At 40.0% G+C, this 70491-nt stretch overlaps 7 protein-coding genes across 7 annotated transcripts in view; 2 read left to right on the forward strand and 5 right to left on the reverse strand.

The window, feature by feature from the left end:
• The first annotated feature begins 4061 nt into the window (after window positions 1–4061).
• ache (acetylcholinesterase (Yt blood group)) lies at window positions 4062–17243 on the forward strand. Its single transcript, XM_076289123.1, has 5 exons — window positions 4062–4248; window positions 7550–9021; window positions 11678–11870; window positions 11991–12166; window positions 14470–17243. Exons 2-5 carry the CDS (start codon window positions 7605–7607, stop codon window positions 14589–14591), a joined length of 1908 nt encoding a protein of 635 aa, XP_076145238.1. The 5' UTR covers window positions 4062–4248; window positions 7550–7604; the 3' UTR covers window positions 14592–17243.
• A 7400-nt stretch (window positions 17244–24643) lies between these two features.
• Window positions 24644–27789, forward strand: LOC143128057 (BPTF-associated chromatin complex component 1). Its single transcript, XM_076289737.1, has 5 exons — window positions 24644–24889; window positions 25303–25397; window positions 25939–26150; window positions 26606–26707; window positions 26907–27789. Exons 1-5 carry the CDS (start codon window positions 24869–24871, stop codon window positions 26969–26971), a joined length of 495 nt encoding a protein of 164 aa, XP_076145852.1. The 5' UTR covers window positions 24644–24868; the 3' UTR covers window positions 26972–27789.
• A 1655-nt stretch (window positions 27790–29444) lies between these two features.
• LOC143128058 (P2Y purinoceptor 3) lies at window positions 29445–33340 on the reverse strand. Its single transcript, XM_076289738.1, has 2 exons — window positions 32942–33340; window positions 29445–32191 (listed from the first exon to the last, which is right to left on the reverse strand). The coding sequence occupies exon 2, from the start codon at window positions 32048–32050 to the stop codon at window positions 30794–30796; it is 1257 nt and encodes a 418-aa protein (XP_076145853.1). The 5' UTR covers window positions 32051–32191; window positions 32942–33340; the 3' UTR covers window positions 29445–30793.
• A 69-nt stretch (window positions 33341–33409) lies between these two features.
• LOC143127556 (schwannomin-interacting protein 1) lies at window positions 33410–48427 on the reverse strand. Its single transcript, XM_076289126.1, has 7 exons — window positions 47350–48427; window positions 40702–40941; window positions 38571–38680; window positions 38305–38371; window positions 37427–37573; window positions 35969–36077; window positions 33410–35612 (listed from the first exon to the last, which is right to left on the reverse strand). Exons 2-7 carry the CDS (start codon window positions 40903–40905, stop codon window positions 35512–35514), a joined length of 738 nt encoding a protein of 245 aa, XP_076145241.1. The 5' UTR covers window positions 40906–40941; window positions 47350–48427; the 3' UTR covers window positions 33410–35511.
• Window positions 48428–48518: 91 nt separating this feature from the next.
• Window positions 48519–54238, reverse strand: LOC143127555 (zinc-binding protein A33-like). Its single transcript, XM_076289124.1, has 7 exons — window positions 54052–54238; window positions 51991–52544; window positions 51808–51903; window positions 50882–51115; window positions 50634–50781; window positions 50461–50487; window positions 48519–49518 (listed from the first exon to the last, which is right to left on the reverse strand). Exons 2-7 carry the CDS (start codon window positions 52540–52542, stop codon window positions 48959–48961), a joined length of 1617 nt encoding a protein of 538 aa, XP_076145239.1. The 5' UTR covers window positions 52543–52544; window positions 54052–54238; the 3' UTR covers window positions 48519–48958.
• Window positions 54239–54675: 437 nt separating this feature from the next.
• On the reverse strand, window positions 54676–58199 carry ankrd46b (ankyrin repeat domain 46b). The gene is made up of 4 exons (XM_076289127.1): window positions 58099–58199; window positions 56386–56728; window positions 56105–56263; window positions 54676–55697 (listed from the first exon to the last, which is right to left on the reverse strand). The coding sequence occupies exons 2-4, from the start codon at window positions 56694–56696 to the stop codon at window positions 55481–55483; spliced, it is 687 nt and encodes a 228-aa protein (XP_076145242.1). The 5' UTR covers window positions 56697–56728; window positions 58099–58199; the 3' UTR covers window positions 54676–55480.
• A 1040-nt stretch (window positions 58200–59239) lies between these two features.
• col4a6 (collagen, type IV, alpha 6) overlaps window positions 59240–70491 on the reverse strand; it is a 93198-nt gene continuing 81946 nt past the window's right edge. Inside the window, exons 29-46 of the mRNA XM_076289128.1 lie at window positions 70247–70417; window positions 69971–70114; window positions 69599–69718; window positions 68630–68811; window positions 68435–68498; window positions 67883–67957; window positions 67549–67656; window positions 66845–66952; window positions 66632–66703; window positions 66423–66542; window positions 66076–66192; window positions 63549–63710; window positions 63296–63394; window positions 62388–62537; window positions 62045–62161; window positions 61761–61952; window positions 61352–61638; window positions 59240–61219 (exon numbers count right to left, since the gene is read on the reverse strand). Of these exons, the coding sequence (XP_076145243.1) occupies window positions 60959–61219; window positions 61352–61638; window positions 61761–61952; window positions 62045–62161; window positions 62388–62537; window positions 63296–63394; window positions 63549–63710; window positions 66076–66192; window positions 66423–66542; window positions 66632–66703; window positions 66845–66952; window positions 67549–67656; window positions 67883–67957; window positions 68435–68498; window positions 68630–68811; window positions 69599–69718; window positions 69971–70114; window positions 70247–70417 (2549 nt within the window). The 3' untranslated portion in view covers window positions 59240–60958. The remainder of the gene's footprint in view (window positions 61220–61351; window positions 61639–61760; window positions 61953–62044; window positions 62162–62387; window positions 62538–63295; window positions 63395–63548; window positions 63711–66075; window positions 66193–66422; window positions 66543–66631; window positions 66704–66844; window positions 66953–67548; window positions 67657–67882; window positions 67958–68434; window positions 68499–68629; window positions 68812–69598; window positions 69719–69970; window positions 70115–70246; window positions 70418–70491) is intronic.

Genomic DNA, 70491 nt, shown 5'->3' on the forward strand with positions numbered 1-70491 from the left:
TCAACCCATCCCATAACTCCATATAGCGCCAGCTAGTTACAAATGAAAAGGCAAAAATGAGGTGTTGTAATCGCAGGTATCTCTGGCTGACATGGTCAAAACCGCACGAAATCGGAGGTGTAGGATCATTATGACACCCTTTGAATGCATGCCATGGGGCGCCATAACAGCTACATGCACACACACAGTACACACAAGCTTATGTACACATGCATAAAAACACACATGCAGGCAAGCACACACACACATACACAGAAGCCCACATATACACAAAAACAAACGCACACTATACACACTCATTTACATACACAAAAGTAGGGGATGGAGTAGGAGATGGAGACAAATTGACAAGCATGATTTATTTTTGCAAAGAGGATGTGTAGGACTGGGCGGCGGTTATATTTTGTACCGCTCTGCAGTACATCTAGTTTATCTTATGGTGACTGACCAGTATATACTAAAGCAGATTTACTAAAAAAACAGAATGGCTTATCAGCTTGACTAGGTTGTTCATGCCTGTCTGGTTCATGTCATGTAAGTTGGTTTTAGGTAGACTCATCAGCAAGCATCGACCTGATGCTACTGACATGTTTTACCTATGGCAGTGGGGCACCTTATGGGGATTTTCTGCTAGTTTATTCATTGATAATAAATCACGCTTGTCAATTTATCTCCATCTCCTACTCCAAGAACACGGTAGGCCATCTATGACCTGTAAACACTTAGATTTTTATTAACCTATCACTTACAAAGGGGATTATGTAAACTATACAAGCATATGAAATAACCTGTTAGTGACTCATTGTTGCTCACACATTTCTCCATGTGTTTTGAATTCTTTCCTTTAATGTTTGGAAAGAGCCAAATTATTGTTTTTGTCCGCTATGGCCGTATGAAATGGATCTCCATTACAGATTACACATCATCTCTTCTGTTTTAAAGTTGGTTGCTCCCATATATTTCATTAAATTTGGCTTTAATAGGATTGATTTTTTTATTTTTGTTTTGTGTCCCTTTCAACCTTATTCGGAGATCTTGGACTGCTCAAAGGCAGGTTTTATTACCATAAGGCCACCTTCAACTTTGCCACCTTTGGAACCACTTTATGGCAATGTGGATGTTTTAGAGTAGGCTCAGTTCAGTGGCAGTTATCCAAAACACATCAGGTCAGACATATGAGGTTCAGGGCCAAGGATTATGGAGAAAATGGATACAGGAAAAAACTATTTAAACATGTATTGGTTTAATGTCATTATAGGTAATATTTCTGCCATGTTATCTTCTTATACAGTAGTTCTAAATATTAGCAAATAATTCAAACATGAATTAAACTATTAATTCGGCCTAAAGAATCAACAGTTTCTTTACATGATCCCACAGCTAGAGAATACGAACACAAGGGTTTTCTTTCTCTCGTTCTCTCTCTATCTCTCTCTTTCCCTCTCTCTCTCTTTCCCTCTCTCTCTGCAGCTGGTTAAGTAAAAACAACATTAAAGGGGGAGGGAGAGAGCAGAGAGAGAGATTGATGTGGTATCACGTCCAGATCCAGCCAAGCAATTAGATAATGGCTCTGGTTCGGCAGAGTGATGCTTTTAACGACCCCATTATAGATTGCCCTGAGAAAGCTATTTCTCTCTGCCTGGCTCCCTTTCCCTTCATCTCTGACTGGTTCCTTTTCCTCCTCCTCCTTCTCCTCTGGCAGTGAATGTATAGATCCTGCCGTCAGTGCTTTTCAGTTAGATTGGCGGAAATTCAGCACTCAACGTAAAAAAAACAAAAAAACATCTCTTTTGCAAGATGGTGTGCTAGCTGTACATTACCCAATGTATCAAGCTATGCAGTTTCAAAGGAGCTGTATTGAAGACATTTTCAGGATATCCATCTTACACACAGTAATGCTACACAGGCAAAATGTCTGTTTTATTTCACGACAACTGTGTTACCAATGGCCTGATTTCCATGGGTCATCTCTGTCCTGTCCTCCCCCTTTTATTCTCGTCTATGGCTTGCTCCCCGTCTCTTTGGATAATTGGTAATTGTTGTGATTGGATTAAGGAGAATTATTTTTTAGGGCAATGGCTGTGTATTTCAGATTCAGCAGAGACACATAATCAATGACAACTGCATTACTGCTCAGGGGGCATTTGAGTGCATCCTCACTGCATAGTTTTTGCAGACATTTTATCTAGCACCACCTTTACATGCTGGAGATTCAAATATGTACAATAGGTACAAATGTTCCATCCAAAATACATGCATTGAATATATATTGAATCCTTGAGCTTTGAACCTGATAAGCCATTAAACTAAAACTACTACTACTACTGCTGGTTATATGGTACAGAATTAGTAATTAGCAAATCAGTAATAATAATGATGAATTGGATTGGATTGCATTACTACCACTACAACAACAACTACTACTACTACGACCACTACTTGAGCTTAAAACACAATTAGTCTGCTTCCTTTCAGTGGTCACCATTGGAGGCCTTCCATTTAAGGTTTGTCTGCCAGCATTACTGTACAAAATGAGTTTCCCCAGTAACAACTGTCTTCAGAATTATTTACTAAGTAGTAATTTTGAGGATATTGAAAATACACCCTCTCTTCCAACTAGTCTTTTTTTGTTTTCCATAGGAAAAGAAACATAACGACAAGACATCTGTTTATGACAGCTAAATAGAGGGATAATAAGGAGAGAATGGTCATTTTGGGGTGTATCCCTTTAAATGAAAGAAGACTTTGTAAATGAACTAGCACTTCATTTTTGAACTGAGGTAAAGGGCATCCATCATTGGCTGTGGCGCCATTCTTGACATTAACAGGGAAGCTAAACTCTCACGTCAGCTTTCTTTTGCTCGCTCTCTCTCTCTCTCTCTCCCTCTCTCTCTCTCTCTCCCTCTCTCTCTCTCTCTCCCTCTCTCTCTCTCTCTCTGCTAATTATACTCTGCTTTACAATCTGTTGTAAAATAGAATAGTCATGATGTAATTTGAGCTTCAGTAAGCCTAACATTTCAAAATGTTATTCTTATGGTTTAGTGAATTGCTATGTCCGGACCATGTGTGCCAATGTCCCTTGTAAACAGATTGCAGGTAGATGCAAGTGAAGGTCAGCACTCTTTTTAATTAACTTTTTCTGACTCGCCATTTAACCACCCTCCACAAAGCGCCAGCTCAGAGATATTGACCATCGACAGGCCACAGCTTTCAGTGCAGGCCTTCAGTGCAGGCCTCATCCACATTCACTAGCCTTTATACTGTATTAGTATGTATCACTCGATTCCATCTCCATGATATTCCTTAAGCCTGGCTATACTGAATCAAAATATGTCCATTTCAATCATCAGAAGAATTTGAATAGTTTTTGAAAACTTAAAAGTAAGATGAATTGCTTTGGGGATAATGTTAGTTCAATTATACTGACGAGGCCTGCTGGGAGGTTGATAGCATATTTTCTCATACACTGACTTTTTTTTCAGGCACTTGAGTTGCTCAAACGTGTAACACTTTTGACATGGAGCCACCTGTGATCCCCAGAATCGTTACCATGGAATTATCAAGCTTTGGCTGTGTGTGTGTGTGTGTTTTTGAGATATAGAGTGGGGGAGGGTGCATGTAAGGGTGTGATCATCCAAGGTGAAAGTCTCGTACATGTAGGCCTATCTTGAAGCTGAACTAGTCCAGCATTTTGAATATCGCAGAAGGCAACTAGCATCCTGTAATTGGAAAAAAAAAAGTATAGGCTAGGCCTATATAAAAAAAATCAAGGTAGCAGCACAGATATAGGTTAAGCCTACTTCAAACAGTTTTTTGCAACATAACATTGCAACAAACATTAAAATGTTTTGGATGTCTATTTTCACATCAGTTAGGCTACTGATGCGAAAATAGAGATATTTTGTGCGCTTTTTTCCTGATTAATAGGCTACGCGCAGAAATCGAAGGAAAGGAGTGGTTTTCTCGCGAGAGGTGGCGTTTTTTCCCCCCTTCACCGCTAAGGTTTATTATGGTCCGTCTCCGCCTGTTGTCGTCTGTGTAGTGTACGGCACTCACCGGTCAGGGGCACGATAAACCACATAGACCAGATAGCTGAAATCAATCCACTCCCTGTAGTTTTTTATTCGTTTGTCTCCCTTGGAACACTGGGAGCGTCTGGCGCTTCATTTTCCCTCGTCGAAGGACTGGGTGAGGGAGGAAGGAACCGGGAGAGATCCAGCGCTGAACCGATCTATCGGGGGGCGCTAGGTAGGCTTGCGCTACATTGATCCTCATATCCGAACCGCCTGTGTAACTTAACGTAAGCCAGTAAAGCAATGATGATACCGACAATGATCAGGTTTTTATATATGATTGAGTTGGGCTGGCGGTGTAACAGTAGGCTATTTAATGTTTGCTGTTGGTTTGCGGTATCTGAGGTTTGAGGTCCCGTGTGTTAATTTGTGGTAAGAGTCTGGCACATCTGTACAGAACAGTACGGTGACATGCAGTTCTCGAGAGCTATTCCACCTTGTTGGCAAGACCTTGTGTTTATTTCACTGTTAATGTTTATGCACTAAATGGCTATTTCATATTTGGATGATATTTTCAAACGGTACTTTTGGGCCACTTTACCAGGAATTTAGTCTAAATAAGTAACATTAGTCGTGTTGGTTACGCCGTGCGTTTATGCTAATTATGGCCATATTTCCAGTGGGCTTTTCTTACTGCTTGTCCTCGACCAACATCGTGAGGCTGGAAAAGCATGGAGGGGCGATTGGCTAGTTTGTTGCTCTTCCTACCTTGTATAGCCAGGCCTACGTGAAGTAAAATAATTGTCGATATGTTATGAGGACATTGAATAGTATTTTAAATCGTTCTTGACAAGCGTAAACTCACTTGATTAAACGGTTACTGTTGAGCAGGTATTACCGGCTGTCAACAGACATCTGGTTTGTTGTGTTGCATAATTAGCTGTCAAAATTGCCGTACGAGTTATTCACTGCATTAAATGTCATTGGCCTATCAGGCCTTTATGTCTATCCTATTAAAAATGTAGGATATGGTTGTAGGGTTAGTAAAACTGACATGAAATAAATTAACATATGAAGCTATGGATGGATGGATATGCGCGCTTCATGATTTTATGAAGGAGGAACCAGGGATGTAAAAGGGAGGGGGCGTTGCTGTCTCCCTGAAATATAAAACAGAGGCGTTCACGCACGCAACCGCGCGCTCAGCAGCTGTCATCCAAAAACGAAGACATGTTTATCTCTAGCAGTAGTCTTATATCCTTTCTCCTGTCTGCTGTTGTGAAATATAATACATGACGCGTCAAATGTCTACGACTTGCTGAATTCCCTTTATTATTAATAGAGTCAGACAGATTTAACTCCAGATATATGCTGGAATAAACCTCCAAAAGCAATGCTGTTGTAGACTTGATGTAAGATGGAGAATGTGGCTGTTGGTCTTTGGGGAGAAAAAACACATGGTCACATATATTTACGAAATGCAGACATTTGCAAAGTTGCAACATGAAGGTTAGAAGCTAAACCAAAGCATGAATCCTCCATGTCATTTATACGCAAATAATAGCCTTACATGTTAATAGCCTATTAGGCCTACATTAATTTATGAAGAAAACCAGTTGTTATGATTATTGTTATTATAGCTTGTGCGATGACATTTCGATAACATTAAGACGACAACTGCGTCCTCTAGGACTAGCCTGCTCTTCGCCAGTGTGTGCGCACACGCGCATCCTCTATGTTGTGAGTGAAATATGAGACGGGTGAAGCGCGAAACGGAAAATTCCAGCGATTCCCGTGCCGCTCGTCAAACTGTCAGTGTCTGAAAATCTACTGCCCTGTATATCACGTCACATGGAGTAACTGTAAGAATGGGTTATACGGAAATGAGCGAGCATCCTATATGTTTGGACGTCGGTCCATAAACAGAATTTTAGCCAACTATTGAGCTTGCTATGTTGATGCAGAAGGCCAGAAGAGCAAACAGATTTTCAGGCTACATTTAAGGTGATTGTCATCTCAAGTTGGTGGTATTCCATAAAATTATTTCATATCTACTTGCAGAGGGTGGTCATGGAAATGGAATAAAGGGGAGGGGGGAGGTCTGTACAGTAGCCTACTATGCTATTACAAGAAGAGTGTTTGAAGCAGTGAGAGTAGACATGACCTGGATGGGGATAAACATGGATACCAAGTCAAAGGCGCATGACATCAGAGATATTCATGGAGAGGTTGTGGAGGTTGGACACTCTGGGTGACGTGTTGTTAGGATTTCTATTTCCATAAGAAATCAGTGATTCAAGGAGCATAATTGAAAATGCCGTTTAGAGTTTGGTGTGAGATGATATAAAAACCCAAACAGACGTCATTTGCCTTGTGTGAAGATTAACAGATATGACAGGCGGATGAGAGACAGGAAGGAGGTTTTGGACGTGTTAGTTTATGGGTAACACGTGAGGACCTCTGTGCATAGTAATGATGTGTGTGATCCTGAAGTGTAAGTAATACCCCTGCGAACTTCATAAATAGATTCCAGAGTCTAATTAACTGAAGACACCCAAAGGCCCACGGAATCACATTCATACACATACACCTTCCTCTTCTGCTCTCCCCTCCCCAACTAGTCCCTCAACCCTGCAGCTGTCTGCATAGATATTATTAACTACAGACGTACAGACTGACACCCCACACTTCCGCCTCAAGGACTTAATGTCTTCAACACAAACCACTCACAGTGGAGGTGTTCCAATGTCTAATCAGTTTCATTGTGGTGTAATATCTGCCTGGTTAACTGAGGATGACAATAACATTACAAATTGTTTGTACGAAGCATAGCCTTTATACGAGTCCAGACCTACTTAATCAAACTGGTCTATGTCCATAGTGAAACATGTCTCTAATAAGCTACATGTCATTATTAACTAAAATAGAAAACATGCACAATTAAGTTCATTAAGATTTATCGTTGATTGTTGTTGCCATTGTCATGGCGATAGATATACATAGCCTACCATGCTTTTAAGGGAGGATTCCACCTAAAGCATTTGAAATCCGTGATTGGGACAGAGAGAAAGAGACATGGAAAGAGGGGCACTGAAGAAGTAACACCCACCAAAATAGAACCCCATACTGGCATAAGGTGGGGGGGTGGGGGACAGAAATAGCACACACACACACACACAGTCACACAGCTGCAGTCAAATTTATGTACCCCTGTCTCCCCACCATGCCTCCAGAACTAATCCTGATGTCATAGCAACCACTCAATACTCAAAACATAAACAGTACCCTGCAGGTGTGCATATAGGGTTCTTTGTGTATTTGTAGTCCACATATGCTACTGTAGATGTATTGTCAAAGCCAAACACTATATTGGTGGTATTGCTTAATTAACCCACTGGACTCACACTACTAGATTTTCCTGAACGGCTTTTCTTTCATTACAGCAATTCCAGTATGTATTAATGTCCTTCACATGTCACGTCTTGTACTTTACTTTGCCTCTTCAGAACTTTACTGTTTTCTTCTTTTCCCAACAGACTCTGCTCAAATTTCTGCCTCTTCATTGCCACAACCTACAAGAAGCACTCGGCCATGAAGACTTCCAGCGTCATCCTTCTGCACCTCGTCCTCCTTGCACTCTTCGCCTGCCGCTCTTATGCTCAGAATGAGGCAGAAGTCGTGGTTACAACGCGCCAGGGACGCGTCCAGGGAGTCCGTCTCCCTGTGCCAGACCACGGTCACGTCGTAGCCTTCCTGGGCATCCCCTTTGCCGAGCCCCCGCTGGGTAAGAGACGCTTCCGGCGAGCCGAGCCAAAGAAGCCCTGGAATGATGTATTTGAAGCCAAAGAGTACCCCAATGCCTGCTACCAGTATGTGGATAAGTCTTGGCCTGGCTTTCCTGGCAGTGAGATGTGGAACCCAAACCGAATGATGAGCGAGGACTGCCTCTACCTCAACGTATGGGTACCAGCCTCTCCCAGGCCACACAACCTGACTGTAATGGTGTGGATCTATGGAGGAGGTTTCTACAGTGGCTCCTCCTCCCTGGACGTCTACGATGGCCGTTACCTGGCAAACACAGAGAAGGTTGTTGTGGTCTCCATGAACTACCGAATAGGTGCATTCGGGTTCCTTGCCCTTCATGGTTCTTCTGAAGCACCTGGTAATGTGGGTCTCTTGGATCAGCGCCTAGCCCTCCAGTGGGTCCAAGACAACATCCAGTTCTTTGGAGGCAACCCAAAGCAAGTGACCATCTTCGGCGAGAGTGCCGGTGGGGCATCGGTAGGGATGCACCTCTTGTCCCCAGACAGTCGTCCAACGTTCACCCGTGCTATCTTGCAGAGTGGGGTCCCCAACTGCCCATGGGCTACAGTCAGCCCAGCTGAAGCCCGGAGGAGGGCCACCCTGTTGGCTAAGTTGGTTGGCTGCCAGTTCAGTAATGACACAGAGATGGTGGACTGCCTGAGGAACAGGCCCCCCCAGGAACTGATTGACCACGAATTCCAGGTTCTCCCTTACAGCAGCCTCTTCCGGTTCTCCTTCGTTCCCCTGATTGACGGAGTTGTTCTGCCCGACACACCAGACGCCATGCTCAGTTCGGGCAACTTCAAAGACACTCAGATCTTGCTTGGTGTCAATCAGGATGAAGGGTCATACTTCTTACTCTATGGTGCCCCAGGATTCAGCAAAGATAACGAGAGTCTCATCTCACGGGAGGACTTCCTGGAGGGAGTAAAGATGAGTGTCCCACATGCCAATGACATTGGCCTGGAAGCAGTGGTGTTGCAGTATACTGACTGGATGGATGAGAATAACCCCTTAAAAAACCGAGATGCTATGGACGACATTGTGGGTGACCACAACGTGATCTGTCCACTCCAGCACTTTGCCCGAGCATATGCTCAGTACAATGCTATGCATTCCCAAGCTGGACAACCAGGCCAGGGGGCAGGAGCTTTTACTTGGGGAAATTCAGGGGCCGAATCCAATAATGGAGGAAACTCACAAGGTAAGTAAAATAAAACATAGATCAGATCATAATTTTAGAGGTCATTATGTACAGCTTAACATAGGTTTTGACAAACACAATGAAAGCTAAAGATGATAGTCCCACTTTGATGCTGTTAAAGTATGAGAGTCAATGGAATGGAGGCATCACCTAAAATACATAAATTATAAAAGCCTTTACAGTGAGATGTCATCAATATTTCATCTGTTTCTTTTTTAGAAAGCAACACTAGCACACCAAAAGGATGGTTGTTGAGTTTGAGTGACATAAAAGTCACATGAGGTCAGATGACACAGTCAGATATTTAACTGTGGTGTACAGAGCTATGGCTGACTATTCTCCTTCCAAACTGTAGAGGCAACAACTCTATACCAACATACTAACCTGATTAATTAAGCTAAACATGAGGTGCTAGCAAAACATATATTCTGTAGTGCAAATACGTTTCGATAGGAAGGTGCTGCCAGAGGCGGACATCCCAGGATCAGAAAGTAAAAGTCCTGCCAAGTATTTGATCCAACCATTTAGTAAACCAACTAATCCTAATTAGCAGCCAGGTAGATCAGATAATTAGTGATATCACCTGTGTTAAATGCACAGGTAGATAGAATATATTGCAGGATGTCTACTTTCTGGAACCGGGATGTCCGCCTCTGTTCTGACCCTGTAGCTGTCCTATACTGTAAGCACATGAGTGCAGCAGCTGCGAAAACCAATGCAGAGTGTCTTATGTATTTTGTACGCCCCTATCTTTGTGGAAATGTGTGACACTGTTCTTTCGAAGAGTAACTTTTGGATGGGGAAATAAAAGGCCGGTCCAGACATGTGAAATAGCCTACTGTGATCGGACAAGTTGGTCTACCCAATGGACTTAGCTTTTGCATGTCACAAGTGTCAGCTGTATTCTAGCCTACATATCCTTCTTGTCATACATGTCAAATAATTTGCCTGAAAAAGACCCAGATGGGTCGAAACGTCGTTGGTTTTAATTAAAAGGTTTGGAGCTAAACTCCGGTGTGCGGATATCAAATCAAAAAGTGTCAAATTGTTGCATAGTGTTGTTTCACTAGATTTTTTAATTAAATTTAAACTAGATTTTAAACAGATCTGGTCTGATCACATATCACACAGACACAATGCCTCTCCTCACTTTGTGGATTATCCTACTTATATGTGGTGGTGTGTAATGGCCCATCCAGATACAAAGTGATTCTCCTCTGGCTGCTGGGCTCAGCTTAAAATCTGCCACTGCTGCCCAAAAGCTTGCTGGCCGCTGTGCCTGCATGCCGCTGCATTTTGTTAGACACAGCGGAAAACCACATGGCACGACCCACTGAAACTAATGGCTTTCAAGAAGGCAGCAGTGGCGTTGTCATGTTGTATGTGAAAGCCACAGAATGCACTTTTTATTTTTTTCTTTCATCTTGCAAATCTGACAGATTGCTGCCCCTGTAAACTCAATATAGAAGGAATCACATTGTACAGTTTTCTTGAAACTTACCAGGCCCCTATACAACCTTTCTGTTCTTTCTTTTTTTCCATTTGCAGTTAAGTGACAACAACCGAATTGAAAGAAATGCAAGGAATAGTTCAATTGGCTCCCTGGTAAAGGACAGTGCATTTGAATATTTTCAATGGCCGAACCCCAGTAGTGTGACTTAACTGACGTTAGTCTATGCAACTGCAAATGAAATTAAACAAAAAACTGAGAAGCAAGCCAAGTCTTATGCCCAATCTAAAATGATCAAAGGGCTGCACAAAACTCTGGACACTATACACAAATACTGGGGTTGGCATCCACTGATCTAGGAAACTTGGAGGAAGGAAGGTTGACCTCTCCTGGTCCCAAGACTGGAAAATTATTTTAGTTTGTCTTATATTGTGCATCAAAAGTTTGGGTACACCTGTTTGAAAACAATTTCAACATCATGTTCTATACATCCACTGTAATCACATAGAAGTCTGGCTAGATGACATACCTAAATAGGTACTAAATAATAACAACACATTACATTTATATTGTGCTTTTCTAGACACTCAAAGTGCTTCACAGTGAAGGGATAACCTCACTAACCACCACTAATGTGTAGCAGCCACCTGGGTGATGCATGGCAGCCATTATGCGCCAGAACGCTCACCACACACCAGCTTGAGGTGGAGAGAGAGGGAGTTACTTTCATTCAAAATGAAACCTGAAACCTTTTAAAGGTCTGAGCCAAAATGGAAGATGTACGTAATGGATACTTTACACCGACATTTTTGACAGGAAATTTCTATTAAAATGTGACATGTCATGTATTCACAGATAGATAGATAGAGACTTTAATAATCCCAGAGGGAAATCCACACTTCCAGTTGCTCAGCAACAATAGGAAAGCACATCAAAGGATACATTTGTTAAAATAAATATATATGCTCTAAAATCCATAAAAGATAGATAGTTATTGAATAAATATAGATAAATATAAAGTGCAAATAAATATAGTCATGTGTTTATATTTTCCATGTACTTACCGTATGTATTCAAGACTTTTGGTCTGATGGCAGATATCTCAAGATGCAATGGGATCAGGAGTGATGGCTCTCCATTGATAACCCATCAATTTTCCACCAATCAATATCCTTACAGATGATGTTTAATTGTCTTCTCCTCCAGGTGCCGTATATCTTTATCTGTTTGACCATCGGGCATCCAACCTGGCTTGGCCAGAGTGGATGGGCGTTATTCATGGGTATGAAATTGAATTTGTGTTCGGACTTCCCTTGGAGAAGAGACTGAATTACACATTAGAGGAAGACAAACTGAGTCGACGAATGATGAGATATTGGGCTAACTTCGCTCGCACTGGGTAAGACCAGGGGCTTGGATGGAAACATAATCTTTATATATGTCTGTTGACACATATTGGCAATAGGTTTGCTATTCAACTCTGTTTCATCAATTCCTTCATGTATCCTCCTTTCTTTAGAAATCCTAATCTCAATCCAGATGGCAGTTTTGACAGGAGGAGGTGGCCGCAGTTCACAAACACTGATCAGAAGCACGTGGGACTGAACACTCAACCAATGAAAATTTACAAAGGCCTGAGGACACAAATGTGTGCCTTGTGGAACCGGTTCCTCCCTCGCCTTCTCAACATCACTGGTAATAATGATGATAATAACAATATTTAAAAAAAATAAAATAGGATGTGGGTCTTGGGATCAGATTTTGCGAGTTTGCGAGATCTTGGTTTGTGAAACACTAAACCCTCATTGTTTGAAATCTCACAGGAGGCATAGTTTATCTAGTGCAATCAATCAATCATGTATCAGCCACAATGTAAGCACCATGATTTGCTTGCCCTGTGTTTTGCTTGCATGCACAGAACACATACACACACAATCAGAGGCCTTTTCTACAAAAGTTCTTTACTGCAGTGAATGTACTTCATCTGGATGAAATCAGTCAATGAATGTCAGCTATACAAACGAATGAGGAGGAAAAATGTTACATGTCTTGTGTTACTGGTAATACAGCATTGCAGTCAGCCGAAGACAGCAGCAACAAGCTCGGCGTGTTGTACCCCGGGATCTGTGAAGACCCTTTTTTTTACAGTACAAGCTCTGCCAGTAGCCGACAGCAGATAGCCAGCTAGATACAACAACATAACTGCAGAACTATAGAACCTGAGCAGCAAAAAACCACATCAACAACAAAGCAGCCTTTGTGAGCATTTCACTGTGGTTTTCAAGCAGGCACTTTCCATCATCAGTCAAAGTAGACCGCTCTCCGTGCCATGCACTGAAGAGGCTCCATATATCTTTAGAAGTGCTGTGCAAATGGGACAGGAGATGGTCTGTGCAAACCGTACGTGTGGCATGTTTTAAAAGCTTTGACTCAGGGTCAAGAGGAAACAAAATCTATCTGCTGTATTTGTTCATTTAGGAGGCACTTTATCCAAAGTGACAGTACAAAGGCACGTTTCATTAGTATGATGGCTCCTTGTTAACAAAACTGCCGGAAACTAGAACTGGACGATTCCTGAGTCATTCGGATCGTACTATTAACCCAGGCTGTGTGAGTCTGTGGGCTCCATTATTCTGCATTCTGTGCTGTCCCACACCTGTTGTTGTTACCTGCTGCTCCTGCTGTAGCCTATGCAATAGAACAATAGCCCTCTTTGTGACCGGTATAACACACTCAGTCCATCCGTCAGTCCAGTAGTCTGTTATCTCCCTGTTAACAAAACGACTGAAAAAACCACGGATAAAATTACACATTTATGTTTCATGCTTCAGCAAATCACAGCTTTAAAGATTGTCATGGAAAGATTGTCACTGTCATGGAAAACCTGGAAAAGTCATGGAATTGTAAAATCCCATTTTCCTGGCCTGGAGAGTCATGGATTTCAGTAAATTCATTGAAAGTTTTGGAAAAGTCATGAAATTCAATTTTGTCATACTAGGGGCATAGCTAGGAGGTAGCGTAGGCTATATCATGTCACAGACTGCTACCTTTCTGCTACAGTAGATGTAGAATGGTGGGGATGGGTGTCGCCAGGCCGTATTGCCACGGCTTCAGTCCCAGTAGCCTGTTTGTTTAAGTGTCTATTTGTAAGTTAGGTCGGACTATTGAATCGCTGGAATAATGGGGTGTCGGAAGATTGAGCAGCCCCCATTGAGGTGACTGCCTGCTCACAGGTTGTTGAAGGAGAGCATATCATCTAGGTAGCTAGTCACATTTATCCAATCTTGTTGAAGTCACATTTCAGCTATTGCACATTTCAGCTATTGCTATTTAAAGTAGACAGCTATGACGGGGCAGCTATAGACCTATACAGATGTATGTATGAATACAGATGTTATGAAGTATACTTAAATCCTCAGTCCTAGGCACACCTGGATTAAAACGGTTTTGCTTCAGAATAACAAAGTAGTTCTGGAACAATATTATACTATAGTTTTGGAATTTGTTTGTTACAGTTCCCTGATCAGGGATGTTGACAATCCTTCGTTCAACTACTTGATATTTCCCTCCACTTCCATTTGCAGTTTGTTGAAGTTGGCTATGTACAGTGAGTGTTCATGCCCCTCCCTCAAAATCACACTATTAATATATAGAGGTAATCCCTTTGTCTCCTCCTATGTTTCACACACATACTGTATATTAATAGGTGTAAAGCACATGTCCAGTGCAATCTCTGTCCAGGATTAAGCTAAACTGACAGCCTGTTTATGTTACTAAGACCGACGACCTGCTCTCCTCCATCTTCCGCCCTCTACTATTATTTGTCGTAAAAAGAAAGGTGACTTTGTAGCATGTGTTGCCTGTTCAACTGCCTGATAATCTAATTGCCTGTTAATCTATTCCATTCCTTTTCTAGTGCCTGATTCAGCCTCTTCCAACTTGGTTTACCCGTTTATTATTAATTGCGATTTTGACCGCTTTTATCGCTTTCCTCCTAGATAACATTGATGAAGCCGAGCGACAGTGGAAAATGGAGTTCCATCGTTGGAGCTCTTACATGATGCACTGGAAGAGCCAGTTTGATCACTACAGCAAGCAGGAGCGCTGCACTGATCTCTAAATGGAAAGACGCAAAGCTATATGCGCTAGAGATGTCAACATCTTTTCGGTGTCAGCAACTTTGTTGCTGTTTAAATGAAATGGGTCAAAAGTTGTTCACAAGTAATGTGACTGATACACTCATTGGAGGGTGGGAGTGATTGTAGATTTCTGAATACTACACTAGCTGCTGTGTGTAGTGCACCTAGCATTAGCGTTTGTCCTTTAATGTCAGTCACTACTTTCTACCTGTATTATTCACTTACTCCTAAGAAATGTAGAACTCTTTGTGATGCTCGGCAGGCTGCTATAGAGACCATGTAAAGGTGTGGTCATTTATGGGAAAGATGTGCAATTACCTCTGAAGACTGAGATTGTGTGGGTATGACTGTGTGTTGGTATGCCTGTGTGTGTGTGTGTGTGTGTGTGTGTGTGTGTGTGTGTGTGTGTGTGTGTGTGTGTGTGTCTGGGGCAAGGAAACTCATTGACTTCGGTCCTCAGGATCCCCTTGTTTTCATTAATATATTTTAATTTTGCCTTTTTTTGATTTGCTTTCTTTTAGCGTCTCTGCTGTGTATGTTGGTCTTAGTGAAATGTCCAATGCGTATTCTGTGTACACTAGTATCCATTCATATCTCTCTATATGTCTGTCTGTACATCTGTCTGTGGGTCCAGCTTACACCGTTTAACAGGTATATTAATCAGGAGGCAACTAAAACACTGCTCTAGATTGCACTGAACACATATAATCCGTACTGTTTTGTGTGTGTGAGTGTGTGTGTGTGTATGTGTGTGTGTGTCCTAGTGTTTCACTGTAAGTATTCATATTTCACATGTCTTTTCATCATTACTCTTCAGCATGACTATTGGTCCTCTTTGCATGGGTTTGTACAATAAATTATGCCTATCAAAGGCATTGCACCAGAAAGTTAGCCCGTGTTCACTTAACTCAGTGTAAGTTTGTGAATGCATGTATTTTTGTGAGTGTATGCGTATGTCTGCCGGAACAAATGAATACCATTGCAGAACGTTATTGTCACTGTGCTAGAAGGTTGGCCTGTGTTTCTTTTTTTTTCTCCTTCAGACTGTGTGTGTGTAAGCACTCTCCCAATCCATTATCCTAATGGAGGAGAGGCCATTTACTTGGTTTTATTTAACATGACAGGCTGCTGAGTCAGCCATTGTATTGCCTGACAGCTATTAATTGCTGTGGGTAAATGGGAGAGGTAGAAATGAGAAACAAAATGCAGGTTCATGAAACATCTCCCTTTACCCCTCAGCCACTTGCACCCATTCAACACAACAACCAGGATCTTTGTTTGCTTTTTAACTAAACAAAATACATTGTGCATGCTTTATCAGTTCTCAACAGTGGAAGACTTATTACATGTTCTTTAACTTAATTAGATTTGGGGAAACTGTTTGTCATGTGTCTACTTTCAGTTTTGATCACTGTCTCTTTACATGTCTGCACCAATCTGTACAGTATTTATTTTGATTCCTGTCAACAGTATGGATAGTATCTGAATCAGCTCTGTGTCTGAATGAGGGGTCTTTTGGCAAGTATACTTTGATCGATTTTGTCACCAGGCATGTAATTCCTTGTGACTGGAATGGTGTTCTGTAGTTTCAGTAGAATGTTTGTCAAAATGACATAGAATTTAGATGATGAAAGGGTGTTGTGTATGTATACCGGTATGTATCTATGGGAGTGTGTGTGCGTGTGTGTGTGCGTGCTTGCGTGCGTGCATGTGTGTGTATGCACGTGGGTGCATGTGTGTGTGTGTGTGTGTATGCGTGTGTGTGTGTGTTTATGCGTGTGTTACACAAGTTGATGCGCTTAAGGCAAATGAAAAGCCCTCTATAGTTTCCCTTATGCCAGATAGTACTTTCTGCATGTTCCTGGCCTCCTCCATTCTGCATTGTGCACCACATTGACTGTTACCCTCTATAAGATAGCCTATACACAGTACAAGTGTGTGTTATACCTATTATCAAGTGAAAGTACTACTATAGCTCTGAAAAGGTCTACATTAGCAATAAATTGAAACACATTGTTCATTGTATTTGGTATTTGAATCCAATGACACATTTTCACTTATTATTTTGATGATGGTCATTGTAATAAGGCTTTGATATGTCTGAACAAAGCAATATAAAGAGTGCCATATTTTATTTCAGTTTATTTTATGTATAACTTCTCCTTTTTCCAAAAAAGACACCCGTTCTGTACATCATTTGTTACAGTCGCTAGTACTTTAAATAGAATGGCTTTTGTAGATTATGTATTGTAGTCATGGATGCAAGCCTGTTGTGTGTTCAAAGCATCTAATAGAAACCCCATGCTGCTGTCTTGTAACCACATTAGATTAAGATAGTAAGTACTAACATAACATTCATACCGTTGAGCACTGGATTGAGAAAGATTCTTTCTTGGACTGAAATTCAGAACATATCCAATTAGGTGAAATAACATTTTGTTTATTATTATTATTATTATTATTATTATTATTATTATTGCTGTCGTTATGATGTTTTTTTTAGTTGTCATTTTTTGTTGATGCACCAGATGAAGCCCCCTGTGCCAAACCTGTGTGGTGGCAGTATGGTGCCATCTCTGCATGTTACTGTGTATTCTCTTCTTTCTCTGGGTACTGTAATTTAAGCCCCACAACACAACCTCATTAAATAAATTAGATTAAAAATGACCCCGTTGTCTTCTTTTTACCAGTTCACAATTAGATCCATTCTATTACTGAAAGAGTGACATAAGTGGCCTTATTCGGATATCAGGGGTGGAGAACATAGCGACTTCCCGCAAAGGCTGGGAGTCAGGACGTTCAGTAGTCCATCCCTGGGTCCAGTGTTCATTCATCAATATAATGATAATTATCAACCTTATGCATTCATGTAGCTAATGCATTGGCAGAGGTGGACGTACCTCTGGTGGAAGTACACAATTCCTTTACTAAAGTGAAAGTTAGATACACCTTGTCAAATGTTACTCCAATACAAGTGGACGTTGCTAAGTCAGATTTTTACTTGAAGTACAGAAGTACTTGATTTTAAAAAAACTTAGGTATTCAGAAGTACAAGTATTTGTCCTTTTTAATGTATTGTAATGTAATGTTTATTTGGTCAGTACAGTAATAGGGTATACATAATTTGGTCACTCATAGGACTTACATCCAACAAAAACATTTTACCTATTTTCATAACCTTGCAACTGTTCAAATGGATGCAATAATATAATTAATCATTATTCATTCTCTGTTCACAAATCTAAAAACATTTTAACTGGCAAATACAAAACCAGATAACTCAATTTTGAGTAAATTATTTATTGTTTAATGATGTTCGCTAAAGATCTATGTGGTGAATGTCAGGTGATAGGTAATGTCTAATTTCATTCCAATTTCACAATGATCATGGAGGATAGGTTAACACCAGACCACTTCTCAAGTCTCAATTGCAAACAGAGAAATGTAGTTCTCCCAGGCTACATGGAGGATGTTCTGATGAAGAATATTGTTCTGATGAAGAATCTATTGCAAACAGGTTTGTGTAGTTCTCCCAGGCTACATGGATGATGTTCTGATGAAGAATCTATTGTCACCATCATTAACACAGCCAATTCAGCCAAGTTCAAATTGGACTATTGAAAAAAATTAACTTCAAGATGGTCAATCGCATTATTATATTCAAAGACTCAAATGTGGTTCAAATGTAGTGGAGTCAAAAGTACAGTATTTGTCTTTCAAATGTAGTGGAGTAAAAGTCACAAGTTTCAAAACATATTAATACTAAAGTAAAGTACAGATACTCAAAAATCATACTTAAAGTAATCAAGTAAATGTACAGTAGGCTACTAGAGGGAGAGCAGCTTCACAGAGGAGAACTTCTGACGGCAAATTTGAGGAAAAGTTGGTAAACCACCCTTCTTACCTAATTTGAGGGTGCTGATTCTGAATATTTTGTTTACCAAGCTCAATTCTGGGTTCTAAGCCGCATAATCAGCATTTTAACATAAAATAGCGATTATTTTTGCTTATTTTTCCCTAAATTGGGTTGATTTCAAAAATAATCACTAAAACCAAATAAAAGTGTTCTCTAAATACATGTTTGAGCATTAAAGAAGCCATATAGTTTATTAACATATTTAATGGGAACATTATTACAGTTAACATGTAATAAACTCGGAAATTCTAATGAAAACACAACCATATTGTTATTGCTAACATAGTGAGTCACTCGTGGTCTTTAATGCATTTCATCACAATAACAAATTGCACAGATAACCTTCAACTCAGAATATATCCTACATATGAACTTAGATAGTGGGAATAAGCCTAATGCAGAACTGCATCTACCGTCAGCAACAACCGACAAGTAAAAAACATTTTACTTCTAGTACATTTGGTATGTGTGCTTGCCTCCATACTAGAGCTTGATAATGTGCTCTTCTAATATGCCATTGAGCAGCACCACTTGTTGGTGGTAGAGCCTCCGATCCTCGACATCTAGAAAACAGAGTGGCTCTGGCATAGTGTTGTCACGATACCAAAAGTATGACTTTGATACAATACCTGCCAGAAATATCTTGATACCTGATACTGAAGCGATATCCAAATCCTAAAATATCTGGAAAAGAAGGACGCAGGCCTCCTCCAAGTGTATTGAGTCATTTGTGTTGAATTTGGTGCACTTTTGGTCAATTATGGGTTTCAAACTTCTAAACTTCCTACATAATTATTATTTTTGTAGTCAGTAAAATAGTAGTTTGTGTGTGATTAAGTCCTTTATTGTTTGTTATAGCTCATTTATATTGTGTGATGTTTTGGCAATAAATTACCTTTAAATAGCCAAAGTAGGCTAGATCAAGGTCAGTGTTCAAATTACTGCATGCAAATCACTTAATGCTATGCAGAAGAGCCTAATCTTTAGGCCATCTGATGTAGGCTACCCTAGGCATTCCTGTGTTTATGGGATTTCTTTGACAGTTGCAAAGGGACAAAAGTGAAGATAGTCTTCTTTGCTCTGAGTGTAATTTAATAAGTACGTTTCAACCACTCTTTGGGTCTTAATCAGATAGGCAAACACCATTATTACATTACATTACATTTGGCTGACGCATTTTTAATCAAAGCGACTAACAACATGGTAACAGTTAAGTTTTAAAGCAATTCTCTCAACAATTTTAGGACAATTTAAAAACGGTAGAGTACAGTAAGAATAAGTGCATCAGTGAGTGCTGTTTTTAAACAGTTGAGTGTCAGTTCAAGACGGGTGGTAAGTGCTAGGATCAGCAAGACTTGTTGTAAGTGGTGCTATGAGAGGATATGTTCTCTAAAGAGCTGGGTCTTCAGGAGTTTTTTGAAAATGGAGAGGGATGACCCTGCCCTTGTAGGAACTGGCAGCTTGTTCCACCAACGAGGAACAACAGATGAGAAAAGTTTGGATTGGCCTGAGCGTAGGGGAGACCGGGGTTGGTTGTCACAATTTTTACTCATGCATGAATTGCTCATCTTCAAAAACTCTTTCAGCAGTAATTCCTACATGAAATGAAAGCTTGGGGTCTTGGCTTTAAATGTGTATAATTTTTACTTTTAGAATGTATTGTAACAGGGAGCAATTAACCATCAAAGACACTCTGACACAATGTGACAATCAACCCCATCACGGGGTTGGTTGTCACAGTGTATGGGGTTGGTTGTCCCTATAGAGTTTCAATGGGATTTCAGTGATAAAATGGGATCTTAAAAAATTATGTGTAACTTTTTCGTTTTTTAAGCTAGAAACTGCAAATAAGTTTTAATATGAATACCACCCCTATGATAGTTGTCATCAATGCCCCTTATGTTTAAACAATGGGATTAAAGGAGGTGATCAGTTACTTGAATTGTCTACTGTGTTGAGAAATAAAATGAAATCATTTTCAGTGCTAAAACCTCTTTATTATCATGTAAGTTGCAAACAAATTTGCAAACACAGTGACAACTGTGTCACAGTGACAACAAACACATGTGACAACCAACCCCACAAGCTATGTGACAACCATCCCCAACTGACCTCTTGACAAAGATGTTAACCTAGCTGCCACATGGCTTTAACTTGATAGCTAAAATATGACTCAAAATAAAGCTACTACCTTTGGCTTTTTAATGAGTGTTTTGTTTTTGAACTACTAATATCCTACAAGCTCTCAATACAAAAACAACACCAACATGAAAATTTACTCTGACCCATGAAATTTAAAAATTGTCTCCTCACCTCAATGCTGTGTGTCTGCTCAGCAAAATTCCTAGTGCAAATGAGTAAGCTATAAACGGGTAACAGTTTGATATCAAAATTTTACCACAGCATCACCTAGTGTGCCTGGAATAAGCAATGTGACAACCAACCCGTGAGACAACCTGCCCCGGTCTCCCCTATCTGTTGCAATATCTGTGCATTCCTACATTAGGTCTATTTCTTTGATAGTCAACATAATTTGCTACCACATAACAAATACCAAATAACAATACAAAAGTTTCTTACAAACTTCCCTGCATACTTCTTAAATGTGCTGCAGTCAGATGGGTGCCCTAAAGACATAACTAGATCTTGAGCATCTATTACCAGTGTTGAATAAGCAGTTTTTGCAGTGATCACTACTGGACAATCCACATTGCTAGACAGCACTTGAGTGAGGATGACTTATTTCCACTTCACAAATAACCATCGCTATCTGCAATAGCTACAGTACAGGGACATTAATCAGTTCATAGCTGAGGATTTGTCCTAGGTCCACTTCCCTTTCAGCATCATATGCAGTAATGATGCACTGGAGAATGTTTCTTTTTGTTGCATTATAAAGGATATCTTGTCTAAATTTGCAATCTCCATAGCACTCTTCAGCTACCCTCAAACATGCACACTCTTCCATTTTTTTGCATGGCTGGGATTTGAATGATAGGAAAGAGCACCAGTGAGATGTTTTAACTAGGAAAGTACAGTCGCCTTTACAGTAAAAAAAAAAATACAGTGTAAATCCTCTGTAAAGACTGACAACTGTTCATAATAGTTAGTGACAAAATACTTTCTACAAAAAATGAGCAGTCACCTATTATTCTATCATTTATTATCAAGGAATCTATTTTGCTTCTAAACGTCATACTGAATTATAGCTATTTTTTCAATTTATATTTTAATTTTAGCTTATTTTCATTTGCTGAGGGTCATTGGGGTAATTCATGTCCTGTCCCACAACATATCTGATACATAAAGAGTATATTAATGCCTTATTTTTTGCAATTCCTATGATATCTGATGGCAAAACCAAAAAGTATGTGAATTATGCTAATTAGCAAGCTTAAAGCTCAAAATTGAGCTTGGTAAACAAAATATTTGAATTCAGCACCCTCAAATTGTGTGAAATAGCCCCTTTACAGACTTTTCCTTAAATTTGCCAACAGGACTTTTTCTGAACGTTTGTTAGCTATCTGCTCTCCCTCTATACTGTCCACCCCTGTGCATTGGGCAACACACCTGGTCCTTTCCAACCCTGAAGTCTCTGGGATATCTTAGAGACAAAATACTAGCACATGGGTGATTCTGCCAGAGCAAGCACTTTGGGCATGTGAACTTTTGAAAATGACACATGAACATAGAACATTAATTTGTCGTGATGACAATTGATATGATGAAAACCTAATGACTTTTGTCTTGTCTTGAACAAATTATAAGGGCACATTTGCATGCCTTGGGAATATTTATTTTCTTTTTTTTATTAGAAAAAAATTACTTTCCATCACACCTCAAATGGCTCGATGGAGTTTTAAGCCCCCACCGTCGACTTCAAGACACCTAACCCGGCCTAACCCTTGCTTAGCCTAACCCTAGTGCTTTCCATGCAGCGCTGCCTGGAAGACGACGATGCGGGCTTAAAACACCATGCCCTTAGCGATGTTCTTTATTTGGATATTTTGCAGGCACGTGCAGAAAAGGGGGGCTACAGGGGCTCTAGCACCTGCCCTTTTGCCCCTTTGATGTCCAAGTGCCCTTTTGACAAGACCCGTTTTTTACTTTTTAAAATGTGTAAAATACTTCCGCTAGTTCCAACATGAATATTCGCTAAATGTCTCATTAATAGTTTGTGAAATTAGAAATTTACAAAAATAAAAATGTTCTGTGTTAATTGAAATGCCTTGCGGCCACCAATCCGTGACGTCATGCATTCAGTGAACTCTTAGAAGGTGCACGCAGGCACAGTGCTGCAGGAGACGTTTGGGAGCACGGTAAGGTCACTTGGCAGTTAGCCTATCTGAACATACAATAGTATTCAGCTTAGAGATAGAGAATAAAATGTTTAAAGTTGTTTCATGTTTAATGAAGTAGGCTATCAAACCCGTTTTAATCATGTCATGGTCCATCCATTTCAATAACCTGGCAGCTTCGAAAATCTAAGGCTGAACGTTCAACATATTCTGTTTAGGTTACTATGTTATAGTAGCTTATTAGGTTAGTAGACCTAGTTCATAAAACAGAGTAGGCAAACCTTTTTTAAATCGTCATAAGCCGACGACATAGGCTACTGTTGTTTAATTAACTCAGTGGTTTTCAAAGTGGGGGCCGGGGCCCCCTGGGGGGCCGCGAGGGGGTGCCAGGGGGGCCTCAGCAAGTTGGAAGGAAAAATAAAAGCAACAAATAAATACATTTGAAAAATGTAAAATATACCTATGAGGGTTGTTATACAATGCCATTATAATAATTTGTCACATTATCTGAACATTATATTTTCCATGATTATGACTGGGAACAATAGTAGAGTGATAACTCTCATGTAGCAGAAAGCCCCAAATGCCATTTTTACACACTGTATGCTCCATCGCGAAGTGCTTGTGGCTAAAATAATTATTAGGATTAGCTTAATGTATTTTTACATTTGCCGTAGTATTGTCGATGGGTTTAATAACACATCAAGGGGGTCCTTGGCCAGAACCTAGTGGTATTTGGGGGGCCTTGTCATGGAAAAGTTTGGGAACCCCTGAACTAACCCAACTCCACACGTCGTTCTCTGTTTACAGTAGGCTACATTACGCGTAATTTCACTCAGTGGCCCACGCACAGCACGTGAATCTGCAAGACACCAGCTTGCTTGCTAATGGTGGTAGTTCACTGTGATAAACATTAAAATTATAGCCTGACAAGCCAGACTAGGCAATAACATATTTGCTGCCGCTAGGGTGCGTCTAGATTTCTAGACTATTAAAATTAGCTTTGAATTTAATCAATAAGATGTAGCCTTATAGCCTATGATCTGTGTAGACAATAGCCTAATGAAAACTGAAAAGACCTATCTATCTGTGCCCTGGCTAGTAGGCCTACAGTACATGCACTCCTATTGAATTTTCAGAACCAAGGAGAGAAATGAGAAAAATGTGTTACAGCTCTGTCATGTAGCCTATGTATTCTCTATTGGGTTGTAATCAAAATTAAGTTTTAAATAAAGTTAACACGTTTTCTGAAAATTTTGTTCCATGTGCCCTTTTTTTAAATTTGAGCGCCTGCCCCTTCAAAGGTCTCTGCACGCCCCTGATATTATGCAATATAGTTCATTATGTTTCATTATCAAATCATATTCCTAACTAACCAGCTAATCATACATAACACATAGACTTCATGAATATGCAATAAACCAACGAGATTAGCCTACCATCTCCTATTCTCTTAAAAAACCCTGAGCATTTGGCTATATGCAGGGGTGAGTTCATACCGGAGAAGACTGTTGTTTTTTGTTTTGTTTTTGTTGAAACTTGTTCATTTTTATCTTTAATCTGTAGGGTGGATACACTTTGCTCCTTGCACACACTGTAGCTGATTACTGACTATCGCATATTGTTGATCTTGTAGGCTACACTGTTTACAGGGAAACGTAAGCCTAGCAGAACGGTGCAAAACGTTTTGACTTTGAACCATAGACTGTATATAATAGCTTTGAACTTGCACCAGATTAGGGTAGTGCACACTCCAGACCAATAGGTGGCCGTAAAAGGCAAACTTGTTCTTCTTGCAACAAACACAAGATAACGAGAAGGACCGCGCGCTTGCGATTATCGCTCGCTACATACCTTCATGTTGCCCACACTTATTGAAGCTGTTTTAGTGATACATTGTTATTGGTTATTGCAGTAAATACTAAAAAATTGCGGGAACATCTGTAGGTAGTCGAATTTAGCACCTATTTAGGTGCTTTGCTTATGCAAAGACGAATTAGCTTGCTAGTAGCCTAGGCGTTAAAGCTCTTTTCTTCAGGAGACAATGACCTCCGCCTCCACGAAAGTAAGCTCAGTTCTGCTGGCAAAGATGTTTAAATACCTCTTAACGTTTTGATTATTAGTGGGATACAATGCAAAGCTCTTGTCAGTCATGCAGACGACTTCAATTTCAATACATGATGGAATACTAGAAAGTGTTTGTAGGCTATTTAGAGACGATACAGTATGTTGTAGTTATAAAACGTAGTAATGAGTTCAAACTCAACGAAAGATACTTCAAATTATTTGGGTTAATAAGTAGGTTGCATTTGCTAGGCCTATCTTAAACCATGAGTGTGTTGAATTTGTACTTTTACACTTGATGTGTCATTTTCATAATTTAATATAGGCATACTTGCTACACATAAAACATAGTTATAATAATATTAGCATGTTCAGTATTCACAGATATATTCATGCTTGTTTCTGCCTTTTCAGGTGGGAGAAATCTTCTCAGCAGCAGGTGCTGCCTTTACCAAACTGGGTGAACTGACAATGCAGTTACATCCAGTGGCTGAAGCCAGTCCAGCTGGGTGAGTTGCTCTAGGCAAGACATATACTGAAATATTCAAATGCCATACATACGCTTTGTTCAGGGTACCAGAAGTGGTGGGCCTTACTTAGGAAATGTGTGAATCGTGCAAGTCTCCTCTGTAGAGGACATATTGGTGGAGGTGATGTTACCTGGATGAAAGTGAGTGCAAAAGTAGTCAGTGAGTGATGTAATGAGTAAACTTCACGTCCCGACATTTCAAGAGATGTACTAGCGACTGACGCCGTGCCTATAACTTTTGCCTCCTTGCAAGCGCGCCCACCTCACATGCTGTTGAAATTCAGATCTTCTGCAGGACTGAGCAGTAAAGGTTACATAACGCAGGTTACATGTGCATGTTATGGTTAGGCTGTTGTACCACCTGGATTTAATATTGTGTATGGAGTTTTTGTTGTTGTTGTTGTTGATTAATTTGAGTAATGAATAATGAACCTTTTTCCCTTATATGTCCTTGAGTTGTGACTGTAACATGTGTGTTTTGTGTGCAATGAGTAGTAATTGATAATGTTTGCCAATTACAGGGCTCAGGTCAAGACACCAGTGAAGAGGAAACTGTATGAAAACAGTGGTGTCCCTCTGTCCTCTGACTCCCAGAAGAAAAGTGCAAAGAAGCCTCCACCTGTTCCAGCTCCACCTGCTGTCATAACTGTGCCAGCCTCTCAAGTCGTCCTGACAACAGGAGTTCGAGGATCCTCCCCGGCTCACCCCTCCATAAAAAAACAGAAGACTGCAGGTAAACATCCCTAGGTAGATGTATTTAAAGCAACATTGTTTAAAGAAACTTACTGAATGGGTACTGAAGAAAATTAATTTAGTTAAAGAACAAAAAACAGAAGAGATTATTTTTCTGCACTTTGAAAAGTTGAACTTTTCAGTATTTCAAATGTAAACTTTTCAGTACTGAGTGTTGTTAATCCACTACCCTTTAGCAACAGTAATTCAAATAATTAATCATGGATTTGTTACATTGTTTAATAGGTAGTCTTTCTCATAGTGTAAACAAATATTTGATGGTTGTCCTTACCAAAGTTGTTCAGCCTTATCCCCTCCAAAAAGGAATGAACACTAACTAGTTAAGACTGAATGTACAAGTGTTTGATGTACTTCTTGAAGTAGTATCTACTATTGCAGTATTATCTTCCCATTTAATGTTTTTATTATTATTTATGGTTCTTTATATTCCAACAGATGTCACTCTAAGCGCATTGAATGATTCGGATGTCAACAGTGACCTGGTAGACATAGAAGGTCTCGGGGAAGGTTCATCTAAGAAACTTAATTTTGATCAGGGTAAGGTTTTTTTCCGTTTGTGTGGGGAATCGGACCTGCTAGTTTGATTTTCGATGCATCCCCTAATTAATGGTGGGGTGAAATCCTGTTCGATCAGGCGCTGTAGATTTTATTCACTGGCTCCAGAGCATCAGAAGGAGATGATGTGTAATGAGTGCTTCTACTTATGACACTTTTGAACTGTTGTGTTATTTTGCAGAGAGCCTCAATCTTGACTCCAACCTGATCATGAATTCTAGTGATCTTCCCCTGCTGTCTCGTTGAGCCTTCTCACTATTGCAATCCCGAGGGTTATCCATGTGTTTCCATCAAGCAAGAAACAGACGATATCTACATACTGGGTCTCCGTCAGTTGTTGTTGCAGCAGACCTTTTGTGTTGTTTCATCGTGGGCACCTGTCATGCTAAAACTGTTGGATGGTATGTTGCCAACATTTTGTGCAAGAAAAATCTTTTTATATTACAGTGTACATAAAAGGGTGTGTAATTTTAAACTGGAGTTTAAAGTTATAGTCTACATGTAAGAACGGCCTTGGGATCATGGGTCATTTTAGATACCTAAAACCTGTCTGAAATTATTAGGTAAACTTGGAATGACCTATTGTCGCCATCACTGAAGGCTATAGATGATATAATATATTTTTTTATTCTTACAGTTGCTATAATCATTGTACCATCTACACAAGATATTTGTAAAGCTGTGTTAAAATTTGTATGTAGCTTTAAGGACACTGGTATTTTGACATTGATTTGTCCTTAAAGGGCAGTGAAGAAAGCGCCCTGGAAAACATCTTCATCCATTCCATTGTAGCACAAGTTATTATACTTGTCCACTCATATATGTAAACAGAGATGTAAACATAATGTAGAACATTTTTATTGAAAATTTCAGGAAGTTGTATAATGATCCAAAACACCTGAAATTGTATTCATAAGTTAAAAATGCATAAAAAGCAATTACAACAATGATACAATGCAACTTACAATTCTTTTATTTTGTTTAAAATTGTTTCACAAAAAAGTGTAATGGGATAAGATGCACACTCATTTTGAGTAACAAATAAAGTTTTAATGTTATTCATATTTCTGGAAAGCTTACTTTCTGGATTAATTTACATTCTTAAGGCTTCAGTGATAAAAAAAAAAGTGTTCCTCTGAAAGTGCTGTTCTTCGGAAAAAAAGAATACAGCTGATTAGGGCTGCAACAATTACTCTATTAGTTGTCAATTATTAAATTAATCGCCAGCTATTTTGCCGTCATTTAAAAAAAAAATTCTTTGAATATGCTCTGCTTCACTTACTCCTCTATGAGGATAATCTAAGTAACCTTGACATGTGGACAAAACAAAGGATTTGAGGACATAATCTTAGTCTTTGGGAAACACGTATAGTTGTATCAAACATCTAATCGATTAATAAAAAAAAAAAAAACAGATTAATCAACTATGAAAATAATTGTTAGTTGCGATCCTATAACTGATATTCTGTCATCAGCTCAGAGTAGTGTGTCCAATTCAGTATTGAAAACCGCATGTGTCATGAAACCTGGCACAGGTAATCACAATAAGAGGTAGACCTGATTAAGGGTAGACCTGATTAGGTAGTCATCATTACATTGAGTCAAAGGTCAGTGACCATGGTTGAGGCACTCACAGACTACTCAGCGAATTGTGATGTGAAGAAGGTGCTCTGGAAGTAAGCATGGTGTTGACATGCTTTGCAATAACTAATAACCTTCGATAACTAATCGCTTTTCTCACTTTTCATTTTCAATAGGAGGTCTACTTAAAAGCCTGTACAATCATAGAGCTACAAAATCCAATTGGCTATCATGCAGACAAATACTAGAGATATACACAGCTTTTGGAGAAAAAAAAATATTGTGAGAATTTGCCCCCCCAAGTGGTAGTGGTGACCCACTGTGGCTCCTAGACTTCAACATGTTCCTTCTGTTTTCCTGAAGTCAGCACCATGATACCCATTGAGGAGTGCTACCAAATGCAGGCATATATGTTATATTGAATAGATCAGTGTATGATAATTTATTGTACAAAGTGCCAATGTTGTGTTTAATTTATAGACACATAAACTTAGTTTAACTCTGCTTCTTCATTCTTGTCCCTGAGGTAAAACAATGACAATTTTAACTCTATCTACTTATCTAGGCTAGTGTACAAAAGTGGTACTTTGTAAGCCTACATGAAATGCCCATTGAGCTTCTTCCATGATTTTCATGTTCCTTATAGCTAAGCTAACCTACATGCATTTTAGTCCTCTGAAAACCACTTGTGTTATCCTTAATCTCCATGCCTGTTATGTGTGGAAACCTCTAATAATTGCATAACATTCATACAATACCAAATAGGTGCAAAAACAACTTTATATAGCCTCAATGTCACTATTTTTTTTAAAGCTGTGGGCCTATAGGAAATCAACGATTATGCCATACAACCTTTTAATGGTTCAGTCACACTGACGTGTTTGTCTTCCATCCTATCCATGTCCTGGGTATGAATAATACTTTTCCAGATATTAAATCCCAAACAATGGCTTCCCATTTTATGTGTTTTTCAGGTTGTAATAATAATGATTATATCAAGGAGTTGAAAAAATACAGACATAGGATTTGATCAGAAAATTTGATCAGAGATATTTTGCAGGTCTTGGTTTAAGGACCCTTTCGTGATCTACAAACAAAATGAGATGGTGCAGCAACAACATTCAGATTTGACACTCAATGAGCCAAACACAGTTGTTTATTTATTTTCAAAGAAAACATATGTCCATGTCATTTAATTACGATCAGTGAAGCTATTGGTTATGTGCAAAACTGCCTCAACCATGTTCCACTGTCAAGGTATAATGCCCACCCTATGTCAGATAAGCAGTTTTGATTGGTTCCTGAGATTTTGGTTGGGGTGGAGATCAGTGTCTGTCAGAGCAAATGCAACGAGCTCTGAGATTTGACGGGTTCCCAGGCTAGCTTTAAACTATTATGTTATGTTTATGTATATGTTTATAGTTCTTAGCAAACACTTTTGTCCAAAGCGACTTACAATGACACTAGTGAACATTACATTAACATTAGTATAAACAGTTTAAAGTAGTCATATAGCCAACATAAAATATTAGTAATATACTAAATAGAATTTAACAGAATAATAACAATAATCATAAGCATATACAAACCCCGACTCAAGAGAATTAATTAGTTTGATGCAAGGTAAACAGTCTTTTTACTTTTTGAAGACCCCAAATCTACCGCTAGAACAAATGGCTGTATTACCTAATAAAGTCTTTTTTATGTTTTATTTTTGTTTTGACGGGATCACTGTTAATGGGTGTGTTATAACGTTATTGTCTTTAATTACACTAGCCAATCCGTTTTGTCAAAAATTGATTAAGCATTTGGAAGTTCTAACTAAGTTACCTATTATAAGAAACGATTAGCAAGTAGGCGCCGACTTTAGATAGGATTCATTGTTCTCGCACAGAGGACAGATGCTCAGTATCACCCAGGGGTGTGTTTCTAGTTGCTAACAGGTTAGCAACTATGGTTTTGGGAAACGTGCCCCAGGTTATTAGCGATTGGTAAGCGATAGGTTGTGCCCACTTTGGGGCCTACCAAAATCTACCCCAGTCGACCCCAGGTTGAGAGGTAAGTCCAGAAGACAATCAATAAACTCGGGAATACTTAAATTGCCTACAATGTTTAATTTTCAACATGGTGTGCAAATCAAAAAAAAAAAAACTTCTAGCTCGATTAAAACTTGGCGTTGATATCCAAAATCTATTCCCATGACGTGGACACAGTGTGTCAAGTGTCATTATATAGCTTATGACAGTAAAATTTAAACAATTACAATGCATCATACACTTTTGAAAACTACAAAGACTACTTGGGTACCAGACAAGAGTATATGTTCAAAATGTGAAGTTAATGTTTCTCTGAATTTTGTCTGGTCAGTGTCCACAGTGACATCCCAGCACCTTTTAAAACTTTGTCAGGCTTGACCTCTCACCCCTGAATGCCTTCCTGTTTATTGGTCTCCTGGACCAATGCACTCGTATGTTTCCCTTAGTCATCTTACGGCTGACCTCTAAATATGTTTGGTTCATTTCCTTTGTTATTGATTGCTTCATCACCACCGTCCTCTTCCTCGCCTGCTCTTCCCAGCATTCTCAAGGGCCAGAGCAGACCGTGTTGGACAGGTTCTGGCTTTGGGCAGCAAGGAGAACTCTTTTCCTTGGTGAGGAAGTAAAGCAAGGCGTTTAGCCAGGCGTTGAACGAGGCTAATGGTCTTGTTATTTTGTAACAGATTGAGACCATTCGCATGGTGGGACACTGCACACGGTTTGTCACTTTCAGAATCAAGAAAATGGTGCGGGTTACATGGAAAGGGAAGAAGCACAGGGCGAAAAGGAGGGTGATGGTGATTATGGTTTTGATTGATTTTCGGCGTCTGTTCACATACGGGGAATGTGCGCCCAGAATGGTTGACATTCCCTCTGCTCCAGACATCATGCCACCTCCACGGCCCCCTGCTCCACCACTCTTCTCTGAGCAGGGTTGGGATCGCAGGGTCCTAAAGATAGTCAAGACCACACGTGAGTAACACCAGGCGATAATGCTGAACGGCAGAAAAAACCCTAGCAGGTGCAGTGTTATTCCATAAGGTACATAGTCCTGGAACTCCTTGTCGATGGCATCGTCCCAGCAGTTCTGGAACCAGTCCGCTTCTCCGTTAGTGCTGTACCCATTGGCAGCCGGCCCGGAGCCAACTCCCTCCCCTCCTCTGGGCAGATACTGTGTCTGTGCAAAGCGGAAGATGGGGCAGGTGAGTGCAAACACCGCTGCCCACACCACAACGCAGGTACCTTTCACCGCCCGCTTGGTCTCCAGGGTGATCGTTTTCATGGGGTGGCAGATGCCCAGGTAGCGGTGCACGGAGATGCACGTGAGGAAGAAGATGCTACAGTAGAGGTTGAAGTAGAAGAGGAAGCGCACCAGGCGACACATGAAGTCCCCAAACACCCAGTTGTCTTTCATGATATAGCTGGCCACCAGGAAAGGCAAAGATAGGCCGTACATAAAGTCAGTGGAGGCCAAGTTTACCATGTAGATGAGGGAGGCGTTCCAGCGCTTGGTGTGACGGAATGAGCGGTACAAGACTATAGAGTTAAGGGTTATGCTAAATATGAATGTGAACGAGTAGCAGATTGGGAGAAATATGTACTTGTACGACTCGTCGATGTTGCAAGGGTTAGGAAGTGATTGGTTAAGAGATGAAATGTTCACATCTCCCTCCCTGTTAGGTAGGTCCATACTCATGTCTGATGTCATTATCACCGTGTTCTCTCACATTTGCTGGAAGAAGATCTCCGTCTCATCTTTCTATCTCTTGAGCTTTGACTCCAAGCTCCGCACGGTGCTCTTGACCTCCATCTGCCTGTCCTTGTAGATCCAAGATAGGCAAACCTGAAGCTGCAAAATAAACAATGGCTGTTATTATCGACTAAATAACTTGCCTATTACATGATAAGCATGCAGTGTTTATTATTCATCTTGTTTATTGACTCTACCTTCGCTTACCTGCCCATGTATCCCCCCATTCACTTTCTTTCACAATCTCTGGTTTTGTTTGCAATACCCTGTGAGTATATGCTGCTGATTCAGACCCTTTACACTCCATTAACTCTTCAATCAGTAACCACACTTCCCCTGGATATGCTCATCCCACTATGCATCCTCTTCACTGTTCCTCCATTGCCTTAACCCTCATATGTGAGCACACACACACACACACACTCTTTTTGCCCTATGCCCTGCTTCCAAACACAAAAAACTGTCGCATGACTAAACGTACCTCTCTGTCTGTCTTACGAAAGATGAATCAACTATCACCAACGTTCTGCTCTAGCTGAAGTTCAAAACACACATCTATTTTTGCGTGGCAGGACATTCTGAGGAACATATGACACAGCAAGCGCGTGGCCGAATATTCAACTTACACTGCATATGGCACAGGAAGAGGTTTTGTTCTCTTAAACAGTCTCACTCAACTTACAAAAATGGAAAAGTTTTATCCATTTATTATTCATAGTGTGTGGCAATCAGATAATCATTTCAATTTACAATTTATCTAATGCTGCAATAAATTCTTTCCTGGCCACAATTAGGAGCACATAAATACCTGTATCACTTGACATGGCGACGGTGTATCTGTAATCCTACCTGTGTCCTTTGTTCCCCTGCTCTCTTATCCCCGTCAGATGAAAGCCAGCAATGCTCCCCAGGCTGGTGGATAGGCGATTTCAGCTAAACAAATGGCGGAGGTTAAACCCAGAAGGTTTGGGCCACAGAAATGGTGTCCTCGCCTAGTCCTTCGCTGAAGACCACCACTGTGCGCCCAGCGCCCGGTCACAGCCTACCCTACCTATTCTGGTACAGTACATCCCTCCCTCAGCGCACACTAGTGGCCCTCCCACCGTCTCCTGCCTTTCCTCTGTTTGTGCTGAGTCGTGCATTTGAAAACCATGAAAACTTGCCAAGGTAGCTTGGGCAAAATCCACACAACACACATGAAAGTTCATTCGTTTTTCTATATCAACTTCACTTTGAGTAATGGGTCATTTCTAAGTTTATAACAAATTGACATTTTAGTTGGTAGGCATTTGTGATAGGAATCAGATAAGCGATTAATGTTTGTTAAAACATCTGATTTATTCAGTGAATACAAAACAAGGCTGTACAAATTATTGACAATAACATATAAATTCAGTCATAACCTGTTTGACCATGTATATACCCACATAAGCTGTTGTGTTGCCCCAAAATAGTACTGGCCCACATCTCATCATGTAAGCCATAGCAAAGACACTTGTTGGCTGTGACAAGACACACAGAAGCTTGCATTTTAATGAGAAAGCTCCTCAAAGACATCTATATGAATAGAACTTAAGAATGTTACAACAACTGCACCTAATATTACAAGTCAAATAAAACTGTTTGCATTCAAACAATATATTGTTGAAAGGGGGAACAAAAGGCATATAGACTGAGACAATTGTGTAAACAATTACACAATTATTGGCACCCCCTAAAAAATCTTTATAACAAAATGTCAATGCTGTTCCATTTATGTCTTCACTCTTTCAGTAATCAATGACCTCCTGTTTCACTGAGGTATAAAATAAAGTTGTGACAAAGTGACACAGAGGCCAAATGTCATTTTAGTCATTTTTCAACATGGGAAAGACATACGCTTACTTCAAATATAAGGAAAGTGTGTTGACCTTTGCCAGACATATAAAAAAAGAATATGTTCCAATCAACTCAAAATGTGACAAACTTGCTTGGGCATAGATTATCTTGCCCCCATGGACAGTGAGGAGGATGGCAAGAGAGGCACACAATTCCATAAGGACCAAAAATAGCACCTTGGGGACACCAAGCCTCCAAAAAACTTCAAAAGTGACCTCTGTGCTAATAGATTATTTAGAAGGCATGCCAGGAAAAAGTCTTTCCTGTTATTTAATCACAAATGTTAATGCCTAGAGTTACTGAATGCTACACGATGAACTTTGTCTGGAATAAGATTCTATTGTCAGATGAAATGAAAATCGAGCTCTCATCGTGGTTTTGCCGTATAGAAGAATGTCCATACTGAAAAGAACCCCAAGCCCCATGATGCATATGGTGGACAGTCTATGATATTGTAGGGCTGTTTTTTATCCAAAAGGCCCTGGGAACCTCATTACTGTGCATGGTATCTTGAACTCCAAAAAAAACCTAAACATTTTCAATAAAATTCTGTCAGTCTCTTCCAAGACTAGAAAAACAGAGCCACAGAGAAGGCACAAGAGAGGACGGAATCTGGATGATCTGGAGAGATTTTGTAAAGAGGAATGGTCTCAAAACCTTTGCTTTGTATTCTTCAACTCTATGGGATGTCAAAGGAAACAAGGACAAAGGAGATAAATTTGCTTCCCTGCAAGGTAGGATGTGTTCTCACTGTTTTCATTGTGAGATCAAGATAAATTACCATGTGCTTTGTTGCATTTCTGCTGCAGCCAGCATAATTTTACAAAACCAAAAAAGTATTGACTGTGGTAACCACACTCCACTGGTCATAAAAGACCCGCCAGATTATGACACATCTATACATCAGAAACAGAGTCATTAAAAACTATTTGTTTTTAAAATTGGCAGATGATACAAAAAGGTAAAACCATCTTGACAATATTATGACGATAGCAACACATGAAATATACAATAACAATAATATAAAAAAGAAAATGTTATTCCCTTATGTTGTACACCTATGCTCAAGTAGTAGAAAAGAATAATATTGTTAATCCATTCACTTTATAGGATTTTTTCAGTCTTGGTTTGATTTTTTTTTTTTTTAAACGCAGGATCACAGGGAGGACCCAAATGTGACAAGCATGTTTGAAGTCTTTGAAGTCAGATTTCCCCCGTGTCTTTTATCATTCTTGGACAATTCTGCAACTCAAATGCAATACATTCCAAGGGAATTGAAGGTGGCCAGTATAACCAGGCAATGAGGTAATTTTCCAAGCATGTTGTTTCTTGTAAATCTTCCAGAAAAATTATATAGATTGGGATTAATATGGGGGCATGTGCCCAGCAACATCATGCAGCTGACATTCTGAAACAGTTCCCTTATAAAGATATGTTTGAAAATACTGTGCAATCACAAGTCTTTAAGACTGATTAAGTTTTTCACAGTACTTTTTTTTTTTTTTTTGCCCTACAGTAGCAGCAGTCGGGCGCTGACAGCATCAGAGTGCTGTCATGTCTTGCACTTCCAGAAGCATGGCGTCCTGTTCCGTCCTCAGCTGGTCCCGTGTAAGAAGGCGACCAACAAGCTCTGAGCTGAGGTCTACGAACACACCCACACAAATACAACCTTCATTAGAATAATTACCACCGAGACAAATGCAACATTCATTAGACAGTAAACATGTCAATATCTGGAGATGTTTCAGTGGACCAGAGTGTCTCATAATGTGGAAAATGTATTGGAAGTGTTGGACGTATGAAGGCCTCTAACAAATATGTCAAATATGTCACAGAGAGTGATAATATATTGTACATTGCTTCTTTTTAAATTATTTTTTAAATCATATGACTGTTGCCAACAATTTGTACAGCATGGTATTGTAATCCAATTAAATACTTCAGGCTAGTCAGCATTTTGAAGAGACATATAGTTATATTAACAAAATAGTTTTTCACCTTGAATGTCTTTGCTGAGAGAGGTCCGTAATGCCATGAGCTCCCTTAGGCTGAGCTTTTGTAGCTCACTACGGTCAAGCGGCTTCTTCAGAATCTTATGTGAAGAACTCTAGCAAAGCAACATATCAGAACATATAAACATAAAAGTTAAAACAAATACCATAGGAATGAAATGTAAATGAAATGTCAAAACCTCACAAATCCCACAACAATAATAATGGAGAAGACAAAGTACATGAAGAGCTCTTTTCCAAAACGCTATATAACACACCTCCTGTTTCTGTTCAAGAACACACACACAATACACACAATACACACCTCCTGTTTCTGTTCAAGAACACACACACAATACACACACTACACACCTTACGTTTCTGTTCAAACACACACACACACTACACACCTTCCGTTTCTGTTCAAGAACACACACACACTACACACCTTTCGTTTCTGTTCAAGAACACACACACACACACACACACACACACACATACTACACACCTTCCGTTTCTGTTCAAGAACACACACACACAATACACACCTCCCGTTTCTGTTCAAGAACACACACACAATACACACAATACACACCTTCCGTTTCTGTTCAAGAACTCACATATACTACACACCTCCCGTTTCTGTTCAAGAACACAAACACACACACACACACACACCTTCCGTTTCTGTTCAAGAACACACTACTACACACCTCCCGTTTCTGTTCGAGCACACACACACACACACACCTCCCGTTTCTGTTCGAGCACACTACACACACACACACACACACAAACACACTACACATCTCCCGTTTCTGTTCGAGCACACACACACACACACACCTCCCATTTCTATTCGAGCACACACATACACACACACACACACACTCACACTACAGACCTCCCGTTTCTATTCGAGCACATACACTACACACCTCCCGTTTCTATTCGAGCACATACACTACACACCTCCCATTTCTATTCGAGCACACACACACACACTCACATCTCCCGTTTCTATTCGAGCACACACACACACACACACAAACACACGCGCACACACGCACACACACACATACTACACACCTCCCGTTTCTATTCGAGGACACACACACCTCCCGTTTCTGTTTGAGCACACACACACACACACACACACACACACACACACACACACACACACCTCTTGTTTCTGTTCGAGCACACACACACACACTCACACAACACACACACACACATATACTACACACCTCCCGTTTCTATTCGAGCACACACACACACACACACACACACTCACACTACACACCTCTTGTTTCTGTTCGAGCACACACACACACACTCACACAACACACACACACTCACACTACACACACACACTCACACTACACACCTCTTGTTTCTGTTCGAGCACACACACACACACTCACACAACACACACACACACACACACACTCACACTACACACCTCCCGTTTCTGTTCGGTCCACAGTTTATCTCTGAGGGCATTCAGAGCAGCTCGGACTTCCATCTTGAAACCGGTTGGTTTGCTCTTATTTATAGAGGCATTTGATGAAGCTGGCTGTGCAGTCCTCTTTCCTGCTCGCTTGGTCGTCTTCATGAACACACCATATAAGAGAACAAAGCTTCAGACATTTTCTTGCTCCATGTCATAAAAAGTATTACAATTACACTGGCAGCAAAATGTACCGTCATGCAGCTAGTAAAGGGTAACATGTCTATCCTTCCTCAGCTCCATAATAATTGACTAAAATAAAATGCATCATCACAATCATCAACATCATCAACGGAGCCTGGCTAGCATAACCAGAAGCGACTGTGAGACTTGTTATCAGAGTCACGGGTTGGCTTCGATGTGAGTGGTTGAAGTAGCACGTCAATAGATGACGGACAAGTGGCTTATTCAATCATATGCAAGCATTTTTTGATTAGGCCCAGCCTTCTGAAGCAACACTTCAATGGATCGGTTCCAGATGGATGAGTGGAGCTAGGCGGAGCGAAATTCATCTGGCTAGGGTCAGGTTATGGCTAGCATGCAGTAGCCTGAAAAGTTACAGCTTCAATACCCGGCTTCCACCCTTGTGCCCCTTGAGCAAGGCACTAAACCCCGAGTTGCTCCGGGGACAATGGCTCTTGTTGACATACGTAAGTCGCTTTGGATAAAAGCGTCTGCTAAATGAATAAATGTAAATCATTATCATCATCTGTTTACCAACCTTCCTTTGTTTAAAAACGCTGAGTCAGTTCCATATGGGCAACATCACAAATGCCTTGCAACAGATATTATTAGCAAATTATAGGACAAATAAAAGCAGATTCTCTTACTTGTTCCTCTTCTTCCTCCTCACTTTCACTATCATTGATGAAGCAGAGCTGCAGATTCATATGGCCCCTGTGGAGATGTCAAATGAGACTTCCATTTACATGTTGTTGTACACATCTAGCCATCTCTTGCAGCATCCACAGAAAGGATGCCATTAAAAGCAGAAAAGAAAATCGTATATACAGTATATACAGTATATTACCATTATGAATCAGACACATTAGGAGTTGACTGTAAAGGTGCCCCTGGAGTGACACCTGTGTACTACCGTGATGTTAGAGCAGTCACGCGGCTATTGAGGTCCTCTCCGTCTTCCCAGGTGTCCCGGTGGATTCCGAGATCTTGTCCCTTTGTCCAGTCTGGAAGTTTTGCAATACCCTGGTAAAGGTCACAAGACATAAATGTTGACAAACTGCCAAAAGCACGACTGATGACTGATGAAGTAAGTGCCGGAAGTACATTTGTACAGTACAGACGTTTTACATACTATAGTTGGAGCTAGAGGGTCGTATACTACCATTCACGGGCAAGTCAATTTTTGCGTGCTTCCAGTTATGCACTTTTGATTGACACACATCCTCCCCCTAAACGCTCTAATCACACCCAAAGTGCGTACATTCAGAAATAATGCAACCTTATGAAATAGGTGTGATTTATTTAAAATAGAATTAGCAGTCATCACAAAATTAACAAGACCTCATTGAGGACAAACGACAGCAGCTTCACATAACATTGGCTGCATTAATTAATGTCTTAATTAAATTGTTCGTCCAGGCATCTGGATAACTCCATGTTAAGTAGAAACTGCTGGACTGTGTGTCTGTAAGCTCCAAATTAAGGAGGATACTTGTAGCAACCTTCTTTGAACTTGGCAAGCTCTTTCCCATTTTTAATTGATATCTCTCAGTATACCAGGCTTGTTCGCAAACTCAAGAGATTAAGGACACCAGGCAACGTTTCCGTGTTATTTAATCATCTTCGTAAGTCGGTATATGGTTAAATTACTCATTACAGGGCGAATGAAGACTCTCTCGCCCGCCCCTACTGCCTGTAGGAAGAATATCGCGCTTGCAAGTTCGGTGTATCCGACCCGCCGACCTTCAGTCTCACAAAGTCTCAGACATCGCAAGAAGCAGGATCAGTTTACATCCTGCATCCACAGCACAGAGGCAGGCTAACGAAACGCTAGCGATTGTTGCAAACGTGTGTATAATGGCAGAGCCGGCGAAGAAGCAACGAAAACCCTTGACAGAAGATGCAAAGAAAAGGAAAAGAGCTTCAGACCGAGTGAGGGCTCGCACACGTATCGACACGTACAGACGCTAGGGGGAGCTTCATAGAGAAAAAGCATCAGGCTTGCCTGGTGTCCCTTTAAAATGTTTCTTTTTTCTCACGTTAAACAATGTGGTCTAATATAACATTGACAAATATGTTACTTTATGTTATATTGTATTGAAAGAAAACATAATAATATTGCAGTAAAAATTGCATACTCAAATATTGTGATTTTGTAACATGGATACTGATGTTAAAGGAGAATTCCGGTGTGATTTTGACCTAAAGTGTTTTGAAACATGATACCGAGTGTGAACGTATGTCTCATAGCCCATCTCGGCTTGTCCCCTGCACTCCGAAATCTGGCGCTAGTTAGCCGATGCTACCAACAAGGCGGTCAATGGTGGTGCCTCGGCATCGGCATAGCCATGCAAATAAATCACTGTTTTACACCATTTACGAGGCTCAATGTATCTCCACACTTCATTGGTAGACTTCCGAGGGCCCTGACATTTAAAACGAGACATTGAGAACTTTGAAAAAGCACTGGTAGTTTACTTACAAGACGATTTATACAGACAGTACCTTCACGAAGTTTAGCGTTTGCAGCCATCTTGAATTTAGTCACGATAAGTCGAGCGATGAGTAAGAATGAACAGGTATGATAAGGGATCAGATTCCAAAAATAATTCTGTGGAAAAGTAGCAGCAACTGGAATCCATGCATTTCCACGGAAATATTTTTGGAATCTGATCCCTTATCATACCTGTTCATTCTTACTCGTCGCTCGACTTATCGTGACTAGCGCCAGATTTCGGAGTGCAGGGGACAAGCCGAGATGGGCTATGAGACATACGTTCACACTCGGTATCATGTTTCAAAACACTTTAGGTCAAAATCACACCGGAATTCTCCTTTAATGTGTAGATTGAAAAATACGTAGTTTTTTATGTGCACTTTCTTTTACTTGGGTGCATGGCACAATTTGACCCACAGTCAAGAAGCAGAGTCAGTTGTGTACAGCAATATTTGTGAAACAAAAAAGAAACAAAAAATATTATTACATTATATTATTTCTAATGCTAAAACATACACATTTAAATATCTGTCCAAACAATTCCAACCTCCTTTTCTCTCCTCTCTTCCTCCTGTTTCTCAAGCTCTGCAATCCGTAGGCTCAAGGCCTCCCAATGCATGATGGGCAAACCAAGATCATCCTCCGTGTAGTCCTTCTCCCACACTGGTGCTGCACCCTCTGTGTCTTCCTCTGTCTCATCACTTTCTTTTTCTTCTCCCCTCTCTCTCTCTTGCTCCTTCGTTCCCTCCATTGATCTTCCAAAGGTGTCGGAAGGTTTAGAACGTTTCTGTGAAAGAGATGAATACATTGTATATAAGTAAACTTTCCTCAGATTCAATCAGTCTGTCTGGGAAAATAAATTATAACTATAACTACCTTCAATCAGATGTTATGAAAAACACTGGATTAAAAAAAAAAAAAACTCTATCCAGGTTCCCGTTTCAGCACGACCAAGTAAAATTAATAAATCAGAAGCTTTTCAAAGAGATTGGCATCCCTTGTTTCCTCCATAATTTACAATGTCTCATACACTCAGCTATATTAAATCCCCGAAACACAAGGGCAGAGAATACAAGGACAAAGACAAGTACACAGAGATACTACTGAGCCACTCGTCAGATAAAAAGACTTTGTAGCTGTGAGAATTTAATCATTGGATGGCAACACCAAGAGAATGCCGGGATGGTAGCAGTTTGCCCTGAGAGGAGAAGTGCAAATAATGTCTGTGTCCTACTGTGTGTTCTACTGCTGCCTCTTCTGCTGGAGTCTGCTGAACAGATGCCAAGGCTTGAACAGATGTCAAACTCACACAACACACAAAAGAGATGAACAGGGTGTGGTGATCCTCGTATTAACTCAGGACTGATGCTGTTCAGACTTGTCCATCTCATCATCTCACCCACTCCTTGTGACTCCATTGCTGCTGGCACTGGCACGATGAGGGGGGTTCTACTGGGTGCTTGTATTACGGAAAAACTCTAGCAGACACGGTCTCAGTTTCTCAGATATATAGTATAGTATGTATTTATAAGTATATATACTATTTTTATCCTGTGAGGGAAATTTGGTCTGCATTTATCCCAATCCGTGAATTAGTGAAACACAAACAGCACACAGTGAGGTGAAGCACACACTAACCCGGAGCAGTGAGCTGCCTGCTACAGCGGCGCTCGGGGAGCAGTGAGGGGTTAGGTGCCTTGCTCAAGGGCACTTCAGCCGTGGATGTGGGCATGAGAGAGAAGTGCTCAACCACTTCCCCCTCCCACATTTTTCCTACTGGTCGGGGATCGAACCGGCAACCCTTCGGTTACAAGCTCGAAGCCTGAATTATATTACATGCAATGCCAGCTAGATGGCAATTGCTAGTATGATTTCAGAGAAGTAGCAAGTAGCTAAACGTACCTCAAATATATATTTTTATGTTTCATCTTCAGCATTTTTGTACCTAGCCATTCATTTTCTGGTCCAGTTTAGCGGAACAGAATTATAGGCTGTAAGTCTTTATTATAAACTATTCATATTTAAATGTGTTTAATTAAATATGATAATTGACTTTGCTAAAATTGGGTCTGGGTGTTGAAAGTTGCAAATTTAGTCTCTGGTGAATAAAATGATAAATTATTGTATAATGAAAAGTGGTTCCCACAGAATTAAATTATATTTGTGGTGGTAGGTTTGCAGAATTAAAGGGACACCAGGCAACGTTTTCGTGTTAATTAATCATCTTCGTAAGTTGGTATATGGTTAAATGACTCATTACAGGGCAAATGAAGACTCTCTCGCCCGCCCCTACTGCCTGTAGGAAGAATATCCCGCTTGCAAGTTCAGTGTATCGTACCCGCCGACCTTCAGTCTCACAAAGTCTCAGACATCGCGAGAAGCTGGATCAGTTTACATACTGCATCCACAGCACAGAGGCAGGCTAAAGAAACGCTAGCGATTGTTGCAAACGTGTGTATAATGGCAGAGCCGGCGAAGCAGCGAAAACCCTTGACGGAAGATGCAAAGAAAAGGAAAAGAGCTTCAGACCGAGCGAGGGCTCGCACACCTATCGACACGTACAGACGCTAGGGGGAGTTTCGTAGAGAAAAAGCATCAGGCTTGCCTGGTGTCCCTTTAACTTGAATGCAACAGTTTTTAACAAATTAGTGCAGCGTGGTATGATGCTAACCAGATTTAAGCACAATTTAGTACAACCTGGAAATCATTGAGTGGTGGTCAATGTTGATATTGTGGTGGGCCACCACAAATAAATCAATGCCAGAGTGATGATATACTTATAAAAGCCACAGTGTCATAATTATCTATGGTATGGTAAGTTAATAAAATGTTAACCACCCAATTTCAATGTGCTGGAAAATTAAAATTGTATTCTGCACAGCACCTAATCATGGAGCATAAATCGAAGTAGGCCACCTTCTTTACACAAAGTTCTGAGAAAGGATGTTTGACTGGGTTTCATAGAAACCATATTGTACATGATTGGAATTATTTCTGCCTCCTTTTAAACTCCTGTACATAGCAGTTACTGAGAGCTATTTGCACTGTATATTATACAAGTATGTACCTGTGCTGTAATCTGGTATATATGCTGTACTGTAATCTGAAACAGAATAACTTCAAAGACAACTAAAATCTGAACTAAAAAATCTTGTAAACATCCCTTACATTTGAACAAGCAACCAATAAATAGATGTTCATGTACTGTAGAACAAAGCACTCCAACAATTCTAACTTAGAACCTCTTCCAAACTGCTAAGGCCCACAGTGGTTTAGGAGAAACACTGATGAGAAACTGATGTTGAGTCCCCAAATACAATAGGGCTACAGTTGTGTTTTTGTGAACATAAGAGTTCCCCCTCTACACATTATTCCTGGCAAATACAGTTAAAAACAAAATGATTCATACCCCTGGCAAATATTGATTCAATGTTGATTTTCTCTTTATCGATATGTTTGTTCTGACTGACAATGACACTACCACATGTCAAAAGGTTGTAAGACAATGTGGTAGAAACATGGAATTTGTAACATTTTTATGAAAAATGGCGTATCCAAAATTATTCATACCCTTTTTAAATAAAACATCTTTATTTGCATTCACAGCTCTCAAAATGGTTCTTATAATACCTATACGAAGCCTCTCCATGTCTCCGCAATGATTCTAGACTGAACCTTTTTAACAGCAATCTGGGTTTTGAGTCAAGAGCGATTATTTGCCATCCCCCTGGCCTTGTACTCACTTTTTTGACGGATTGAGGTCTGGACTATGGCTGGGCCACTCTAAAATGTTGGTATTGTTCTCGGTTAACCATTTCTTGCCTTGTTTAGCTGTATGTTTTGGATCATTGTGTTGTTTGATGGTCCAATGCTGCCTATTGGGGCAGGTCTGTCGGCAGACAGCCTGATCTTCTCCTCTAAAATTCTCAATTTGCCCCTGGTTTTAGTGTTACCATTTTCTTTGAGTTCACCAGGTCCCATTGTCTGAAAAAAAAACACCCAAAACTAATACATTTCTATAGCTATTCTCCACATTGTAGATGGTGTTTTGGTGGTTGAAATGTTCACTCCATCTCAAAATGGATCACTTGGTCATCTTGGATGCTGATCATGGATCACTCTTCTCCAAACATGCAAAACTCAGCTAAACCTTTATAAGGGCACACCTGGACGAAGAATTTAGCTTTCGCTGAATTTTTTTTCACCCAGGGACATGGCCTGAGATTGGCATTAAAAAAAGCATTAAATTCCAATGACACCATGTCCATTTCAATTGTGGGGGTTAGAAAAGTATTCTTTATCAAGTACTAGTGCTGGGCGGTATGACCAAAAATGTATATCACGGTATTTTTCAAAATTCTTACGGTTTCACGGTATATGACGGTATTTATTTTCCATGCATAATCAGATGTTCACAGCATTTTCTACAAGTTGGGAGAGGAATTGCTGCAGTACATTGAGTAAGGATGGTCTATTTTACTGTCATGATGTAGAATAACTCCACACTGACTAGTGGTAATGCAGTTTTGCATGGCCCCAGAAAATGATGCTGTTTACAAAGAGCCACTCATGATTCTAATGAAGAATCTAATCAGAATGCAAAGACAATTGCAGTCAAAATACAGAACTTTTACTGTGCAAATTTCACAAACATTTTGTATAAAACCAATACAAAAAGTAGTGCAACTTGCAATAATTATACTTTTTGAAAATTATAAAATTTAAAATAAAACCTCTCTGCTATATGCTTACTCTGTCAAATAGGCCTATCAGAAACATGCCTTATTGTTATTGTGTGGTTTACATGACGTTAGTGGTAGGCTAACGTTAACTTCATGTGGATGTGGATGTCTTGTTAGCCTGCCATGAGCTTCGGTTCGGTTCGCTAGGCAAAACATTAACAAAAAAGTTCGTTTTGGTTCACTGATGACAGTCAGGATCATTTCTAACTAGCCAGCTAGTATTGCTCAGTGCATGTCTATAACATGCTTTACTTGCTACCTGGATAATTTCAGCGAATATTCTTAAGGTGAGATGAATGATAAGAACATTAAACTTCACTGTCTTCGGTGGGTTGCTAACTAACATCACCTACTAGCCAGCTAGTTACAGCTGTTAAACAATCTCAATAGAATTTTCGTGACGGTAAATCCCTTTCAATGCAGTATCCCATAACGTTTTTTCTTAACTAAAGAAACAATTTAATGTATTCTGTGCAACACCCTTAAATAAACCCCCTACCTAAGGAGAAATTAAGCCTTAAGGGTCATACTTCAGGGGAAAAACATAAGGTGTTTTGTGTTTACCCTCGCATTGGCACCATGCGTGCGTGTGAAGAAAGTCCTGTCTGAAACACTGTCGCGCGGCGCAGCGTTCCAAACGTTGTGTAATCAAATACACCGGTATGGCGGTATATTAAAAATTCATATCATAACGAAAATATACACCGGTGTACGGTGTGAACCGGTATACCGCCCAGCACTATCAAGTACCACATTATCTTACAACCTATTGGCATGTGGCAGTGTCATTTTCAGTCAGAACAAACATATTGTTCAAGAGAAAATCAACATTAAATCAATATTTGCCAGGGGTATGAATAATTTTGTTCTGTATGTATTTGATTATTTAAAGCCGAGAGACATGGCAGTATGTATTCAAGGTGTACAGCCGGAGACGTTGCTGACCACCTCTGTTTAGATTCCACTACTGCAGCGTCACCTTCATTAGAACTCCCATTGACAGAATGTATTTGCATTTACACTACAAAAGATGTGTGGTCAAATGAGTCTTAAGACAACCTCGGCAAGTGGTTTGAGTGATCGGATCACAATGCATCTTGGTGATTGTTTACTTTACACTTACATTTTAGAGTTGACCACTTGTGATCAGATCACCAAAGACACATTTTAAAAACAAATGTAAATGAGTCTTTGTCTTCTCATAGTCCCACCATTGTTAAGTTTACTGATGATGGACTACAGTGGCTGTGGGGCTCATCTCCAACAAGGATAAGACGGAGGAGTTGAAGAAGCTGGTCACCTGGTGTCAGGCAAACTGTCTAACCAAATGTCAGCAAAAAAAAAAGGAGTTGTTTGTGAACTTCAGAATGAGGCAGCAACAGACTAACACCCCGCTGGAGATTGATAGAACCCAGAGTGATTCGTTTCAAATATCTGGGGGTACATATGTCTGAGGACCTGACCTGGGCTAATCACATACAAGCATCAGTCAGGCCACTGCAGCGAACCTCGTGTACAATATTGGCCAAAGTGAAACCATATTCCAGTATTTGCATTCGGAGTCAAATTTCAATGATTATGTGAAAGAACTGCTATATGGTCACCCTCTGCTTTAAATACAGATTTGAAATACATCATATCAGTCAGGGTTCAACATCAGCAGTGGCCCACTGGCCCAGGGCAAGCAAAAGAGCGTGTTGGGCAAGTTGATGGGCCAGTCATCATCATCACAAGTCAGCTCAGCTCACCTGTGAGGCTAACTGGTTGAAGCCAAGCATGTGAGGCTACTAAAATAAAGAGGAAACACTTTACAGGGTAATAAATTAACAGCTTTGTGCAAAAGTGACTTTTCTGGGCCAGTCCATTGCACTCATCCCAGGAACTGTAGTTTACTGGAATTAGGCAAGCACTTCATTAGCCTATGGCCGGAACTACATGCGACTTAGGATGAGGTTCTTCTTCCAGGAATCAAGACTCCTCATTATGGATATGCCTGCCATACTAATACACACTCAGCACAAGGCCCTGCACTCAGTGGTAGTATTTTCTCATTTTTGAAGCCTGGCCAAGTACAAAAAAAGAGAAGTAGACTGAGATGTCATCTAAGGTGTTCGTGGGGTAATCTTGGATCAGATTATCTATGCCAGTGGGTAGTGGACATGAATTTAAGGCATGCCTACTGGCTGGACACCTTGCGTTTTTCAAAAGTTGAGGCCTTTCAGTTTTCAGTTGACCACAGCCACATAGGGATATTTACATTTACATACCGCAATTATAAAAACGAGAGGACATGTTCTCCGTCTCATAGTCATCTTATTGTGTAAAAGGAAATTAAAGAGATACAACAGTTCTAGGCCTGTTGGCCAAGTAACTTTGTAGCTTTGCAAGGGAGCCCGTTTCATAGACAAACACAGTAGGCTAGCTGGCTGTCTTCTGAAACTGAAAATTCTTACCGTTAGTCGCCAGTGATCCCTTATGATTCGGATTTTCCACCTTGCTTCACGGGAAGGTCTATATGTAAGATATTTGTCTTTCTCATTATTTCCGTTAGGTTACATCGGTTTTCAAAGTTTTTTTTTTATTTTCCTTGGGATTGTTTCCTGGTCTCCGCTAGCCTACACAATGCCAACTCCTTTCCCTATTCTCAAACCTCGGCGTTTCAGTCTTCAAGTTTTCAACTAACCAAGTTCTTCAGCTGAGTAGACCTAGTCTACGTGGCATGATTCTTTAACTTTTTTTAAAGAAAATACTTGGTCAAGATTAAACTAGAACAACACAACGAGTAGCCTATAATTTAGGCTATTGTAAATGTAACGTTACTTCCTAACAAAGACAGTGTGAAGACTTAAGGAATTTGACGGCGTTTCGTTAGGGGTGGAGATTAGATAGAATAGGCTAAGGTGTCCGATTTCACTCCTTTGACAGACAGCAAATAAGCCTGGTTACTCAATGGCTAAAAACTGATAAAAAAATATGGTGTGTTCCAGACCAGATTTTGACATCACCCAAGGTGGCAAAACTTCAGTTGCAGCCTAGTCTAGCTACCATTAGCCTAGGCCTATCTGTTACAACAACAGAGTACAAAGTACAATTTTCTAACAATTTTCTAGAGCTTACAAATTGTCACTGTTCTCCCTCCATCTTTTCCACTCGCCCACTCTTCACTATCACTCAATCTTTATTTTACAGTTTTCCTCAATCTAAAATCCCTCTTTTTGTTTTTAAAACAGTGAGTGCATTTCTCAGAACAAAAGTAAACACATTGCCTGCAAAAGCATATATAACACACTAGCCTAATTAGATTATACTAAATTAAAACTAAATTAGATTAAAACGAAATAATATCTTCTCAGAATAAATTTGTTTCCCTGTTTTAACCTTATTTCTTGGATTGGATTTTTCCAAAACTAAGATACAACTGAAAAGAAGATTTTTTAAAACCTCTTTTTACTATATTTTCCACAGGTGCCAATAAATATGGAGGGCACTGTATCTCAATAGCCTATATAGTCGAGGATACAATGTTATAGAAGTCATGACGATTCCATCTTTTGTTTGCAAGCTCTAGAAAATTGCTAGAAAATTGTACAGTCTCTCAGGTATATGTGAGTCCACAGTGATCATGGATAAAATCTTGTATTTATGATATATTACACATGTGCATCAATTGTGTCAGAAGTCAGAAGAAAAAAATAAAGGTGAAAATGGCACAACTGAACTCCAAAATGATTCTGTCTATTTTCTTGTGACAAGAACACTTCTCCCTCCATCTTTCTCACCCGCTCTTCACTATCACTCAATCTTTATCTTACAGTTTTCCTCAATCTAAAATCCCTCTTTTTGTTTTTAAAACAGTGAGTGCATTTCTTACTGTCATTGTAAAGTGAAACATTTAGCACTCCAATTTTATTTGTAAGACATATTGAACTTGAATATTCTCTCTCCAGGGAATCTGTTGTAGACTACAATGATCAAAAAATAACAGGAGATCTTTTTTCTTTGTTCAATAGGAAGACCAGTTTCTGAGGAATGAGAATTTCCCTACATTTAAGAGAATTTTCCCTACAATAAGACAGGGGTGGTACCGACATCATTCATGATGATGAGAGGGGCAGCATTGCGACCTCCATCACTAAGAAAAGGGCTAAAGTATGGAAACAGCTTCTCTGTAAATGAGAAACCATTAAACAAGTACATCTGGGACTTGGCCTCTACATTATAAAAAGAAACAGTGCCCTCCTCGTAATCCACAAAGACCCCAACCTTTTCAGGCTTCTCACTTAGGGTGAGCCGCACAGATGGACCGGCAGCAGCGGTGTACTCGTCCCCATTTCTTAAGACCAGTGTAAAATAGCCATGAGCTGGGGTCAGTTTAATCTCTCCTTTTCTGTTGGCAGTCTCGCAAACCACTCCCAAATCCCACTCAGTTTTCCCCTTGACCTGGACCTCAAAGTAAAATCTCCCCGAGCAGTACCCTTCCTTTGCCAAGACAGAAACAGCAGAGTCAAATCTCTCTGGGCTGTTAAGGAGTCTCTGCCGCTTATTTCCAAATGAAACTTGTTTCATGTCAGCAGAGAGTACAAGCTCTGGGTGGGCTGTGTTCGGATCCAAGGTCACATCCACTAAAAAGGGAAACAAAAATGGATGCAGACATTAATAATAGAAAACACTTGTATATATTGCCTCCTTCCTAACATTAAAGCCATACCCCAATTTTCACCAGTCACCTGAACCAAACCAAGTTCCTCTACTCTGCAGCTTCACTATGATATCCCTATTAAGCATTTGTTAGCAAAACCTATATTATATATGGTATATTTGTTCTCTATTATTGTGTTAAATGTTCCAAATATAAAGCCCTTTGAGCTGCATTCTGTGTATGAAAGGTGCTATACCAATAAAGCTTTATTATTATTATTGTTCATGTTGAGACACTTCCCAGAGCTTCCAATTCTTCCCTGATTTTGTGTTACCCTGGAAATCCAGAGTTCTCGCTAGAGCACAATGTAATTGTCTCTGCGAGACACTCTGGCAATGAGCAATGATGCACGTTACTTTGACCCCACATTTCTGGAAACCAGCTAAACTGATGAAGACAGCGCTGCAACGTTGGAGGACAGTACACATTGGTCGTAGTGTTATCCGATTGCGTCGAAGTCCGAAATCATTCATAGTAAACATGGTTTAGTGTTATCCAGTTGCGTGCAGTGAGATTTTTAAATACATGCTTGTTGCCGCCTCTCGAGTTGGGCCATTACATTGTTCTTGGCTAGACCCCTAATCTTTCTAGATTACCAGGGTCTGGATTTTCCAGGCTAGAGAAGGGTTCTTGTCACAAGAAAATAGACAGAATCATTTGGATGGAGTTCAGTTGTGCCAAGACAAGCCTGCAGATGACTTTGGATCCTTAGACTGTAACAAAAATATCTCCAGGCTTGTCTGAACTCCATCAAAAGACTCTGTCAATTTGCTTGTGGCAAAGCTATTTTGGCAACAAGGCATCAGGGACACATTATCATGCCACAATTTTTGTTTATCTTTAGCTATAATAAAGAAATGAATACCTTTATATTTTTGAATCCTCTTCAATTCTGTGAATAAAATAATAATAATAATAAATAAATAAATATATATCACCATTTTCACCTGCTTTATTTTTTACTGACACAATCGATGCACATGTGTAATATATCATGAATACAACATTTGTTTTTATCCATGATCACTGTGGACTCACGTATGCCAGAGAGAGTGTCCATTTCTTTCTGTAATGATTGTTTCAGCTCAGCCATGACCTTCCACAAGGCATCCATGCACAGGTCAGTTTTTATGCAAAATTCACTGAAGACCTTGGGTTCTGGAATATTGGGCATTGATGAATAGACCTACAGCAAAGAGGGGGAGATGAAATATTAGGCACTGTAAAAGTACAAAGTGTTGCTCACAAAGCCTGTGAACCCACTATAAGAATAAGCTGAGAGTGACCTGAAGAAGATGCACATAGTCGTCACTGTGAGAGAGCTGCTCCAGGTTAGCGTCTCTCTCCTTCAGCTGGATGATATCCTTCTCCAGCTCCTTGATGAGCTGCTCTGCATCTCTCTCCGCTTCTTTGTGCTTCTCTTCCATTGCCTTGGCCAGATTGGCCTGGCTTTGCTCAACAGATTGTATCAGGGCGATAAAGACCTCAGAACTAGATTCTATTTCTTTCTCAATAGTTTTCTAATGAAGTCACAAGAAGAAAAAAAAAGTCAAAAGTATGTGCAAACAATACAAACAACAGGTCACGCAATATTAATGGGAAAGTTATCTTACGACAACAGTTTACACAATCTATTTTTAGATAATAAATGTCTGTTTCAAGAATTTATATCTTGTCTTTACACCATTATGAATTAAATATGTTTTCATCAAAAATTAAATCACATTCTGTTATTATTTACATTTTACACAGCGCCCAACTTTTTAGAAAGAACTCTCTGTGCTTCATAAAAAGTATATGGCATATATTATATGTGTCTCCTTGAGAAGTCTGGTTTGCATATGCCATAAGTAAGCCCTGAGATGAATCTTAGCACATTTGAATTTGCTCTGGCAGACGCCAAATCACCAAAACCCCAGGAACCAATCAAAACCGCCTATCTGGCATGGGTTTGGCTTTATATGATGGCAGACAGAGGACTGTTGGCACAACTTTTGCACACCACCAACACATGATGGCATCAGTATTATACACCATCTACACTTAGTTAATAACTGCATTTCAAACCCTTATTCACAAGAAAGATGTTTTTGCTGTACTTCTGAAAGGATTTGGTTTAATGTACTAACTTAAGTTTAATTTCACTGCTGGTTATGTATGAAATTTGAAAGTAAACTGAGAGGGTCCAGACCATAGCCATAAGTGGTCTCACCTTGCCAACTTGAAGAGTGTGTCTAATTTTCTTTATCTGATTTAATCTGTCCTTAATCAGTAGCTGTATGTCTGTGTGGGTCTTTTCCAGCCGAATCTATGGACACAGATTTATTGAAAATTAGATCAATGTCATTGGTAGAAAGAACATTTGTTAAAAAACAAACAAACACAATCTCCCAACCTTATGGTGGACACACTCCACTTCTAATGGAACGGTGTTGTGGCTCATGTGGTCTGTCTCAATGCACAACTGACAGATACACATATTGTCATCTTTGCAGAATAACTCTAGGAGTTGGCCATGCTTGTTGCATATTCTCTCCTCCAGTTTCTGGTAAGGGTCTATAAGGGTGTGCTTCTTTAAGACTGGAACTCTTTGATGTGGTTCCAGGTGAGCAGCACAATAGGAGACCAAGCAAACAAGGCAGGATTTCACCGCCTTGTCCCTTGACCCCGTACAGATATCACAGGGAACTTCAGGTTTAGCAAGACCCTTTTTATTCTTGAAATCTTCCACCACCTCTCTGAAGGTTGTGTTGATCCTTAGATAAGGTCTGTCACAGAATTTCTCTTTGCACATAGGACATTGGTAGTTTTGGATGCTATCCCAGTATTCGTTAATGCACCCCATACAAAAATTGTGTCCACATGGAGTAGATACTGGGTCAGTGAAAACAAAGAGACATATAGAACACAGGAGTTGCTCTTCAGATAGTTTTGTGGTTGATGACATTTCTGGAAACATATAAAAATAGATGCAGCACAGTCAGTAAGGCAAAACAATCCAGCAGGTCCCAATTAATATTTGAGCCATACTAGATGCATGTTAGAAGTTAGAAGTTAGAAGTTAACCCTGGTAACTCCTGGGGGCAAATGTTTGAGGGCTGAGAGAACTGTCAGTAGCTCTAGATTTTACAGATTCTTTTGGTAGAAGAAGACGCTGCAAGGCTGGTTCTCCGTAGAGGGGTAAGATAAGACTGCGGAATGCTTGCAATTCTTCCTACTAGTTAGTTAACCATCTAAATGACTTCGTCATAGGTTCGTCCACTCTCCAGCTGGAAAGCTGGAAAGCTGGAAAACACCTGCTGGCTGGCATGTTCGTTGGCAACAAATAGGCTGCTCTTCTGCAGTCATACGTAGAAGAGCTATGATTTTGAGCATTTTGAATGTTGAAATAAACTCGCTACTTTTGTTTTGCAGTGCTTTGTTCTTTGCTCTGTTTGTTACAATTTTGAGCCAGTTGTAACAAAGGTAAAAAGCCTTTCATTTTTATGTTGTGTGTTGTGTATAGTTTGTTTGGCTGAGAGGACCAGCAGTTTTCTTTGAGTCTTTGAGAGGATCAGCTGAAGGTTATGTTCCTTCATCCATGAGGATATGTCTCAGAGACATTCAGAAATCCAAGCTGAGACCACAGGGTCATCTGGTGGGAATGATAGATAGAGTTGTGTATCATCTGTGTAGCAGTGATACAACAAACTGTGCGAGAGTATAATTGGACCCAAGAAGATGGTGGAAATGGTAAAGAGAAGGGGCCCTAGCACAGAGCCTTGGGGTACCCCTGAGATGCAAGGTTATTTATTATAACCCTGATATAGCTGACACAGTAGACATGGAAATACCATAGATATGAAAGAGGACTTGGTATATGATATGACATGAGCCCTGCAGTGAAAACTCCTATTAAAAAAAAAAATGAAATTGAAATCATGAAATAGTATAGGTCTATAAAAGGACCTGATTCTTGATTCATATCCGACAAATGAAATTTAAAATAAAGTTTGAGAAGAAGATGCTTTGCAATTTAAACTCTTCACTCCACTGTCTATATTTTACTGAAGGTAGGCCACAATTATCAAATGAAAGACAAAGAGATACTTGTGACACACAAACATGTGGTCTATCTGGTTATTCGTGCCAATGTGCTTTTTACCCTGTGGTAAGAAAGATAAAGGAGGAAATGCCTCTCTGTAAAAAGAAAATATTACAAAAAAATAATAATATTATTTTGATATTTTTCTTCAATTATTATTTCATAATAAATAGATACTCCAAATAATAATATTATTGTGTGTGTAGTAATATGACTCAGTATAGTTTTTCAATGCGGAAATAATGAAAAACAGAGCAATCACACATCAGGCAAATAGTGTCACATCATAATAAAATCTCTGATTAATATGTAAGCAAAGCCCATTTTCAGTGGCAATCAATCATTATGTGCGATGAATCATAAATTATTCACCTTAATGAGTGAAGTCTCTCCCTCTATCCAAATGATTTAATCGCTGGAGACTTGTAACTCTCCGACCAGCTGCAGTCTGGTATTTCAAGTTCGCAGTCTCTCATACAGCATGATGTCATAACCACTCCCCGTTTCTCCATAACCTCTCTGCTTAGGTGGCCCTGGCAGCCAGCTACATACAGGAACTGCCCAATACTTTTGTAAGTAAAAAACAAAAAAATAAACATTCAGTTATATCAACCATGTTGGTATCAAATACAATGCAGGGCCCGGTTTAACAAATACAAGATAAATATCACCTATCAAAAGTCAGTTCAAGGAACCATGGCTTACCCAGTTTCACCTCATGGACTTGTTTCACTGACAGCTACTCCAGCGACAGGATGATCCAACATCAGGACAAATCATCAACAATGCAATCCATTTTAACCATTCAATCATCTATGCATGAAGAATTGGGCCCTGGTGTGCAAGGTAATAACAGGAAGTAGCAAAAATCCAGCGAATGCACGGTACCACAGTGTGCCACACTGATGTCATTGAGGTAAACTACTTGAAGGAAGATATAACAATATTGATATATCACATCATTATATCACATCTTAACTAAATGAATGGAATCAGTTGTTTTCAAAAAGCCAAAATTTAATTTCATAACAGGACAAACATAATCTGTGCAATATGTGCAAAAAAGAACTGGCCTATCTATAAATAGCTGATAAAAGTATGTCACAATAAACTACAAATAAACCTACCTGAGTTAAAGACAAGAATCAACAATGTTCACCCATTAGAACACACAACATATAACCATCCTATATTATTTCAGGTTAGATAGTTACAGTGTACAAGTGCCAGTGATCTAGCTGTCTTAACTCTCTGGTTACAAAGGAAAATAAAAATGTAATAATATTACAAAAATGTGAATTTCCTCCTGAAAGCAAAGCTCACATTATACAGTGGATATATTGTTATTAAAAGGCAAACCATAATGATGCATATCCAATTCTGTAACATCAGAAAGTACTTTCAAACACCTTATATACAGAACATATTTTGCATACATAGAAAGCTATCCCCAGGGATAAAAAAAAAGAAATAACAATTTATACAAACAGGAATGAACCTACTGGCACAAAATGAGGAGCTAAGATGTGCCAGCAAGAAAATAATAATCATTCATTACTATAAGTAGCTATGGATATTGGATTCCTCACTAGTACAGCCTTCTTTAAATGTATGATACACCTGCATGTGTGTCTTGTTTGGTGTGTAGTGTTTACCTGTGAATAAACTGAAGCACATTCTCAAGCTCCCTCAAGCACAAGTTCCATCTACTAGTACTCATCCTTTCTGCAAATCAGTCTCCCTGGCAACCCAGCAGCCATTTCCAACACATGTCCCTCACATGATGTAGTCTGATCAACCCTCAGTGTACCAGCTCAAGCTGACCGGCAGAAAATGGCAGCACCCCACTAACATAATAGGCAATACCAAGGGACAGCAGAGCTATGACCACCAGCAGCGCAAGGACTCTCCAGAAGCCAAGATCCTCCACAAATTCCTGCCAAGTGGTGCGGAAACTGGATAGAACCCCTTCACTATTCTGAAGGTTAGGGTTGAGGAGAGAATGGCTTTCCATAGCACTGTACAAAAGAGAACAGAGGACATACGTTCACATTGTTAAATAACTTTTTTACATAATTTTTTTTTTACATAATTTTTCAAAAAAAAAAAAAAATGACTACATTATCCACACTCATTACATTATTTTTGTTTGTCATGAAATTTAGTTTTGAGGAATCAAGAATCAGAGACAAAACCACTAAAACTCATCTTTTCTGAAGACACCTTTCATGCAATATGTCCTCAATCCATAAGAAAAAACTATAATGACTTATTTTAGTATTGGTATTAATGTTACTGCCATTACGGTCTTTCACTGTATTATTACTATGATCATTTTTTATCAATTATATCTTTGACAGCACATACAGCAAATCTGCAAAGAATTAACAGATGCAGCACTACTGACACTATCACTATCACTGACCTTTCATTCTCAGCCATATGCATGGTCTCCAGTTTAGAGTGCGCTCCTCTGTTAAAGCCTTTCATCTCTTGTTCCTCCAGACCCTCCAGGAGGCGGATGGCATCTTTATTCACACCTCTTCTTTTAGCCAGAACCAATGGTGTGGACCCATTGTGATTGCTATAAGAATATCAGAAATCAAGTGATTACATATAGATGAAGGCCAACATAGAGATTTTCTCTTGTCAAAAAAAAAAAAAAAAAGACCCCACTTTAACACATGCCGAGGTGCCCAAACTCACCAAATGTCAATCTTCAAGCCGTTAGACACCAGGAACTGGATAGTATCGACGTGGCCGCAGAGATGTAACGCAGTGTTACCATGGTAATCAGTGGCCAAGAGGTCAGCACCGAACTTGTGAAGGAAGCGGCATATCTCCACGTTCCCCCGTGCAGCGGCTAGGTGCAAACCAGTGCGGCCTCGACTGTCCCGAATGTTTGGGTCACAGCCAGTCTCCAAAAGACGTCTAGCAAAGGCCAGGTCTCCATCAATGCATGCTTGCAGCAGTGGTACGCTGCTTTGCGATGAGTCATTGATGAAGACATATGACATGTCCGAGTGGGTATCCGAAAATTCCAGCGTACCTGCAAGACATGCAGATGCATTTTTTTGTGTTTGCAGATAAAAAAAAGCAAAACGGAATAAAGTCTACCAGAATACATTAATGAAACATTTCCATTACATACTGATGCAAAAATATACACTAGGCCTACAGTACATATTATTTTTGTCCTATAAGGAGTTTTGGTTAAAAACCCAATTCTTGTCTTGTCTTATTCACTTATTGCAGTTTAGTTGACAAATATTTTTGTATATTTGTCTTTATTCAGATGAGATAGCCTAGTGAAGAATGACAGGAAGCAAATGGGAAAGAGACTGGGATCGGAAAATGGCCGCGGGTTGAATTCGAACCCAGCCCCTAAAGCCCCAGCCCTCTGGTCAAATAACAAACTCACCTGAGTGTTCTTATTCGTTCCCCATGAAATGTAATGACCTTTATGAACATTTGAATTACTGTCTGTTGCCTGCTGTTGGCTGCGCTGGGACTTACTTGCAGGTACTCACATGGCCATTCACCTGTGTACTCCTATAGGGGCCTATAAGGGGTCTATATGTTTCCATAATTTTCTAATATTAATTTTGGAGAGTGGTTGGACTGTCTTCTTAGGTGATTGAGAATAATGTCTCCATCATTCTTAGCCTATGTATCTTCAATTTTATATTTTTCTCAAGACATGGGTGAACAAGGTAAAACTTATGTATATCACAGTGAAACTTGCTCAGTTGTTTATTCACATAAATACATAGTGTTCTGAAATGTTATTTTTAAATATGCAAATAATATCCAATAAACTATGCTTCTGTTCAAATGTGCACTATGCATAGGCCTATTTGGGTAATGTCAGGTTTAAATTATTGTTGATTTTGTTGACATTTTAGATACAACGATAAATCAGGGGTGGGGGGGGAGTATGTTAGGATAATGATATTGTACGTCTTAATGATATTGTAACTGTCACTAAAACCACCAACAACAAAAAACAGCGACACAGTTACATTGACAGTCATCTTTCTGTACGTGTCACCTACCAAAAGCTCACTTGCTTGTGTGTAACGTTAGGCCCACACTAACACCACCAGCTGAGAAGCAGTGCACTTTGAACATTGGTGGGAGGTTATGCTTACATAACCTTGACTGTCACACTGTAATTTCAAAAGAAATTGCAATTGTCCATACAAACCTGCTTAAAATACCTCAACAATACGTGCATCTTATGATGGAAATGCCATTCAAGGCGTATGCTACTACTGAGTAGCCTAAGTCAACATCATCTGCAGGTATCGTTAGCTCAGGGATAGATATTTATGGTCAGTGGAAATAATGTTGATCTTAGTGGTCAAACTAAATAGGTTGTTTGAACGCTTAGCTTCGGGAATAAAAATATGCATTTACCTGTTTATCAGTATCCTATCAAGAGAGAAATAATGTAATCCGCTGTATGAAGCTGGTGTCACTAAACTTCACGTTAGCAACAAAAAGAAATTCTGCAGGGGCTAAACTTCCGGACAATTTAACCGTGTGCCCGTGTACCAAAATAAAAGGCATAGCATCACCACTGCTGAGTAACAAAGGTAAAAGAAAAAATACTGAATCAAAGAGTATGACGTAATTGTAGGCATCTTTGACTAGCCTACTGTATCCTTTCTTGTAGGCTAGATATGAGTGAATTCTGATTCGACATTCAACAAATTTGACAATATGACTGAGTAGCCGTCTACGTGGCATCCTTAATTATTCTGTAATATTATAGCTTGCCGGTGCAAAACAGCCAGCCTGCTGGTTATAGACCTACAGAAAAAAAGCTGCATGTTGTAGTTGATGCTGTTCAAGTTACTTTTGTCCAATCAAGGCAAAGGCTGTGCTCCAAAAGCTTGGTCCAATTAGCATTAAAATGTTTTTTATTTTGAGACAGAAAGACAGAGGACTGTTGCACAATTTGCTGAATTTCACCGAAAGATTATACAATTGGGCACTGCACCATTACATCATGATCTGATGATGTCCTCAGTAAGCATCACTTGTGTTTTTGCTGAAAGAAAAACATATATTTAAATTTAATACGTTTAATTAATTAATTACATACAGATAATCTAGGTTTTGTGTAGGCCTACACTATGAATAGGCCTATGTAATATAGTATAATGTAAGATACCCTAGGTATTGGCGGCGGAGGCAGAAAATAGCTTCTCATAGGTAGGCTATATCCAAAGACATTAATGTTCATGGCAGCCTTTGATAATCTGATTTATTATTTTCATTTCATTTATTATTCTATGGTAGGCCTAAAGGAAGGCTGCAAAGTGTTTGTCAATGGTAAACTCACGCATCTTTGAGCTCAAAGGTCATTGCTACAGATGCAGAGAGATTTGAAATTGCATATATATATACAGAGTATCCACTTTCAGAGGAACATTAGGCCTACGTCTATGGTCTGCTGAATATCAGTTTTAAAACCTCTATTGTTTTTTATTTTCAAACCCAGAATGTTTTGAAATAATTGAACATCTCCCCCAACTTACAAATAACTTGACAATGTTTTTAATACTTTATTTCATAGTGAGCAGAGAAATTACTGTTTTATCTACACCCATTCTCAGTGTCCTCCAGTAAAACATTTTAATTACCACATGATAATAATAGGAATAGTAACATCCCGGTGTAACTTGCATGTACTGTATGCAAAACATATTCATCTACATCAAAGCCAGATTTGTCAAATTATGCATAGTAATAACGCTAAAACAGCAACAGTACATAAGCAGTCTGTGTTATTAAAATATTTGCACATGTGTACTTTTATTAACAATGAATAAACATAAATTGTAATTATATATATAAAAAAAAAAACTAAGCTTTTTCCATCTAAAAATGTACATCAGCTTTTATGTCTTTTATGTTATCAAATCTCAAGCAGAGGGTTCAACGGAGTAAACTACTATACAGTATAACTGTATACAAACAAATGTAACAAATGAAAAGAAATGGACAAGATGTACTCATGGCTACCAGTGAGAGACTGAGTGGCATAGTGGTTACACAGCACCCATACCAACTTCTTACTGTCGTATCAGAGGAGACACAGGAGAGTTAAGCATGACACAGAAAAGGCCTGCCCAGAAAGAGACAACAGATGTAAAGCAATGACAATGATTTCAAATGAAGCTCAACGTCTCTAGCAAGTAACATGTCAATATATTAATTCCATTTAGGCTCTAGATCTTTAGTCTCTGAGTTGATGTGGCTGTTTTTCTTCTTTTAGTATCATTAACTAAAAATAAAACAATACATTTGGTCATTTGAAGTAAGAAAACAGTCATAGTGGCATTTTGTTATTTTCTGTGTTTCTAAAGAGGTATTATATTCCACAAACTCTGTCTCTCTTTCTAGTCAATGAAGGAGGCTCATTTCAGCATAAGCATATGAAATTTCACAAAGCACATGGTAGAATATAACAATTTCTGTAGAATGGGAATTTGTGATCTGTTACTCTATGGTTTCATAAGGCTGAGCTTATTCCTGATTTGGACTCATTTAACAGTGCCTTAAGGCTAGGTTGATTTAAACTCATTCAAAACATTTTCATCAGTGCAATACATTTAAGAGACAGATATCTGGGAATTAGTTTACTGCAGTTTTCAGGTGATCACAGGGCGCCATAATTTCCATCTGTGTGAACTACAAAGTGCTTGACTTTCCTTGTGATAAATGAGATGATGCTTTTCAAGAAATTAAGAAGAAATTAAGAGAATCACCACTTTTCAGTAATTGAAGCGAACATAATGAACTCAAACATATTAAAAAATCTCCTATATGATTTTTCTGTGTTATGGCTGTACTGTAATCAATAAGAGGTGTATTGGCAATTCAGTGCTATCCAAGGGCTTTTGGTGCACTCTCCGAGGTAGCCGTGAATATCTTAGACAAACAACTAGAAATTGAAAACAAAGAAGACAATTATACAAGTAGCACCACTGTTGATAAACTAGTGTAGAGTGGTCACACAAAATCCTCTCACCACCCCACAACACTCCATATAAGAGCATCAAATGTCCCCATCACCCCTCAAATTCAACCTCAAATCCCAAAAAGATCAGAATGAAGGCTTGAGAAGGCTCGGGATATGGGGACGATGTTATCAGTCAAGTTTGTTTTTCAGTATTTTCTTGCACCTCTAGCACCGGTTCACCAATGCCTACTTTTTCTTCCATGTTTTTCCTCATATTTTTCCACGCATTTCTTCAAGCAGCAATGGCTACAAATTCTTGGTGCAGACTTGGCATCGGCTAACACGGGTGCGCATCTGTTCACCCTTGAGAGTGTCCTGTGGTGGACCAGTAATAAACTGCCGGCTCTGATCCACAGTGGTTAGCCAGAAGCTGTACTTGTTGGCAAAGTAGTGGCAGGTGCCCCGTGCTCCATTGCACTCAATGAAAGGTGTAGCCCGGAAGTCTTCCAGGCAGGAACCCGGCGACACCAGAGACTGACCACCACCCTCAGCGCCCGCGGCAGTGTGCTGGACACACACACACACACACACACACAGATAGAGAAGGGGGGGGGGGCAACAGGTCAGCACTTCATACTATTTCTTTTAACTTCAAATGAACATACAGCAATCTATGCAGATGACGTCTGTTTCTCTCACCATGAGGAATGAATAACCTATCCATAAGCTTCTCCAACCGAAGGGGCAGTCCGGGATGGTGAGGTCCTGGCTGTGGACAGCTACGGCCTGGGAGGGAGCTTCGCATACAGAACAACGGCTAATGTACTGTGCAATCTGTTCCTCGCCCACAGGCATCATTGGAATAGGAGCTGTGGTTGACAGCCAGTAGGACTTGTCATTTCGGCTGGCGTAGTAGCAGAGCTCATTGGCAGTGCAGTACAGGAAGGGAATGGTATTGAAGCGGGGGAGACAGGAACCAGGTAGACCTGAAATAAAAGGAAAAGAAAAAAAGGAAAGAGAAAAAAGATAAACAATGAAAGAAAGTGACAAGGAGCAAAACAATATTATGTCCTTTGAAATCTTGTTCATCTTGACAGATTTGTCTTACCCAGATCTTGGTTGTGAGCCTTTTCCTGGCCTTCAACATACAGCATACTGTAACCTTCCCATAACCTGGCCATGCCCTGAGGGCACATCGGTACCTGGCTGGACTGACTGTGCTTCACAAGTGTGTAGCCAATACTGCTGCTGCGTGCAGCGTAACCAGGAGGTCCGGGCAGTCCTTGTTTACCAGGAGGACCTGCAAAGGGAAAGAAGGAAGGAAGATCTTGACATCTGTTCTTCTGAATAATGTATGATTTCTGTGTTGATACACTCCAAGGTGGGACTCACCTGGCTCTCCAGTAGGTCCCTGAAATCCTGGTGGTCCAGAATCTCCCAATGAACCCGAGGGACCTTCTGCACCAGCACGGCCAAGTCTCCCTACAGTTCCAGGTTTACCTTTTGGACCTGAATATGCAAAATATAATATAGTGTCATTTTAATATTTAGTTGGTACTGTAGTAGCTGTGATGAACAGATCTTGCAACAAATAACTTTGAATTTACATAAAATTGATTCATATCTATCTATCTATTCAAATAACACTCTGCATAGAGCTCTGTGTCTATCCAGACTCGCGGTCTGTATATCTTAGGTTATTGTTATTTTGACAATATGCAAAAACAGCACCAACCTTGACGGCCTGGCAGACCAGGCTGTCCTGAATTTCCACTTAGACCAGTGAGACCAATAGGACCAGGAAAACCAGGTTCTCCAAAGACCCCCGGTGTATAATTACGAGGGGGCATGACCACTCCTGGAGCTCCCTTATGACCAGGTGCACCTAACAGAAAGAATGAAGAATGAAATTCAAGCTGATTTGCCATTAAGTTGTTGCCAATTGACTTGTCTGGCTCCTGCACACTGATCTTTGGTTGACAATTCTTTGACTGGACAACTGTCGCACATGGAATTTGTTGTGCTTGTAGCATCACATGGCTGATAAGGAAAATAAGTGTTTTGGGCCTCCTGTGTTGCCCCCAGAATAACTTAACAACTGTTGCTTTGATGGGTATAACACAATTTAATGGTAAGTTGGTCTCTAGGAGGCCCATCACGCTGTAGCTCATTACATCTCATTTGTGGTGGAGTACCACCTTGTGAATGATGTGAATGATGTCATGGACATGTGCCACATTTTGTGAAATTTAATCCATACGCAGCAGCACACATCTTTAATATCTTGGACCAGCTTCCTGCAGATATATTGTAGCCTATTATTGCCGTATGGTTGGGTATTCCCATGTCCTGCTATAAATGACACAGTGCTATTTCTCCTTAAAGGAAAAATAAAGGGTATCAAATTGGGCTTTTATGGTTAATTTATTCCTCAGTTGAACACACACATACAAAGACACCTGCACACATCCACTACACACACACAGTTTTTAAACTACACATGAGGCAATTAACATAAAAGATACCTGAAAAAGGATAGGTCATAACATGACAGCAGGACATTTGTTATATTTATCTTTACCTTTGTATCTCCAATTTAACAATTATCTTAAAAAATACTTTGGAAAAACAGTCCATCCTCACCAGGTGTCCCGGGAAAACCTTTTTCTCCATAATATCCAGGATCTCCTTGGAAACCAGGTGGTCCCCCCAGTCCTCTATAGCCAGGTTCACCTCTCTCTCCTATACAGAAGGTTGTAAAGAAAAAAATAGATTAGACATATAAGACAATTCATAGTACTATAATTTGCAGTTAATTAACCAATCAGTGAAACTAAATGAGTTACTGAATGGTTTTTAATTTGCATAAGGTAAAAGTAATTGGAAATCTGAGCACCTTTGAATCCAGGACTGCCAGGTGTTCCTGGTGCTCCAGGGAAACCAGGTTCCCCTTTCTGTCCTGGACCACCAGGTAGTCCAGGAAAGCCTGAATCTCCTCTATCTCCTTGTGTTGTGGCTGGGCCTGCAGGTCCAGGGGCACCAACAAGACCAGGGGCACCTGAGAGATGGAGAGTTGGGGGTGGTTAAAGTGTACACCATTTCAGGGCAACTAAGAGATGGAGAGTTTGGGGTGGTCAAAGTTTACACCATTACAGGGCAACTAAGAGATGGAGAGTTTCGGGTGGTCAAAGTTTACACAATTACAGGGCAACTAAGAGATGGAGAGTTGGGAGTGGTTAAAGTTTACACAATTACAGATGCTTTCCATCTTTCGAGTTATAATGTTTTTCATGGGGTCTACAAAATAACTGGGGCAGAGGTGTGGAGTTTGCCATTTAGTATTGTGTGGACGAGATGGAAAAAGCAGCATGCTCTATCATCAGGGAATGAGTTCAAATACACTGGAAACTGTTTCAACGAGTGTTCTTTACTTACACAATGCTTATTACCACTCTTACGATGTATTATTGAGTTAAGCCTATTTACCTCTACATACACTAATGAGTGCCATCACTAGCAGAGTTCTCAAGTCCAAAGTCACTCTTTTTTTACTTATTTGGAGAAGTTTTTCTTTCATTTATCTACCCAAAGGAATTTCTTGTGTCAAAGTGTCTTTTGTTTTTGTCTCACTAGAAATAAATCAGCTCTTACCTTATCCTATCAGCTCTCAGCTGCGAAATATAACCCTCCTCTTGTCTCAGCAAATTTGTCCAATTTAAGTTCAACTTAAGATCTTTTTATACTGTTATTCTTCTCAGTCTATTCTTCTCTAGCCTTCTCTATCCTAACGGTCTCTTTGGCTTTCATATGGGTAATCAAATAAGGATGACTAGATTTAACAATACAGGTCAACCCAGCTCCCGCATGTAATTTCAACCTTGCTCAACTGAACTGAATTATTCATGTTACTTTGTCATACAATAAAGCTGTACTCCTACATCACGGACACACTCAGCTACAGTTACCACAGGTTGAATTGTTCGGAGATCAGCCTTTAGTTTTCTGTGAAGCAACTGAAAAGGAGGGTCAGTGTTGGTGTGGCTGTATAAGAGGTTCTACCAGTTCCTACTAGAGCAGGAGCGTCACTCTATATCTTCAAAAATCCACCTTCTCTCCAGCACTCATTACAACTGGGCATGCTTAACCCATAAAAGTGTGGGCAGAGAGGGTTAAAGTGGAGCGGGTGTTTTGGGCGTAACATCCTTTAAACCAATGAGAATGACATCTGTTATTCCCTTTAAGAGCCAGCAGCACAACATCAAACAGGCAGTCGGTATTTTGACAGTCAAGGCATCTAAAGGAATCTGCCAACAGAATTCCACTAGTAGGCTAGGCTAGTTACTTTACTAAAACCTGTGTGTGACTAGCAGAGTATAGCCTAGCCTAGATGCATTCTGCACTCGCCTATTAATTGAACCCATAGGCATAGTGAAACTAACTTCACTGTGGTCTCATAGCAACAGCAAACTGGTATTTACTTTCACTAATGACTGATAAAGGGTTACACTCGAAGGGCTGCTTACAGTACATCTTGTGACAGTGCATCTTCAAATGCCTTCATTCAGCTTTTACTATAGACCAGGTTTTTCTTGGTCAGTGGCGTAATGATTTTTAGAAGGTGAACAATATAGTGATTTTTGGAATATGCGCCAGGCGAAACCTTATGTCGTTAACTGCCACACATCTGGGCGCAAGGTTTAATAAAAGTGGAGTGCATGGCGAAAAATTCATCACTGACTGGTCGTACGATATGAATAAGACGTGCGTTGCGCTTTGCGCCACGTTGTGCCATGTGCACAATAGGGCCCTTAGTGTATAGTACTTATTGCTGCACTAAAATGTCCTTGTAGCACTGTAGCTTGATTGTTCCCTCTTTTGTAAGCTGCTTTTGATAAAGGGCAATTCCACGGAAAATTGACTTTTTGTCATATCCATAACGCCAGTAAAATGCCTTGGCATTTGTATGATGTGAATGATAACATTCATTTTTTGTGCATTTTTTTCTCATGTACATTCTTCGGCCAAAAAGAAATCATTCACATCATACCATACCATCACATTTTATTGGCGTTATGGATGTTACAAAAAACATAATTTTCCATGGAATCGCCCTAAAAGCTTCAGCTAATGACTGCCATAATTTCCCGACTATTAACCAAGGTTTATACATTGATTTAAAAAAAAAAATTAATACACAGGGGCAGGCTATACACGGGAATGCATTTATTTTCTTCATTCCACTTTATGAATAAAGCAGAATCTGATTCTGATTCATTGGGCTGTTGGGCAATCCGGTTAATGCACGGGTGCGGTTAATACATGGTTTTGTTTTTTTTAATTAGCATAAAACACTGGCCTGTGGTTTATACACAATGCGGCTAATATACAGGAAATTACTGTAAATGTATAGATTCATGTTATACCTCTTTCTCCATCCAGTCCGGGCAGGCCAGGGTCTCCCACTGGGCCAGGAACGTTTGAGATCCCACTTTCACCACGAGGGCCAGGGGCACCAGGGAAGCCCGGCGATCCAGGTCGACCTAAAGGATAAGAAGTGAGTAAATGAAATGTAATCCTGATTTTGTATATATCAAAAGGAAAAGTGAGCTGAGCAGAAGGCTAAATTGTCTGCCACAGCAAAAAAATTACACTGAAACTAAAATAACTTAAAAAGAAAAATAATAAAAATATTGAGTTGAATCTGAATCACTTCCCATGCCAACTACCATCAACTGCCAGCTGGAACCTGTTAAAGCCTCTGGTTCCTCACCTGAGTCTCCCCTCTCTCCTTTTCCACCTGGCAGGCCTGGTCCACCGGAAGCAGATGATCCTCTCTCTCCTTTCAGTCCATTAACACCAGAAGGCCCAGGTCTCCCAGGGCCGCCGCCACCTAGCATTGGAATAGACAACTCCATTGGTTGGATATCAAATGCCTTCATTCAAATTCAAAAACTTACAATGGAATAGATACTCCCTTACCTGGAACGCCTGGTATTCCCTTAGCCCCTGGAAGTCCGTTAAGTCCATCCAAACCTGGTGCGCCGGGTAAGCCTGCAATGAGAAAGTGGATGGATGTATGCTTGGATAGATGGAAGGATAGATAGATAGATAGATAGATAGATAGATAGATAGATAGATAGATAGGCAGATAGACAGATAGATAACCACATAAAATGGATTACAGCTCAATACCTTTATTTCCTGGTGTTCCTGGTGTTCCTGGTCCACCTGATTCACCAGCCAATCCCTTCTGTCCAGGGTACCCTGACAGGCCTTTGGCACCTGGATATCCTGGGGTGCCTAATACAAAACAAACATGCCATAAGTACCCATACACAGGTGAAATTATAAGTGTGAAGTGTATACTAGGCAATGACCTAGCTGAAACAAACAAAGAGGAAACTTCAAGTCTTTACTGAGCAGGCTCATTTCATCTTGTGGTCAAAATTAAGGCAACTGGTGTGAGACTGCAGCTTTATTCACGATACTGGGAGACTACCCACAGCAAATGTCAAGTAACAATCCCACACATCTTTGGGTGAAGCCAGTTCTTATACCCTTAACACACACACACATGGAAAATAACAAGCAACTTCCCCCCCAACAATGATCCATCCATCCAGTTAGTATTAACAGAGATAAGGATGTCACAAAAACTGCTAATGGCCTAGGCTTTGTTTGTGTCCTTGGGGTGAAGACAATCAGACACCCTACAGCAAACAGTCTTTTCACTCTGGAAATTTCCACAGAGGGAGACTTTGGATGACACACGGGATATCTTAACATTCCTAAATTAAAGGATGGTAACCCGATTTCACTACATATATAAGTTATAGTAAACTTTTCATGCAATAAGAAACATACAAAATGATCCCACAATCTCCAGTATCACTTACCCGTTAGGCCTGGTCTTCCTGGTTCTCCTGGAGCACCCTTTGGCCCAGGATATCCGGGTCCCCCTGGCGCACCAGGGTCACCTACTAAACCAGGCCCCCCTGGTCCACCTGATCATGGAGAGGCATTAAAGTAATTTAGAGCAAGCTTAGGGACAGTAAAAAACGGTCAACATAAATGTCTATCAGCTTGTGATAATACTATAGTCATGTTCGAACACAACAATTAAAATTGTGCCTTTTACTTTTTTGATAATTTACAGAGTAACTGCATTTATAAAGGACTTATTTTAGGAATAGGAACTTGGTGATAGAATTGTTTTAGGACGAGGCTCACCTGAATATCCAGAGACTCCCGGAGCACCTTTACCACCAGGACCTCCAGGATAACCAAAGGATTCACCTCTTTCACCTGCAGAATGACAAAGTAACTATCAGCAACTATGGCTATGTCTACAATAAGCCGGATGAATAGAGATATGCATATTTGAGGTGAAAAGATCTCCATCAACATGATCGTTTTCGATCGTTTCGTTTTTCAGAAGTTTTGCGTCCACACTAGAACATTAAAACACCACAGAAGTGTTTGTTGGTGGTTTCTGGAACACTGACATGTGGTTGATGATACTAAGTCATAGTATCTGAAGCTCTCTGTTTTTCAAATGTATCCACCTCAGACATTATAATTGAAAAATTTCAGAATTTGTCCTTTTAATGTAGATAGAAGGTCTAAACAGAGTAACAATTAAGTCATTCTTATCTTTGCCATACTTATATTTCATGGACTCAAAACAAGTACCAATAATATGTTGCATGCTGACACGCTTAACTACTAGACAGTAAATATTTGAATACATGACACAATAAATACAGTTGTTGGCATGTTCACCTTTAGCACCAGGCTGCCCAGGACCTCCTGGGTTACCAGGTAAACCAGACTGTCCATCATCACCCTAAAAAGACACATAGTTCATTAAATTGTATATCCATTAGAAAATTTCGGTATAATATCACTGCCTAAACATTTCCCTATAAGTAGTTTTTATAAGACATCTGGGCAATACAAATTTAGCCTTGTGCTTACCCTGGCACCGGTTGTACCCGGGAAACCTGGGATTCCAGGAGAACCTTTAGGTCCTGGATAACCAGGAGATCCAGGGGTACCAGGAATACCAGGCTGTCCAGGTGCTCCTTTAGCTTGATCAGCAAAACCAGGTAATCCAGGTAATCCCTGACGACCAGGCAGTCCTGGGAATCCCTTGTCACCTGTTGACAGTTGACATTGGTAAATACCAATAGAAATGACAGCATTTCAATCTCTTGCGTCCTCTCAACCACCTTATGTTAGACACTGGGAATGGTTTTCCAACAGTCCTTAAAGTTACATTATTATACGGCTCTTCACAATGCAAGTAGAACGCTCCATTGACTTGAATGGGATTTCCCAAAGTTCTACTGGTCATTATTTTCGTCTAAGGACCTCTGAAATAATGACCGCTGTCAATGGCAATGGATTTTCATTCAAAAGTCAAGGCAGACGGTTGATCAGCTGTGTTCTAAAGAACGTTTGATTCAAGTTCAGTGTGTGCTGCGAACTATTTGTTTCTCAGCAAAAGCCACAACAAAATGGTAACAAATAAATGTAATAAAATGGTAACAAATGGTAACAAATACGAAATGGTAACAAAATGGTAATGGTAACAAATAAACAAATAAAAGGCCTAAAAGAGACATATCATGGAGTTTATTTTTTCGTTTTGGCAAGTAGCCGTATAATAAGCGGACAATAATGACTGGCGTTCTATACATTATCCCTTACGTAGTGCTTAAAAGAACCCTCTAGGCAATAGTCCTTGAAGAACTATTTAAGAAACAGTATGAAAACAGTCTTTCTGAAGAACCATTTCCAATGCAAAAACCTTTCACTTGATGCAAACAAAGGTTTAGCATAAAGCCACGACTCTTTATGGAATCACATACTGATGAAAAGAACAATTTAAACACCTTTTTTTTTAAGTGTCCATGTGTTTATGTGTGTTAATTATATTATCACCTCTAGGTCCAGGGAATCCTGGGAGTCCTGGGGCACCAGGGTCACCCCGATCCCCACTCTCTAAATTTCCAACTCTAGCAGTAGATGGAGGTCCAGGAATTCCAGGCAGTCCTCTGTCTCCTGAAACCAACATATATAACAAGAAAATATGAAGCAAGTACGTTGCATTCAAAAGCTCCTTTTCATAAAAAGGTACTATCTCTAAAGTCCTTGCATTCAAAGATTCTTAAATGTCACACACCAAGAGCATAAGCTTAGGTAAGGTAGGTAGTAATATAGGTAATATATTTAACAAAAAGGACGTTAGAAATACCTCATTGCTATCTAAAGATGATTCTTCAGACTGGTAAAAAAAATATGAATTAATCTTACCCTTGAATCCAGGACTTCCAGGTGCTCCAGATGAGCCATCAACTCCAGGGATGCCAGGAAGTCCCTTTTCACCGTTGGGTCCTGGCGTTCCCGGGGTTCCGGGTCTTCCAGGGAAACCAATCAATCCAGGCGAACCTTTTTCACCTGACAGAGGTCATAAATACATTAGAGGCTTTGCAGTCAGAGTTCCACTCAAGCGGTTGCAAGCTATGAAGTCTCAACCTCACCGTAAACTACCAAAGGACTTAGATAGAAGTTTTAAAACTATGTACATACCCTTTCCTCCAGGTCTTCCAGGGATGCCTTCACGTGTTGGGGGTCCTGGGGGTCCAGCAGGGCCTCTGAGTCCAGGTGATCCATCAATACCTGGCAGGCCAGGTGTACCTTTCCTGCCACCTGTTGCAGGAGCTCCAGGTAGTCCAGGTTCACCTTTTGGTCCAGGGAACCCTGTAGACACCAGGATATTGTTTTTATAGAAGGTTACATAAACACTTTTCTAGGATAGTCCGTGCCATGCTGGC

The sequence above is a fragment of the Alosa pseudoharengus genome, unplaced genomic scaffold (assembly GCF_046254945.1).
Source record: "Alosa pseudoharengus isolate Yale_2024_CS ecotype anadromous, Long Island Sound unplaced genomic scaffold, YU_APseudo_1.1 YU_APseudo_1.1_scf_17, whole genome shotgun sequence".
Classification (NCBI taxonomy): domain Eukaryota; kingdom Metazoa; phylum Chordata; class Actinopteri; order Clupeiformes; family Clupeidae; genus Alosa; species Alosa pseudoharengus.

Coding starts and splice junctions, on each gene's coding strand:
- ache (XM_076289123.1), top strand. CDS start 7,605: ATGAAGACTTCCAGCGTCATCCTTCTGCACCTCGTCCTCCTTGCACTC. Junction 9,022..11,677: donor TAATGGAGGAAACTCACAAG/GTAAGTAAAATA, acceptor CTTCTCCTCCAG/GTGCCGTATATCTTTATCTG. Junction 12,167..14,469: donor TCGCCTTCTCAACATCACTG/GTAATAATGATG, acceptor CTTTCCTCCTAG/ATAACATTGATGAAGCCGAG.
- LOC143128057 (XM_076289737.1), top strand. CDS start 24,869: ATGACCTCCGCCTCCACGAAA. Junction 24,890..25,302: donor TGACCTCCGCCTCCACGAAA/GTAAGCTCAGTT, acceptor CTGCCTTTTCAG/GTGGGAGAAATCTTCTCAGC. Junction 25,398..25,938: donor GCTGAAGCCAGTCCAGCTGG/GTGAGTTGCTCT, acceptor TGCCAATTACAG/GGCTCAGGTCAAGACACCAG.
- LOC143128058 (XM_076289738.1), bottom strand. CDS start 32,050: ATGACATCAGACATGAGTATGGACCTACCTAACAGGGAGGGAGATGTG.
- LOC143127556 (XM_076289126.1), bottom strand. CDS start 40,905: ATGGAGGGAACGAAGGAGCAAGAGAGAGAGAGGGGAGAAGAAAAAGAA. Junction 38,372..38,570: donor GTGACTGCTCTAACATCACG/GTAGTACACAGG, acceptor ACATCTCCACAG/GGGCCATATGAATCTGCAGC. Junction 37,574..38,304: donor AGGAGGAAGAAGAGGAACAA/GTAAGAGAATCT, acceptor GTGTTCATGAAG/ACGACCAAGCGAGCAGGAAA.
- LOC143127555 (XM_076289124.1), bottom strand. CDS start 52,542: ATGTCATCAACCACAAAACTATCTGAAGAGCAACTCCTGTGTTCTATA. Junction 50,782..50,881: donor ACTATGTGCATCTTCTTCAG/GTCACTCTCAGC, acceptor TCTTTGCTGTAG/GTCTATTCATCAATGCCCAA. Junction 49,519..50,460: donor GAGGATTCAAAAATATAAAG/GTATTCATTTCT, acceptor TTCCCTTTTTAG/TGGATGTGACCTTGGATCCG.
- ankrd46b (XM_076289127.1), bottom strand. CDS start 56,696: ATGTCATATGTCTTCATCAATGACTCATCGCAAAGCAGCGTACCACTG. Junction 56,264..56,385: donor GGCTTGAAGATTGACATTTG/GTGAGTTTGGGC, acceptor ATATTCTTATAG/CAATCACAATGGGTCCACAC. Junction 55,698..56,104: donor CATATGGCTGAGAATGAAAG/GTCAGTGATAGT, acceptor TCTTTTGTACAG/TGCTATGGAAAGCCATTCTC.